Below are 60,948 nucleotides of genomic sequence, written 5' to 3' on the forward strand. Positions count from 1 at the left end.
GCTTTTAGAGGCTCCAGAGGGGCTCTGAAACTCAGGGAACATTTGCATTATTCTGTGCATCGTTCTGGAGTCGTGGAGTTTGGGAGATTTGGAGAAATACATACAGTGATATGTTTTATAAAGCAGATCAGCCCTTCAAAAAATAAATCCATGCTCACATGTTCAGACTTTTGTTTTTAATGATTAAAGTAAACAGACACGCACATTCATCTACACAAAATCTCACATTCACATACAAACTGTACACGAAAATGTGACTTACAGATACACCACAACAAGGAGCCAGAGCCCCATAAAAGGTGAGCTGGGGTTATAGTAAATGTAATGTAAACCCATATATTTACCTTGCCTACGGACCTTTTGGATGTTACTTGCTGAAGTTTCCAGACAACAAACTTTTTAGATTACAGACACTGAACCAGGCTACCAGAAACGGCTCGCGAGGCAGGCATCCCGGCTTGCCGAAAACAGCCTTGACCTTTACACTGCAAACACAGCGTAGAGTTGTGTTGGCTGTTATGAATCCACAAGATTCAAGTAATCAGTGCTGCCACTGTGAGCTCGGTGGACATGGTCAGATACGCTGGGAACAAACCATCTGAAAAAAGGCTAAGAAGGGATGACAGGATCTCCGGTTTAATCAAGAAGCTCCAGCTGAGAATGTTCGTGCTGCATTAGCCGCAGCAAAATCACCATCATGCTGTCGATCCTCTTCTGCAGATCCGTGTTCTGATGCCGCTCTGGCTGCTGCTGCTCCAAGATGAAAGTAGAGTTTATCTTTGGAGCAGTCACTCTGTTCGTCTTCTTTAAAATACTTGAAAGGAGGTAGAGTGTGAAAGAAGGCAAGGGAAGCACTGTTGATTTTACCTCGTTTGGGCAGCCATGCATTTCACAGACTGCCCTCATTGCATCAGCTCTCGGTTCAACATCAGTTATTATTCTACAGCCATCGGCCGCCCTGGTAAGCCCTCTTATCACTGAAACAAGGTCTCTTTCTGTCTCACATGCAAACACCAGTATACACAGCATAAACACAGAAGTGCACTAAGGGAATCATGTAAATAGGCACTCTACTGATCTCCTCAGACTAGTAACATCCTGCATTTTTTACGGCACGTTTAGTTTTTTACTTGATGTTAGTTTTTGATTTGAACATCTTAATTTATTTTACTTATCTCGTGTATGCCTACACATTTTATTTAAGTCTTAATTAAGAAGCAATTGTGTAAAATCTGTTAGCTGTGTCACTGCATACAGACAAAATTAGCTTAGTGAACTTTGGATTGTAACATATGCTGGTGGAAAAAAATCCTAGAGGATGCTTTGTTTTTTTTGCTATTTTCGCAGCAGTGATTTATTCCACACTTGTGCGTGATTAGCAACACGATTGGCTGGATTATGTTTCCCAGTTCAGCTGTAATTTAGAAGATGACTATGTGTCATGCAGCAGCCATCTTTGGCATTTAAGAATCATAAATAACCACTCATCACTTAAACAGAGTGCTCAGTTTCTTTCCCTTATTTACATCTGTGTTATTAATTCTTTCAGATTTATATTATTTTCTTTATGATAGGAATTTATTATTGCAGTTTTAGCATTTGGTAAATTCGTGTGATTTATCATTTTGCCAGAATGCACATACTCACAGTCGATAAAATACTCTTAACTACTGTTCATCTTGTGATGGGAACACACCACCTGTGAGTTTCTTGACTCACAGGTGACTGACTCAGACTGACTGCACTAACTCTCAATTAGTGAATGTTTGGAAATTATTTCCATCTAATTTATGAATGTGGACAGATTGGAAGGTCGTTGCGGACTGTTTAAGGGACACAGTTTATTGTCATATCATCACTCGAAGTCGCTTGAAGGACAGCAGCTGAGTCTGAGTGGTCATACACCTGGTCCTTGTCTTTGAAGGGACGAGACTGCAAGGTCATTGCACACAGTCGCAGGGATTTTGGTCACACCCTGGTCTCCAGCTATTATTTTCACTAGTGTGAATGTAGCATAAGAGTTTGTAGGAGAGTGACCACTTAAGCGCTGTTCTGAGTGTGCGTGCCGTCCTCACATAGACAGCAGCCTGCACTTCTTTTTTACTTACTGGCTTTCTCATTGGCCACAGCCAGTACTCCAATCTTTGGAGAGTGTAAGTGCTCAACAGTTGTCACCGAGTTGTTGAGCATGACAAATGTTTCATTGCAGCAGCACGGGCACTGCCTTCTGTTTGTAGATAATTAGTCCAGTTCCAAAATGCGATTATGGTCTGTGACATTTTCTATTTCCATGCTGGATAGACAACAGAGGTATTGTTTTCTGCTAACCGCCCCAAATTAGCTCCCAGTGTTTATGACATATGGTTAGCCACTAACCCTTCAGAGTCACTTGACAGCTATTTGAAATAGTCATCAACAGTTACCGATGACCTTTTCCCAGACATAGCTCAGCATATTACCAAAAAGCATCATTCCACTTAATGTTTAACCAAGTCAGAAGTGCTTGTTTTTGCAGAGAAGTGCAAGCTTCAGCGACTATTGGGATTTGCTAGACACTATGAGAAATAAGTGTTTCATACTACGCTGTGTATTACACAAAGAGACATAAATATCAGGTGTCAGATGTTTTTGTGACACGTGCGTTGCCTGCCTTTGTTTGAGTTTTAACCAGAAGCTGGTTAATCTGGTACAAGAATCAGTCACAGAGTATTCCTGAAATGTCAGCATCGTCAAAATGATGGGGAGTCTCTGCTCTCATTTATAAAAAGAAAAACGTTTGATTACTTTGCATTTAAGATATTCATTTTTAATGCCCTCTGTCTGCAAGGATAGCTGTCGAGCGTCTTTTTAGCTTTGTCATTTTTTTGGTCGTTATAAATTTTAAATCATCACAGAAAGCCTGATCTAATATTTACACACAGAAATTTAAATGAACGGCTGCTAAACCAAATAAAACAGCTCAAATACATACTGTGTGTGTGTGTGTGTGTGTGTGTGTGTGTGTGTGTGTGTGTGTGTGTGTGTGTGTGTGTGTGTGTGTCCCTCCCAAGCCCACACTCCTGCTGTTAGTTTCTCTGAAAGTGGCGAGCTTTACGCGAGGAGGTGGGATAATGTGATCATTTCTGGAGCATGTCACGCCTGAATGTGCCATGTCAGTAATGTTTATGGACTGTGTGCATCTGTGCCTGTAAAACATTCTGGTCTTTTACCTCCTGTAAAAATGTTGAGTACCTTCTTTAAGAACCACACACGTGAAAATATAAGCTTGTGCGAGCTCACTGCTCTTCCAGCAGAATTATGGTTGGCATTAGCGCGGCATTACCCATTGTGATGAGGCATTATTAGTTTGTACTGACAAAAAAAATCTTAATAAATAGAGAATTCATTTTCAAAAATCTGGTGCTTAGTGTTGGGTATGTATAAAGAAATGCACGCTTTTCTTTGGCTTTGGGGTTTGTAGTATGCACAGAATAAATTAACTAGTAGACTGAATAGTGTGACAAGTTTATTCTAAAAGTAGCAGTTTTTGATTTCACATTGAAACTGTAAAGTTTTTGTCTGCCACTCTTAAAATTTCTTTCACAATTAGAAAGCGTTTTATGATAGAATTTAATCACAGAACAGCATGCGTGGACAATAATATTAGACTTAATGAGTAAAAGACTATGAAATCAGAAAAGCAGCTGTCAGTTGGACAATTAACAATAAGCCGATTTTGACACCACATCCATGCTTTGATAATTAAATGGAAAAATAATAATAACCTGAAACAAAGCCTATGCTATGTAAGTCTACAGGCACTAGGTACACCCTTACTACTGCCATAGGATTAAAAGGGTAAGTAGCTGCCAGGTGCTGCTAATCAGATGCACTTGATTAATTGATCATCAGCGAGTGTGAGCACCTCAATTAAAGCCGACATTTTAGCAGTTTGCTGGTCTGGAGCATTCAGCTGTTAACACAATGCCAAGGAGGAAAGACATCAGTAATGATCTCAGAGAAGACACTGTTATTACTCATCAATCTGCAAATGGTTATAGGGCCATTTCCAAACAGCTTGAAGTCCGTTATTCAGAAGTGGAATATATTCAAGACAGTTTCCAATATTCCCAGGAGTAAATGCCCGGGAAACTCACTCCGAGGTCAGAAACTGCAGAAAAAATCCAAGAGCTACATCTCAGCCTCTACAGGTCTCACAAATCGTGTTAAATGTTAAAGTTCATGATAGTAAAATTTGAAAAAGACTGAAGCATGATTTGTTTGGAAGGGTTGCTTTGTTTCTTTTATGTTTGGTCATAAGCACCACATTTGGCAAAAATTAAACAGAGCGTCAGAGCACAAACATCTAACACCAGCAGCAGGACAAAGAGCCCAAGCACATTAGCAAATCTACAACAAGTTTAGCTGTAAAGAAAAGAATCAAGGTGTTGCAATGGCCCAAAGTCCACACCTTAACCTAAAATCCTGTGCTGGGACCTTAAAAGAGCTATGCATGATCATAGAGATAATATTTTAGGTAAAGTTCTCCAGAATCACACCACCAAAGTATTATATTAACAAGGTCCTGACATTTGCTTTGACTAGGCAAACGCTTCAGAGCTACAGATGATCCTCAGATGCAGGAAAAGGGTTGCTTGAAGTTCCTAAATGGTTATTAAAGGTCAAAAGCAAACAGTAATATTTTCTGGTAGAGAAAAAAAATGTTTACTTTTAGTTGCATTGTTTTGGAAGCCTTTGTGAAGCAAAGCCCCCTGAAGAATGTGTCATCCATTTGGCTGTCCATATTAGGCTTTGATTAAGCACTTGTTGTAGTTAAAACTGGCACAAAAACAGCTAATTAGCCAGAGGTACTTGGTTGTGTTTTTCAGGCCACTCTCAGCAGGAGTGAGCAACATTACTGATTTCCCCTGCAGCAACTCCCAGCTGAATGTGTGGAAGCTCTTTTCCCTGTCAGGTGTTTAGAGGTCTGTGTTGCATCTGAGTTGTTACCAGCTTCAGAGGTCCTACACCAAGCTCTGTGCTGTGCATAGCAATAGGCAAATCACACAAAAGGTAAGGCCCCAGCAAATCAAAGCTTCATGTTAGGGCACATAGGAATGTGTGCATTTATATAAACAAGAACACAGACAGCCACGTATACTCTATATACACCTTTGGGCATTGAAACTTAAGCTACATCAAAGCTTTTTATCTGCCTTTAGGCTGTTTCCAATAGGATAAGGAGAGAGAAACGAAGAAGATGGGAAGATAACTCATGGTGAGCAGCAGTGAGAATAGAGTTGAGGAGAGACACAAGCCATGGAAGAATTCACTTTTAAGAGCTAAGAAGAAAAGAGAAAAGACTTGATGTGAACAATGCTGAAGGGGACAAAAGCAGCAAACGAGGAGCCACATCAGTTATACGCTTGTCTATCTCAGTAGATTCAGATTTTATGCTCCCAAGCAACTGTAGAAGCATGTCTGAGGGAGGCAAACTTATCAAATTATTGTGCTGATCGTTACCTTACATCACACCTTACAATGCGTGCTTCTTTTTTGCATAGTGCATCACATTTGATGTAATTCTGGTCACCTAACATGACACAGATATCAGCGAGAAGCAGCTAGTGGGGAAGATGTTAAACGGTGCATAACGTTAGCTCCACGGGTTGAGAAAAATGTCTCAAGTGTGTCAAAAAGTATAGTATGGGTTTCTGTAAAGCTGTGCTTTTGTGTGTATCAGGTGGGGTTAAAGTGGTGTACAGTGTGACCTGATAAATGGTCCTGAACAAAACCGTCTACAGCATGTGAACAGTATGTCAAAGTCGTGTCCTTAAGAAACAGGAAGAGATATATGAGACATTTGATCCATCTACTGTTCACTCAGGCCTCATCAGAAATGGTCTCAGTGAAAGGATGGCTGTCCAAAAGTCCTTCTTAAGGAAGTGAAGCAGAGTCCACAACATCTGGACTGAAAATCAGTGACAACTGATGATTCCAATTTTCAAATGTTCAAATTTTTTGGTTTATCAGTATGTATGTGAGTGCCAGAACCTCTTCAAAAGTTTACTTTTCAATGGACTGGTGGCTGTCAAGAAGCCCGTCTTAAGAAAGAAAAATTGAGGTGTGCCAAATTACAGAAGAAGTGGATTGAAAATTAGATGAAACAGGTTTTATGGAGTGACGAATCCAACTTTCTGACTCAAAAAGTTGTCGAAGGAGGTCAAGAGAGCATGGTTTGGGGCTGAATTTCAGCCACTGGTGTTGGAAATATTGTCAAATTGATGGAATTGTGAATGTAGAAAAGTACTCTCAGTACTCCACCATTTGGAAAGTGTCTGGTTGGCACCAGTTTCATTTTTCAGCATAACAATGATGTACTGGGAGAGCGGTAAAAACATACCAACAGTATCACTCATGGATTGGCCTCCCCAACGGGCACATTCAAAATCAAAACTTAATGTTCTTGCATTGAGGTCACTGCCTGCTAACCACTACACCTCCGTGCCACCCTAAGTTTATTCTGGTTTCTATGTTTGTATCATTAGCTCAGAATACATTTGATATATGCTTGATTTTGTACATTAAACTTAAAACTCATTATGTATTGCAGCAGTGCACACAGGCAGCGCTTCACTCCTGACAAACTGTCAAGGCTGGTTTTAATCTTTACGTTTGATCAAATGCACATTTTTAAAACTCTGAACATCTTTTTTTAACTTTTCTGGAAAATTATAAGCAAGCACTTAATAAACAGTCAGTTTGCTCCCTTCCCAGTTTTTAATTCCTGCAGCTTTTAGTGCAGAACCTCAGCCTTCATAACATCCGCGTCCCTGACCAGATCACTGGAACTAATAGCCCATTATGTATGAACTAACAGGCACATTTCCTTCTTGGGATGATTAACATTTTCCAGTCATTACTTTTGTGCAGGCTTTAACACAAAAACGGGGGGGTTTTTTTCCTGTTGGTCTCCTCGTAAATTCCAAGTCATTGTGGGTCATTTTGGATTTCACCAGTGACATCACACGGAAACTTCTATAATCCTGCTCATATATTCACTTGCTGTGTTTTTAATACAGTTACTGCAGCCAACTTTCCACCTTACGTGCGATTTAGTATTATATTGTTTCTCTGCTCCATGTGATCTTGTTCTGTTTATTCACATCCAAAAATATAACAGTATCAACCCTGTGTCCTCCCCCTCCCTCCCTCCCACTCTCTCTTAAGGCTCGTCCTATTTCTTCAAAGGGAAGGAGTACTGGCGAGTGCCAGGCAGTGACATGGAGGTGGAGGCAGGATACCCCCGCCTCATCGCAAAGGACTGGCTGCTGTGCACAGAGATGCAGTCGGACTCTCCGGACACACAGCCCAAAAGCACAGAGACGAGAGTCAACGTGCAAAATCACCCAGATCACGCGGAGAACGGATACGAGGTGTGCTCCTGCACCTCGGACACCGCATCGCCTTTAGGCGTCCGCCCATCCCCGTCTCCCGTCTGGCTGCTGCCGCCACTCTGGACGCTGTCACTGGCCCTCCACTCCGAACTGCTATGATGCTAAAGCATGGGACACAGTTCTCAAGCTGGGTGCAAGAGTTTAATTATTAGTGAAGGGCCAGTGGACACACACTAAAGTACAAACTGGAAATTTCTGCTCATATAAGTATTGATTGGTATGTTTTTACCATTATTTTGTTGTTATTTATTTCACATGCCATTTGATGGTCATCTAAAGCGCCTTGCAGTTTGGGATGTACATACCAGTATCATACTATCAAACTAAGGTACCCCTGACAGGTATCAATGCATCCACAATGATAATGTTAGTGCCGTACTTGACACGTTGTTATATCTTTTTTGTTTTAGGTTTGTTTTTGTTGTTTTTGAATGGCTAAAAAGGCTTAACGCTGAGAAGACTAAATGAGTAGAGATTGTTTTTTTCATGTGCACCAAGTTTACAGCAATAATGAATGGCATTTGTTTGATGTGAAGTGGTTAAAAAAAAATAGAAACATTTTAATAAGTGACACCATGGAATCTGGTAATGACAGACATTTTTGAGAAATATGCTTCCTTGCTGAGAGTTTGATGAGAACATTTGCTTTAGAAAGACCAGGAAAAGAGGGGAATAGCTAGCTGACCTCAAGCTCATTGAACTAGCATTGTTTTTGTCATTTACAAGTCATTTACTTGCTTCAAGACATTTTTTTTTTACCTTCCAGCATAGCCATAAATATTTAAACACCTATCTTCTCATCTAACTATCAGCAAGAGAGTAAAGAAGCATATTTTCCAAAGAAAAAAATTGTGCCTGGAAAGTAAAACTTCCTACCAGGCTACTATATGCCTTTCAAAACCCTGTCCGTCAAATCTATTTTTTTATCTTTCGTTTCAGCCTGACTGCAGTTAACATGATGGCGAAGTTTAGGGTTCTGATTCACCTATCCCGGAGAAAAATAGTATTTTTACGCAACCTGATATAAAAACCCCACAGAACGGCTCAAGCCAGGGTAAAGAATGACATCCTGGGATATAAATACTGTAGTTAGACAGTTGACTGACACCCCGGCACATATCGAGGCAGCCTGGCAAAAAAAAAAAAAGTGCCCTGTGGATGTGGTGTAGATAGTTTGTAGATGAATGGCCCCTGTGGGATCCTGACAGCCAGGCATAAATGGCACGCTGGATGGCAACAGGTAGATGAGTGGCATTTGAGGTTGTAAACAGGCAGGCAGGCAGGTGAATACCACCTGCTACAGCTACATGCAGGAAAGGGCACTCTGGGATTTGGAAAACAGACAAACGAATGTTATTCATGGCAGAAAGTCTCTCTCACGGTTGCTTAGTGCCATTATCCTTGCTTTGATCCTTTACCTAAACTCCCACACTCTTTGAGGAAATGATGTTCATATATCTACACAAAGTCGTTATTTTCACCAGAAGCATTCCCTGCCATTATCAGAGGCAGCATTTGCCTCTGCTTTGTTGTATTTTTTGTAATTAATATGGATAGATTGTGAGTCCATATTTGCTTTGATCAGATTACAGCTCACGGTTTCAATCCCAAGTTCCTCCTGGTGACATCATTGAAAAACCTCACAAAACAGCAACCAGGTTTATTGTTGCTGGTATATTTACCTACAGTTTAAATATAGACACAGATATATTTCAATGGAGATGTTCCATGGGTACTTCAATCCAAGTGGACTGTGTATATTTCAAGCTGTGTTTTCTAATGTAAAATATTTTTGTAGAAAAAACATTAAAGAATCCGAATGACTTTATTGGATGACTGTGAATTATTTCAGCTACTCGATCATGTGGGCGGAGTGTGCAATTATTGAGCGGCACTTGAAAAGACGCCCAGGTTTGGAGGTTATGCACTAACTGATATCTGCTCTCCATCTTGCTAATGTTCTTAAGCGTGTTGTAATGGTCTCTGCTGCACATTTCAATATAGGTCTGCTGGCAGAGACAGGCAGCTTTATTGGGGTGTGATGGTTACTTTCACTTAGCCACCACAGAAACTGCACGGCACATTGTACTCACTCAATCTTGGCATGTAATAAGCATGTCATAAGCATTTTTATGTAACCTCTAATTATATGACTCTATAGGGACCTATAAGTTGGAACAACTGGTTAAGAAAAAGGATGGATGTCATCCTCAAAAGTTGTTTGTAGTTGGATTTTTTATGGTTATTATTTTTAAAAAGCTCATAAGAGTAATTCTGGGGCGTTTAAGCTGTTAGAATACATCCAAGTGGGAACAGTAATCACAGAGAAATAGCATAAAATGTTTTGCTAGAGGTGGCACGGTGGTGCACTGATTGGAACTGTCACCTCACAGCATGAACGTTTTGCATGTTCTCCCTGTACCTGTGTGGGTTCTCTCTGGGTACTCCATCTCCCTCCCACAGTCCAAAGACGTGCACATTAGGTTGTTTCTTAGTTGGCCATAGGTGTAAATTTGGGTATGGGTGATTGTCTGCCTGTCTACCTGCTACCCTGAATTGGATGGATGGATGGATGGAATATGGTCCTGGAATATACATGTAGCCCTGAAGGATTTTACTGCTTGTTTTGTGAGCTGACCAGAGGGGTTTGCCAGAGTGTCATCGATGGTATCTGCCACCCTTTAGCTTTGCTCCTGGGCAGATGATTATACAGTGTATACACTTTTTTTTTCATGTGAAGTACAGTGGAGGGGTAACCTACTTAATCCCTCTTTATCCAAACACGTTTAGGTCCTGTTATGCTTTACCCATGAGTGGCTAAGATAGACACTGAAGGTAACTGCAAAAAAACAAAAACAAATGGCTACATACACCCCCGGGCCTCGGACCGGTACCGGTCCGTGAGTCGTTTGGTACCGGGCCACGAGAGTTGAGGCTCAGGTGTGAAATGTATGGTGTTCAGGGTTTTTATCGGTTTTCAGCGTTATTTTGTTATCGTTTTTATCGTTTTTATCGTTAACTCGGTTTTCCTGGGTCTTTTCACGTGTGTTATGAATAAATCTTCTTTTTTTCGGTACCGGTACTAGTTTTATTTTGTTGTATTTATCCGCGACACCTTTTTTTTTTTTTTTGTTTTTTTTTGTTTTTTTTTGGCCTGTCCCGTTTGGCTCTTTTGCCATCAGAATTGTTGTCTAAAGGCAAAGAAAGATGCCCAACGGATTTACTTTACCAAACTGACCATCCCAGCCTTGCCGTAATGGTCCATTTGATTCACCTTTTATTGTTTATTTTATTTTCACTTACTGAATACGGGACAGACTTGACTGGGGGAAAGAAGGGGAGAAAGAAAGAGGGAAAGAGAAACAGCTGAGAAGAGGGACGGGGGAGAAGGGCAAAAGACAAAAACCAACAGAACGGGCAGAGAAAAAAAATGCATATATCAATCACCTGGATCACCTGCTGAGAAAGAAAAAAGAAAGCAAGCAGAAGAGAACAAGAGTAATAGAATAAACAACATCACAATGATATATGGGAATATGACAGTAAATACTAAATGTTAAACATTATTGTGCAGCACATAAGATCAACAGAACACAGTGTGCTTTGAGGTAGGAGCCAAAAAGGGTGTAGTTTGTGGGTGTGATCACCCGTGTGTACACCTGTGAGCATGGACGCGCTTGTTTTTTGTTTTTTTAAAAGGTTCCTTCATGTAATAATCTGCTAGAGGGTGTGGGGGGGCCACAGCCCCGTCCTCCAGGGCGTGAAGCAGGTGTGGAGGAGATCAAAACTCCAGACATCCAGAGGCCCCCAGAACACAAGAGACCAAGGAAGACCAACAGAGGGGCAGCCGCGCCACTGTCCCAGAAAGAGCTGAGGAGAGTCCCAGATGAGGGCTCACTCAGCAGCCGCGGAGCAGAAGCCAGGGGGAGTTGCAGTGACGCGCCCGTGAGCTCCGCCGGCAGCCAGCTGCGCCTGAGTGACCGAGCCCCAGGCCGAGAGGCCGGGGGCACCCCACCTCCGAAGTGGCCCGAGCGAGCCCCAGGCTCCAGGCCCCGATAAGCGGCCGCCAAGGAGTGAGCCGGTGTGTACCTGGACGCCCATCCCCGGACACAAAGAACCACCAACGCACCGATGTCTGAGGGGGTCCGCCACTGGCAGGGGAAGTGGTGGTAGGGGGAGATAGGCCTCCAAACCTTGGAGGGCCTGAGATGTCCCCAGAGAGGTGGCGCCTGACACCCAACCTGACATATAGACACAGACATACAGGCACACACAGATACAAACATCCATTCCCACCCTCATGCTCTCATATGCACTTACTCCACACTCAACCAACGTGGAGACAGACATAAAGAGACGTTGTACACACGATCACACTCCCCAAGCGTACTCTACAAACCGGGTCTAGGTGCCCCCGCCCCTGGAGGGGGGAACTGCACCCAGACCCAGGTGGTGTTTCCCTTTTCCCTGCGGTGTGGGGAGGCAGACCGCCCCGACTCCGCAGCAGCAGGAAGGCTCCACACTCCAGACCGCAGTCGGACGGCCAACTCCTCCTCCTAGTCCTAGCCCCCCTGCTCCAGCAGGTCGCAGAGAACGGGGGTGAGAGAAGACTCCGAACCTCCCTCCACCCGCTCATTGTAATGTTGATGCATGTGTGTTCTAAGGTGCATTTAAAACCCAGGAGGGCATGGAGCTACCTAACAGAGAGCAGCAGGTAAGCGCATGGTCCCTCCTGCTAGCCCTCAATGTCTACGTGTATTTAAAATTGAGAGGTGGGCAACGATGCCAGGGGTGGGGTGTACACCCTGATGGTACTTTGGACTCCGTGTATCGTGCCCACCCCCAAGATCCTATATGTATGTGTAATGAGAGTGTGAGTAATGTGAATGTCTAAGTTGTGGGATAAAATTGAGGCAGAGGCAGCCAGAAGGGGACAGAGGGGGGGGGGGTAGCCTCCTCTGCACCCTGGTGACATACCCCTACTCCAAGGCCCTGCATGTGTGGGTGGTTGTGGTGGAGCGGGAAGAGGGAGGCAGCTGGAGATGGGGAGGGAAGGAAGGGAGGGGCAAGTGACCCCTCCCTGGGGCCAGCTCCCCCGCTGACCCCAGTAGGCACCCCCATACTCCGCGACCCGCCAGGGAAAGGGGGCCCAGGCCCATCCAGACCGGGCCCAGTGCAGCAGCGCCGCCCGGCCCCACAGAGCCCGGGACAGTCCACCCAACCCCACCACAGAGAAAACTGCACCCACCCCACCATCCACTCATCTTCCAGACTACATAAGACAATAAACACCCAGGCTGAGATCTTCCTCCACCTCTCCTGTATCTCCCCCTCCTGCAGAGGCAGCTCCTGAGGAGAGGAAAGCTCCTGCAAGATGTGACAATCTCCCCCACCAGTTGAAGAGCCCCCCAGGTGGCTCGACGCACCGGCGGCACCCTGCTCCAGGGCTGGGCCCCCATGCACCCACCCGCCCACAACCCCGGCAACACACCAACCAGGACCCAAGCCCCCGAGGCCCGGTCCGGATCCCAGCCCAGAGACGGAGCGCCCCCAGAACCTCACGCCCATCCCGGACCCACCCAGGGGCAGCCAGGCTACCAGGTCAGTAACCCACGTCCGTCAGCACAGACCCTCCCCTAGCCCCGCTGCACGCAGCCGCGAGGAAACAGTCACCGGAGAGCCAACAGAGCCCCTAACCGGACATGACCGCTACCCCGGGTTGAGCCCCCCAAGGAAGATGCCTCCGGGGAACCCCCGGACGCCCTAAGCCTGTCCCTACCCCCACACCAATCACAACAGTGAAGGCGGGACCAAACTATGACCCCCCACCCCCACTAGGTGATGGAGCTGATCAAAGGAGCCCAGAGCAATTGATCTGATGTGGTGGCAGAGGCTGTATCAAGACTAATGTAATCTAATAGATAATTTCTATATTGGTTAGAATTAAGATTATTTTTATTTTTCCAGTTCATGAGGACTGTTTTCTTGGCTATGCATAGGGCAGTGAAAACCATATGGGCGATATTCTTTTCTGAAGTGACATTATCTAAGCTGCCCAACAAACACACTAAGGGGGAAGTTGGAATGTTACATTTCAGACACTTCGATAAGTCTTCACATATCTCGCGCCAAAACTTCTGAACTGGTGGACAGAACCAAAGAGCGTGGATATAATTGTCCGGTGAATTGGTTTGGCAGTGTGAGCAGTTGTTGGTAGACGTAAAGCCCATCTTGAACATCCAATGACCTGTATAGTGCACTCTATGTGATATTTTGTATTGAATTAATTGAAGACTGGGATTTCTAATTAGATGAAAGGTTTTTAAGCAAATCTGAGACCAGAAGTTTAGGTCTAAGTTAACTGATAAATCCGCTTCCCATTTTGCAATAGGAAGTGATATTGATTCATCTGTTTTAGAAAGCATTCTGTATATTTTGGATAGTAATTTGGGGGGTTTAAGAGTAAGAAATTGAACCACACTTGGTGGTGTTTGTAGTTCAACTTGACCCGGTTTAAATTTCTTTTTTACTATGGATTTAATTTGTTGATATTCTAAAAATCTTTTCTTGTTGATCCCATATTGTGTAACTAGTCCGTCAAATGAAATAAATTCTGTTCCTTCTAGTATATGTTCTAAATATTTGATTCCTTTACCACTCCAATCTGAAAAGTTTATCATATTATTGTTTTGTAATATGTCAGGGTTGTTCCAGATAGGTGTACGTTTGCATGGGATTAATGAAGACGCCGTCAATTTTAGAAACTCCCACCATGCTGTTAGAGAAAAGCTGATGTTGATACTTTTAAAGCATTCATGTCGTTGGATGTTTGAGCTGATAAATGGTAGGTCTGAGATCTCTAGATTATTGCAGAGTGCTTGTTCTACATCTAGCCAAGGTTCATCTAAGAGGGTGTGTTTTAGCCATCCTGAGATAAACTGAAGCCTGTTGGCTAAGAAGTAGTGCTGAAAGTTAGGCAGTTCTAGTCCTCCTTTATCCTTGGTCTTTTGTAGTGTTTTTAAGCTTATACGTGGGGGTTTATTTTTCCAAAGGAATTTGGACATACATGAATCTAGAGATCTGAACCAATCTTGTGGCGGTTTAGTTGGGATCATTGAGAATAAATAATTTATTTTTGGTAAGACCATCATTTTTATAGCGGCAACCCTTCCCATGAGTGATATGGGTAGACATTTCCATCTAGCCAGATCATCTTCTACCTTCTTTAAAAGTGGGATATGGTTTAATTTAGTTAGATCTGCAAGCTTGGGAGAAACATTAATACCTAAATATTTTATATTTCCCGATTGCAGTGGTGTAGAAGAGGAATTATGGAAGGAGCAATTAATCGGTAGGACTGTAGATTTTGACCAGTTAATTGAGTAATCTGATATTCTTGCAAAAGAGTTTATCAATTCAATCACCCCAGAGATATTGGTTTGTGAATTTTGGAGAAAGAGTAACACATCATCCGCATAAAGGCTGATTTTATGTTCCACGTTCTTGCATTTTATGCCCTTAATTACTGAATTCTGTCTAATTGCTGCTGCTAGTGGTTCAATAAAAATTGCAAATAGTGAAGGGGAGAGTGGGCATCCCTGCCTGGTGCCCCTCAAGAGACAGAAGCTGGAGGATGTCTGGTCATTTGTTCTAACACAAGCTGTTGGGGAATTATATAATATTTTTAACCAGTTTATGAAAGAGGATCCAAAACCAAATTTGTGTAAAGTTGCAAATAGAAATTTCCAGTTAACTCTGTCAAATGCTTTTTCTGCGTTTAAAGAGAATATTGTAGTTTCTAGGTTTTTACTGTATGAGTAGTCTATCAAATTAAGTAATCTACGTGTATTTGTTGATGAGTGCCTACCTTTTATGAAACCAGTTTGGTCAGGATGAATTAAGAGGGGGGTTATTTTCTCCAGTCTCTTTGAGAGAGCTTTGCAGATTATTTTAAGGTCTACATTTATAAGGGATATTGGACGATAGCTTGAGGGATATACAGGGTCTTTGCCTGGTTTTAGCAGGAGATTAATGTTTGCAGAATTCATATTTGATGGAAGTCTGCCCTTTTCTTTAATTTCCAACAACGTTCTGTAGAAAACTGGTGCTAGAATCGACCAGAATTCTTTGTAGAATTCTGCAGGAAAGCCGTCTGGACCTGGAGCCTTATTATTGTGCATACTTATCAGGGCTTCCTGGAGTTCACCTGGTGTCAGTGGTGAATCCAGTGCCATTGCTTGAGTGTCCAATAATTTTGGAAGAGTTATGTTGTCCAAAAACTGATCAATTTCTTTTTTAGATGGGTTTATTTGTGGTGAATACAACGTTTTATAGAAATCCCTGAAAATGTTGTTTATTTGTATCGGATCATATAATGTGTTCCCAGATGAATCTTGAACAGCACATATAGTTGTTTTTTCTTTATTTATTTTTAGCTGGTTTGCTAGAAATTGACCGGATTTATTACCATGTTCATAATTTTGTAGGCGTAGTCTTTGTACTAAGAATTTTGTTTTTTTATCAATTATCTCATTTAATTCTAGTTTTGTTTTGCGTATTTTGTTCAATGTTTCCTGATCTTGGTGGGACGCGTAGGCTTCTTCTAGTGATTTGATGTTTTTTTCTAATTCCTGAATATTTTTGTTTTCTTTTTTCTTTTTATGTGATGAGAAAGAAATTATTTTACCTCTCACCACAGCTTTCCCTGCTTCCCATAGAACAGAAGCTGATGTTTCGGGAGTGTCATTATAGTTCAAATATGAAGTCCACTCTTTTTTAAAACATTTAATAAAGTCTTCATCTTTAAGTAGTGATATATTAAATCTCCAGTTTTTTCTTGGCGTAGTATTATTCTTGTGCATTAGTGTTAAAGATACAGGACCATGATCGCTGACAGCTATAGGGTGAATCTCAGTGTCTGAAATGTCGTTCAGCAGTGAGCTGCTGACCAAAAAATAATCCAGACGAGAGTAGGAGTGATGGACATGTGAGAAAAAAGTATATTCCTTACTGGTGGGGTGAAGGGAGCGCCATGCATCGCAAAGACCAAAGTCGCTCATATACTGTTTGATTATATTTGTGGACTGCCAATTACGCTGAGTTCCCGCTGTATTGAGCCTATCCATGTCTTCATTTAGTCCAAGGTTGAGGTCACCTCCAAGAACAAGTGTGCCATCTAAGTGTTCAGAGAGTGCACTGAAAAAACCGTGAAAGAATGAGGGATCATCAACATTTGGACCATATACACTTGCAATACATAGCTTTTTATCACGTATAGATAGTTTAATGATTAAGAATCTGCCCTCTGGATCTATAACTGTATCGAGTACTGTGAAATTAATATTTTTATGTATTAAAATTGCTGCTCCCCTTTGTCTAGAATTATAACAAGCTGAGAACACATTAGGAAACTCAGGTGTTTTAAGTTCATTCGAACCTCTAAGAGGTCTGTGGGTCTCTTGTAAAAGGACAACATCTGCCTGTAGTTTTTTGAGTTGGTTAAATATTTTTAACCTCTTTTCTCTGGAGCCAGCTCCATTTATATTCCATGTAATGAACCTCAGTGTACCCATAGATGTTTGTGTATAACTAGGGATGTATGCTGTGTGCGTTGCTTAGACAGGTGGAGAGAATACGTCACTTGTTCATAAATAAAGAGAAGGAGAGAGAGAAAAAATGTGTGGCGAGATGCTCCCTGAGTCTGACTTTGTGTATGCATAGTTACTAATATGAGTAGGCTTGGCTTAAGTGTGTGTGTATCTTATATGACTGTGTGCGCTGTCTGACTGATGTAAATGTGCTGCCGTTGAGCGCATGGTGCGTATGTGTCGAAATAAAGGATGTTTGTGGATGAGTGTCGAAGCAGGTGATCGAGGCAGTGAAAGGAATAAAGAAAGAAACCAAGGACAGCGACACCTTAAAGGCCGGTCCGTGAAAATAATGTCGGGCATAAACCGGTCCGTGACGCAAAAAAGGTTGGGGACCGCTGACATACTGCATACATATAATCTAGGCCATTGGATACATTAGCTTATTAGCTTAGATTACATTAGTTTATCAATAAATAAAAAATAACTTCAGAAAATGGGTGGTGCAGTGGTTAGAAGGGGGTCTCACAGGAAGATTGGGTGCTGGGTTTGAATCTGCCGGCTAGGTAGGAGCTTTTCTGTCTGTTTTCTCTGTACCTGTGTGGGTTTTCTCCAAGTGCTTTGGCTTCCTTTCACAGGAGAGATGAAACACTGTCTAAAAACATGCATGCTAGGTAAACTGGTGATTCTAAATTGCCCTGTGATGGACTAACAGTGACCCTGACGTAAACAAGCGATTAAGAAAATGGATGGGCTCCGACAACAGTTCCAGATTTTTCTTTAAAAGTTTATTAGATATGTGTCCTCACAGTGCCAAATCAAATACTAAGAGCGACTGACCAGAACACTTTGGCCTGGAGGGCTTTGCCACACAGAAAAAAAAAATAACTACATTTCGGAGGTGACCCAGTGAGTGTAATGGTCTCGGTCTGGCTACCAATATAAGAATTGTCTGGCTCTGCCACTGGCAATGAGGCCAGCAATGATGGTGACAAGTTTCACCCTCACCTCAAAATTACAGCTAATAATTTAACCTCCTGGGTACAGATGACCTCCACTAGCCTTCATTCTGTCTTGAGAAAAGTTTTGTTTTCTTGTTTTGTGTAAATGTAGCAGCCATTATTTCCCCCGCAAAAATGTTTCTGCTTGATTATTGTGTGAATTTTCTGTGCTGTGTCCTGAGATTACGAGCATAAACACAATTTCCTTTGTGCTTTGCTGTACACGCTTGAGTGGTGTTAATTAACTAGCGTGGCTCATCAGCCACCAGGAGAGCACCTGCTCCCGGGGGCAAATGCAGGAGCAGCAGGACGGGTCATTTTTTTAACAGCTGGCCCAGCTGACCCAGTTTGAGCTGGAGCCAGATGATGAAGTGATGATGAAGTCATTGCTTTTCTAAATTTACATTTTTATCAGCAATTCTACATTTACTGCATCACAGCTTGTATCGATTGGCCAAACACTAAACTATTTCATTTTCAAGCTTTCTCTGTCCCCTGAGGTGACCGCCTAACTGACTGTATGTCAATCACACATAAAATATAGCAGGCAGGATATGTCTCACTTTATCTGGATGTTTTTCCACAAGAAAAAGAACAAAATAAAGAAATTACAGAAACACCAACACACCAATGGAGGGATGAAACACCGTCCAAATATCATTTTGATAAAAGTGTATACTGTAACTGTGAGATTAATCGGCTAAGAATCCAAACAACTACGAATACATTACATCATCTCTGTCTGATGTCTGTGGCCCCGCGACCCAGACAGTTGTTAAATTCACACATTTCGAGACACCACGCTAAGTTCAAATGCAATACCAATGGTCTGTGTGGACGAACTGATCTGTGGAATTAAACAGCGTGTATATATGTAATTGAGTGTGTCCGCCATGTAAAACTGTTCCTGCAGTCGCTGCACTGTGGAGAAGTGATCCTGTTAACAGGCTTGGCTCTCAGCTGATGCATGGCATTGCAGTTCAGGGGGAGAAAAAACGAAAGAGCCTCAAAAGGAGCTGGCTCAAGCGTGCATGGTGTGAGGGAGAGAGAGGGAGTCATTTGGCAGACCTGTCAGGCTGGGCTGTGGCAGCCCTCTGCTGTCACATTCCACTATAGGTCATATTGAATTCAGCTCCCACACAAGCCGGGGGAAATGGCAGGAAGGAAGGATGCAGCCGTTCATTTCTGCAAAGTCCGAAGTTTGCGAAGAAGCGCCGTCACGGCTGCTGATGTGTGGTGTGACAGAATGACAGAGTGGCACTTGGGAGACTTCACCTCAACTTCGCTGGTGTTTGTAGATGAGAAAATTAGCAATGCGTGAAGACACACTGTCGTATTAGTAGTCTGAGCACAAAAGTCTCAGATGGGTGAGTAGTTTTTGCCTTTGGATAAAACTAATGACAGTATTTTTATGTTTATTCTGCCACAGTTACTTTTAAGAGAAAAGCAGAGCTTATATTAAGGTCTGAGCACAAAATAATAATAATAAGAAGAAGATACAAAAGCAGTGAAAGGGAGAAGAGGCCACCTCATAACAACTGCCATGCGTGGTGGTGGACACCTTGCAGTCATTGAGTCGACCGTGAACTCCTCTTATACCAAAGTGTTCTAGAGTCCAAACTGTCTGGAAGCTAAACCTTGGGTCACGCGGCAGGACAATGATCCTGACCACAGCAGAAAAATCTACAACAGAATGGCTGAAAAAGGAAAAGAATCAAAGTGTTGCAAAGTCCCGACCTTAACCTGATTACAATGCTGTCGTAAGAGAGCTGTGTATAAACAAAGCCCACAAATCTCAATGAACCAAAGCTGCAAAGAAGAGTGGGTCAGAATTCTTCCACAATAATAAAGTCGTACAGCAAACAAACTACAAACTACTGAATCATGGATTGTACTTCGTTTTTCACAGTACTGCAGAGGATCCTGTGAAAACGTTGTTTCATATAATCACTGCAGTCGGTTAGTTGGCCATTTTTGTACTGGGCACACTGTGAACTGCCAAAGCTGATCACATGGCACAAAGTGAATGATGCTGTGTTTTTTAGATGGATTTAATATTGTGCCACTGGTGACGCTCATGACATGTCAGCTCTTTAATTCGGCTCAACTCATCCATATCACTGAGTGCTTAGATAATGAGATGAATGTTGTATTTTGTTGAGGGAGACACGAATCCATCAGGTTTCTTAGTAAATCCAGCATGCACAGTACTTGGACCCTACTACACAGAAGCCAACATAAGCAGTGAATGACTTCTGGAACGTGATGCTATAGAAAAGCTTTACATGCAGCCCGCGAATACCAAAGTCTCACTTGGGTCACTCACTTCTAATAGATTGTATTGAATTTCCTTCAGATTCTCAGTTTAATTATGTGGCCTAACCTATTGGCAGGGATTACAAACTAAAGCACAGCTTTGCATTATGCAGACAAAACTGTTATGCTGATCAAGTGCGTAGTGGTAGCAAAGATGGATTTAAAAAACCAGTGACCTTCACAGCAAAATTGCAAGCTATCCATCTGTGTGAAAGGTTGAAGAGATGAGCGAGACACAATGCACATCACCTGATGTTAGCTAAGTGAGGAGAGAGCTTGGCAGACACACCTGTCCTCTGGCATACAGTCAAGGGAGCATCATGTTAGTCATATTGTGTGATACTGTTAATAAACAAAGGTGTGTACAGCTCAGTATTTCCCAGTCAGAAAAGGAAAGAAAGAAAACATACAGATATGGGAGATATGTGCATCTGATATTTATAAGATCACAGCCAGCATGGTACACAATCACAGTTATTTCTTTCAACTGGTAGGAATGATGTGGACTAAAGGCCTAAGTGAGACCCTTATCCTAAACCTCTAAAGGTAATGCAAAAAAATCTAAGAAAAAAACAGGATGTACTTCTGCATTAGAAGCAACTATCTTAAGAAACATCCTACTCAGAAGTCTTTTCTTTAGTCAGAGTGAACACCTGAAAGCCTGTGTGCAGAACCCTAATGTGGGCCAAGAAGAACCAATCAATCATTCTGTGGGAACCACAGAGCATGCTAAAATATTCAAAAAGAGAGCAAATCCCCGCCGAGGCAACACCTGCGATGGTGGCTAGTGGGTTGCGTGCAGAGAGATACATCAGCTGTCTTGTACAGCCAATCTTCTCTGTCACAGTAAAAATACACTAAAGGGGGAGACGAGTCAAAACTGAATTAAGTTTTTCCTTTTAAAAAAAAAAAAAGGCAGCATGAACCCAGCTCCAGCGTGCTGTCAGGGGTGCATCATTATGCAGACCTGTACATCTCTGTGAATGTAGATTGTTTTTTTGGCTCAGGAAAACCACCATGACTAATTAATGATTTCATGCAACAGCACTGTTGCAGAGTGCTGCAGCAGCATTATACAGTAACCGGCTGATATCTAGCCAAAACATGTTATAGGTTTTTCCTAGGAAATGAAAATAAATAAAAAAAATCTTTTAAATAAAACAAAAAAAACAACAACATTATTCCTACTATTTCACAATTTTTCTCCACTTCAGCCACCCAAGAGCCATTTTAACAACTTGTTGTTATTTCGTAATAGTGCTATTGACTGCATTTGCTAAGTGAGTGTTGCCATAGATTATTCCACATAAAATAAACGATAGGAATAAAATATGACTTTGTCCTGATGTATTTGTGGAGATGCACGAAATATTAAAATACTGGTCTTTTTTTTACGGTCCTCTACTGCCCTCCTCTGGTAGTTACAAATATGCCTCCATCAATCCCAACACAGATTTATCACTCTGTGCGGTCTGGCTCTATCCATTTTTTTTTATCTTGGCTGACACTGGGTGACCCAGGGCCTGTTCTTCGTACCGCGCTAAGTGAGTTAGCTGGATGAGATTGTTGACGATTTCGCGTGATCCTGGATCGTTCGGTTCCCCGAAGCCCATCCGGGACTTGCTGTCATAGCAACAGAGCCGTAAGCGTAAACCTGCTGGGGAGCAGGTTTACTTTATGTAAACAGGATTAGATCGCGGCCACGCAGGTATGTCCGCGTCATTCATACGAAAGCAACAGCGATATTCCACCACTGTTTCACCATAAATAAATAACATCAATGTAACTAAAGATAATGCAGCACTTGATCCTTTTATTGATGTCACACAGATACATACAGGTCATTCCCTAAAAAAGGGAAATGTACTATTAACATTCTATTACATGTATGTGATTATTACAGATGTAATTCATATTTCAGAGTAGTAATTGTAAATTACTTCGTGTAATCAAGATGAGAGACCACGGCTATAAAAGCGAAGGTGGATTTGGGAAGTCTGTCGCAGTCATATCCTGTCCGTTTACGCGAGCAACCCATTGCGGAAGGTGCAAGATTGATAAGGAGAGTCCTCAGAATTCAGCGTATATTGCGGGACAGACAGGATCCTTTAGCTCAGCGCGACAGTGTGCTCATAGAGAGATATCGATTTTCCCGTGAGGGTATTATTCACTTAACCAACTTGTTGACGAGGGGGTGCAGGACCACCACCTGTCTTTTTTTTGCTCTGCCCTTTTCTTGGTTGCTGTTATGAACAAACAAACAGATTATTTCAGGGTCTCTTTCCAAGAGACGACAAGCAATATAAGTGATAAATATTACCATTCTGTAGAATATTCTTATATTTCACTTTTACTTGTTCCCATGTTCTAGTGGGTCCTGTTGTGGCTCTAATGTGAAAGGGGATATAATATAACATATTATAATATAATATAATGTAATATAATATTGGATAATATGGTGTGATATGATAAATCTACCCTACCGCCTACTGGTGTTGGCCAGAGGGGCCGATGGCGCAATATGGCAGCCTGGCTTCTGTCAGTCTGCCCCAGGGCAGCTGTGGCTACAACCGTAGCTGCCTCCACCAGTGTGTGAATGTGAGAGTGACTGAATAGTGGCATTGTAAAGCGCTTTGGGTGCCTTGAAAAGCGCTATATAAACCCACTCCATTATTATTGTTATTATTGAATTACTTACGAGTTTGATTTGTCAGCAACTTTCTGCCAGCCCTCTCTCCTTGCTTTTGCAGCCTTTGCAGTGTTCCCTTGCGTTTTAATTAAACTCTGAAACTCCTGAAATCCCTCACTCAAGAGTTCTTGCTCTGCTGCCGAAAAATACCGAGCGCGCTCCTTCGACATTTTCGCCGACCAATCAAAGGGTTGCCGATCAATGTTTCTACTATCGATGCGTAGCCCCTGTTGGGCCACCCAGTGATCTCACATTACTTCATCCAGCTATACTAATCGTCAACAACAGGTGTGTTCGGGGAACCGGAATAGCGAGCTCAGAGTTAGCGCGATGATTTGGTCTTGGATGTTTCATTTGATCTTGGATGTAGTAAGCGACGTACGAAGCACAGGGCCCCAGAGTGCTGACCGGTTGCCAGTCCATCACAAACAGAAAAAGAGACCAACTATTCAACCTCACATCCACACCTAGGGTTGATGTGTAATAAGATAAGAAAAACTATGATTATTTTTTTTATTATTTATTTTTTTGAAGTTTTTTTTGTTTAGATGTTTAAATGGTCTCCCTGTGCCTGTGTGGGTACTCTCTGGGTCCTCCCAGAGTCCAAAGACATGTGTGTGAGGATAGCTGATGGCTCTGAATTGACCACAGCTGTGAATGCAAGTGTGAATGATTCTCTGTGTCTCTGTGTTAGCCCCATGAAAGACTGGCAACCTGTCCAGTTGTCATGGACCCGGGCCATGTGGGCCCGGTATTCTCAGTTTTTGTATGTTTTGTATTTCATCCCCTAGTCATGCCTTGGTTCCTAGGTTCTTCTGTTAAGATGTTCCTTATTTGGTTACCTCCTGTGTGCCCCTGTGTAACTGTGAGCCCTCGTGTTTTATTCCATGTCTTCCTCAGCCCGTTATGTCTGTGTTTTCCCCGTGCTCTCTCTCCTCCTGTTTGAACCTCTGTACTTCCTGTTTGACTCTGCCTGTCTCCCGTCAGTGTTATGTTCACCCCGCCCTGTCTCGTTATGGTTATCTGTGTCAGCTGTGTTCCCCGTGTGTTCCCCGTGTGTTCCCACTTTCCTCGTTAACCCTCTGTGTATTTCTGTCTGCGTCTCCCTCTGTTCGGCGTCGCGTTCTCCCTCATGTTGTGTGGATCTTCCTGTGTCTACCTGCGAGTGTTAGTTTACTTTTCCCCAGTTTAGTTTTGTATTTCCTGTGTTCTGCCGTGCCAGCATTAAAGCTGCACTGTAAAAAAGGGCAGTGAAATTGACATAAAAACCATGTAAAACCCCTACAGAAATGTATAGTAAACCCCAAAACACAACTTTCCTGTTTCGATCACAGTGAATTATTGTAAACCTTTAAACAGAATGTTCCTGTTATATTTACAACATGAATGTGTGATTATAATCAAATTTATTGGTTAAAACTACAAATACTGTGAATAAAAACAGTGAAACACCGTAATACTCATAACCAAACAATCATGTTAATTTGACATGCAAATACTGTAAAAATCACAGTTTTAGTCAGTTTTTCTTAAAAACACATGACCTATAAGTCACTTTACAACTGCATGGATGTACTGGGCCTACTTTTAACATGATTCATGAAATGATGCAAAGTCATGGATAGGACTAATAAAAATGTTTTCACAGAAGATGTCATTGTGAACCTGAGAGGTTGCCTCTCCATTTATAGGCTATATAAAAATATACAATTAAAATTGTTTACATCATGTTTTTTTCTTAAATCATTCGGGCTATTTGCAGCCTATTGTAGGGTAACCAATAAGAAATTATTATTTAACGACTAAGTAATGCTTCTGTCATAATGCTTGTATTCTTTATGTTTCTTTTAATTGCAATGTGATACTTAGACTAGAATACTTTTTTGGGTTAGGTCAGCAATGTCTCATTATTACAGGCTAAACAAACTTACAGTGCCTCCCATAGGATCTCTATGGTGCCTCATCTCCACAGAGCTGTAAGCTACTTCAGGCCACTCACGTTGCACTGAGCGCGCCTAATTTTGAATGTGCATCTGAAGCTCGTCTCTGATTGGATAATGACGTGAGGGCGGGAGGAGAAGAGCGCCTAGTTCACGAACTTAGCTAAGGAGCCAGCACTAGAGAAGAAAACGTCGAACTTTCAGCAACTACGTTGTTAGGACAAATTACAAACATACGATTTCAAGTGTTTTTTGAGGATCTGTGTTTGTTCGTCAGAAAGTCTGCACGGTAAGTTCAATATCTTGGCGACGTTTTTTCGAGATAAAAGCACCAGTTGATATTTAGACCAATGCTCATAACCTAGCGCTAGCATGCTAGTTCAGCTGAAAAGCACAGGCAAACTTTTGAAATACTAAAAATGATCATCTGCGTCTTTTGTAAAAAGGTATTGGTCACATTAAGAGGCTATGTACTACATTGCAGAGTGCATAAGAATGAGCCTTGTTGTATTTTTAAATGTGTTGGCGCCAATTGCAGCCAAACATTCACCACGTACTCTGCTTTCAAGGGGCATTTTTATCGTGTGCACAATGCACCTGCACTTCAAGCTACTCCTAAAGCTCTTGTTGCAGATTTAAAATGTGCGGTTTCATTATGTGCCCGCCATTTTCAAACAGTGAAAGAGCTAGTGTCTCACTTAAACGATCATATTGCAGAGGGCAGGTCTGTGTCATGTCCAGTAAGTGGTTGTAAGCATATGTTTACAAAAAAGTCATCATTTACTTCTCACATGTGTAGGAAGCATAAAGCTTGTTCTCCAGATGGTATTGATGACATGTACAAGGAATCTCGTCCTCAGCCCCCAAATGACAGTACAGAATATTCAGAAAACACACATGAAACCATGGCATCTGCTAGTTCAGCCAGTGATATGCCAGAGAAGGATAGTCATTCTTATCTCAGAAACATGTGTCTCTTTTACCTTAAACTGCAAGGACAGCTGCTAATTCCTGCCTCTACTATACAGAGTATTGCTGAGGAAATGCAGAATGTGCATGAATTGGGTCAAGCCTACACAATTAATAAGGTAAGTTGTTTACTAAAAAATGAAATGAACCTATCAGATGAAGCAGTCACTAAAATCTGTGACTGCATTAAAGAGTCAGATTTGTTCTCTGCTTGCCATCAGGGACAACTAGGAACAACACACACCAGAAATCAAACATTCAAAAAAATGTTTAAATACACAGAACCCAAGAAAGTGCCATTGGGAATGGATGAAAACATGACAGAAAAATGTGCTTACTACATACCAGTTGGAGAAACCCTGAAGAGCTTTTTAGAGTCACAGTTATGGAGGAATACACAGTCACAACAGTTTGGGGGTCCTGATGTAGAAATTTTTAAGGATTTATATGATGGCAAAATTTTCAAATGTCACCAGTTCTTTAATGAAAACCCTGAAAGCCTCAAACTGATTTTGTACCAAGATTCATTTGAGGTAGTGAATCCCCTGGGTTCTGCTAAAAAGACGCACAAACTTCTTGCAGTCTATCTGTCATTAGCAAATTTACCCATTCATTTGCGTTCAAATACAGATAACATGTTTTTAGTCTTGTTGTGTGTTGAGAATGACTTCAAGCGTTTTGGAATAGCCAAAGTTTTCTCAGAGTTGTTGGCAGATCTGAAATCTTTGGAGACAGATGGAATAGATGTAGATGGAGAAACTGTAAAAGGGGGTCTTTACTGTATTGCTGGGGACAACTTGGGTTCTCATTGCATAGGAGGGTTTACAGAAAACTTCAGCTGCTCTCAATATTTTTGCAGGTACTGTGAAGTAACACGAAGTGAGTTTTATGCTGATCCGAATGCCTGTGGTCCTCCACGCACTCCAGAGACATATGACGCGGCTGTTGCTGATCTCCAGTCTGAAACTATCCAAGACGTCAGAGGAATAAAGGTAAACTCCATCTTCAATACCCTTCAGTCTTTTCACGTATCCCAGCCTGGTCTCCCACCTTGTCTAGGTCATGACCTCTTTGAAGGAGTTGTGTCATATGATCTAGCACTGTACCTGAAGAACATTATAAAAAATAAAAAATGGTTCACATACTCCCTTTTAAACAGACGCATTAAACAGTTTAAATATAAAGGATCCGAAGCACTTACAAAGCCATGTACTGTCAAACCTGACGGATCCAAATTATCAGGGCAAGCCGTTCAAAACTGGAACCTTTTGAGATTGCTGCCAGTTTTGATTGGTGACAAAGTACAAAACCATGAGGATGAAGTATGGCAGTTAGCTCTCCAGTTGAAAGACATTGTGGATCTTATTTGTGCTCAGAGCATTTCCTTGTCCCAGATAGCATTCGCTGACATTTTGATCCAAGAATATTTGGAGATGAGAGAGATGTTGTTTCCTGGAATTAAACTAAAACCCAAGCACCACTATTTGCGCCATTATTCAGCACTGTTGTTGAAATTTGGTCCATTGATGAGGTTATGGACGCTTAGGTTTGAATGTAAACACAGTTACTTCAAAAGATGTGCCAGACACTTAAAGCTTCAAAAATATTTGTCAAACTTTGTCAACACGTCATCAGATGTATCAGGCTTATCTTTTAGCAGGGCAAGAATGCCGTGAACTGCTGCAAGTCAAGGAGAGCTGTGCGTTTTATCCCAACCTCTACAGTGACACTATTCAGCATGCGGTCAGGGAGTTAGCTTTTTCAGAAAGCAATACCACAGTTACCACAGACATTCAGTACAAGGGCACTGCATATAAAAAGGGACAGTTTCTTGTGTACAGAAATGACGAGTGTATGGAGTTTGGTGAACTTCTACTCATCTTGATTCAAAATGACACATCTGTGTATGTTCTAATGGATATCCACAAAGGCATCTTCCTCTCAGAATACAATCTGTATTCTGTGACAAAGGACAGTCTTGGGTTACAGTGTATCAACATTAATGACCTGCCTGATTTCTATCCTTTGGTATCATACATTCTTCAAGAATACCGAGTCATTCCACTAAAGCATAGTATTGTGGCAAAATAATGTCCAACTAATAGCTCACTTCTCACTGTAAATAGTTTAACATTAATATAAGTGTCACGTAATCCACACCCTGCTCCATCAAGTGTATGAACTGTATGTGATTTTCTATTTTGTTTGGATGTGGCATTTCTTCTTCAGTGCAAGTATGAGTGACTCAGAGCGAACCTTCCTAGATGTCGCCATCACGGAAGTCCTACCAGAACTTCAAGCTGTGAACAAAAACATCCTGGAGGAGCACTTGCAGTCCATTGGAGTTGAGACAAGTGATGATCTACGCTTCGTAACGGAGGCAGATTTGATGACAGCATTAAGACCTGTACAAGCAAGAAAGCTTCTTTCTGCTTGGAAACAGAAATGTAAGTAAAAACAACAAACAACTATTCAAACTCAAAAGCAGAGATGGTCATGAACAGACATACAGTGTGAATCATAATTGTATTTGTTTTGTAATTGAAAGACCAAACTCCAGAGAACAGCTCGCTATCATCTGTGGAAGCCTCATCAACCCAGTCGCTGTCATTGCTCTCACTTTCACCCCAAAGTCTATCGTCGACCTCTTCCAGCAGCCCAGGATGTGACGCACAATGGGATGACAACTTTGAAATTCCATGGAGTAAACTTCCTGCAGAAGTGATGCATTTTCTTGAGAGGGGGAAAAGGCCTCGCCCAAAACTGAGGAGGCAAATGGTCCGGATTGTTGTGACTGAGATGATGGAAAAATGCCCTCATGTAGGTAGAAAACATTCAATTGACGTTGCAAGAAAAATGGTGGCAAAATATCCCAATTCTCTGCAAGATTTAATAGAGGGTGAGATTGTTGGCGCAGGCTACCTTTCACTTGTCAAACAGTTGCAGAACAGAATTGAAAATGTAAGGCGCACTTCAACACCCAAAATAAGAAAAAGAAAACATCAGACTGACTCAGACCACACAGACGAGATCCCTTTAGAAGAAAGAGCAGCCATGCAGGATACATACGGGTGCATTAAATGCAATGTAGAATTTCTGCCTCTTGAAGAAACTCCAGAGAGCCAACAGCAAAAGATGGGAAAAACTCAAGGTGATGTTCCAGCAAGCTGACACCAATCCAGAAGAGGTAAAAAGTCTAATGAAGTCCACTTACTACACACAACGTCTGCATGTCAATCAGGGGAAAAGTATCAAATGCCTTAGGGAGGAGTGGCCGTTTTGGTTTGATGAACTTGGCATGTCTGTCCACTTCAAGGAACTTACTGGGATTGACCTCAAAGAGACATTCACACGTAATTTGGATTTGAAGGGGAAAAGGCTACTGGACTACTTGACCACAGTTGCTGTCAGCAAAAGCAAGGTGTTCCTTCAGACTTATGCAAGGCTTCAGAGGGGACCGCAGAGTGGCTGCTCAGATGATGTGAAAGAGATGGTCCTGCTTCTGCTCAGCTACTTTGAAGAGAAGGAGGAGTCCATGCTTCTGTGTTGAAGATACATGTCTGGCAGATGAGGTACAACTGGAGCAAGTGCCTCTGACACCCACTATTATCGTGTGTGTGGTAAGTCTGTTTCATAGCTCTCTCTTTTTTTTTTTTTTTTTTTTTTTTTTTTTAAGTGCACTTTTTATAGAATGTCATGTGACTGCCGTGTTTATTGATATAACCTGTTAAATAATTTGTTCACAGGACAGTCCTGCTATTCCTCAAGAAGATACATGCTGAGTGTTGATCGGAACCTCGTCAGCACAAACATATCCTCCTTCATTTCTGCACTGTGCCTCATGTTCGGGAGCTACTACAATTTCAACATCCATTATCCATCTGAGCTGGCGTCCACTTTAGAGTTTCTTCAGAGGTGAACAAATATGGCTTTGTTATTTCTCATAACTGAGACTCTGGGATCTGGAGTCTGGCTTTGATGTGGTTCGAGTCCAGGTCTGGCTCTGAGTCTCGGTCGGCTTTGGAGCCGGTTTCAGTTGTTTTTTTTTTTCTGTTTTTTGTTGTTGTTTTTTTTTTTTTGTTTGTTTGTTTTTTTTTAAATACATTAACAGTCTGAATCCGGGTCCAAGCCTGGCCGAGACTCAGGGCTAGACCAAGCGTTAACTGACGTCTGACTACCTATAACCTTTGCTTTGGATTTTAACAATGCTAAAGTGTGACATATCACTGCAGAAGACACTCGTGAAGGGTGCCAATACTTTTGACCATGCATTGTTCACTTCCCCACAGCATTTTGGTTATACTTTGTCTTGAACGTGGTCATGGCCGTGTGTGTGTGTGTGTGTGTGTGTGTGTGTACACACACACACACACACACACACACACACACACACACACTCTCTTAATTTTTACTTACTTTGTACGTGTATTTTAACTGATCAATTATAAAAATGCTTAATAAACTTTTATATGATTGTTATTCTACAGGTGTTTCTTCTCCATAAACCCAGAAAAAGGAACCAAAGTAGAGAACAAAAACTCAAAGCGTCGTCTCAGTGTGAACCCTCGAGTCCTCACCCTGATTCAGGATCTCGCCGACCACGAGTGGCGCTAAGCCTAAATCTTGACTCTCTGTGGACTGTTAGTTTTACTTTGTTAATTTTGTTCCACAATGTGTACTGGAACCTTTTACTGGTCGAATGCATGAAGCCAATTCATGAAGATGTTCTTTCTTTGTAGGAATGTTCTTTATTTACATAAGAAAAGAAAAAAACAACATGCTGCTACTGCAGTGTTTCTAGACCACATGTGTAGGTTTGTTTCACCACGTGGTTTTGCTGATGTTTTCTGACCAGGGCCATGGTTGTGGTGACAGCAGGGTGCGTGTTGCGTTGCACGGTGATTATGATCATTTTTGACACAATATGTGTTTTTTGTTTTAAAGTCCTAACAGGTTAGTTAACTTTTTCTGGTGGAGGGTCTAACAAATGCTTGTTTCATGAACATGGTTCTTGCTTTGCAGGAATGTTCCACAGCTTTTATAGCCTATATTTTGATTGAATTGTGTAGTTGCTGTGTGCCTTGCATATTGTGTTAGTTGGAAAAATGGATCCATTTGCTGTCATTTTGCTAATGTGGCTGCAAAATAAATTTCCCAAAAGTGATATTTTCCTCTCTTGTGTTTTCTCAAGATGTATTTTTGCATGTTTGGGTGTAGGCGTAGCAGTAAGAAATTTGCTGGGTTATGGTTAAAATTTTACATTAAAACATATAATATTCAGCATAGATTTTATGTATAATTTACAGAGCAGCTCCATTTAATATGCACAGTTTCACTGTAGTTCTACCATTTTAAATTAGTTCTTTGTACGATATTTCCCTGTTAATTTTGCAGTTTATGGATCCACAAAAAGCATTTATTACTTGTGATATATAAATACACTATTTCCTGTATCTTTTACATCTATGTGTGAAATTAACTTCTTTTTCCTGTAGATTTAACAGTTTTAATCTGAGATTCATTCACTGTAAATCAATTTACAAGTTGCATCTGTAAAGCGTTTTTACAGGAAGTCCCTGGTAACCCCAGCTGCCAGGGTTTTCCTGTAAAAACAGCACGTGTTTTTTTTTTTTTTTTTTTTTTTTTTTTTTTTTTTTTTTAAACAGTGTGTGTTTCTCGAGTTCATCCCCGTGTCTGTGAGTTTTGCATTTGGGTCCTCCTCCTGCTTGCCACACAGCGATCCATGACACCAGTGCTTCACCCACACTTTGCCCCATGACAGTTTGAATCAGATGTTAAAGTGTAATGGACAGTACAGGGCCTTTATTGTGCTGTAAGTGAAAACTATTATCCTGTTAACACAATGTCTTTTGGACAGATGTGGACAAAGCGGAGATATTTGGTCACAATGCTCAGCGTCATATTTGGAGAAAACCAACAAATGTTTCATATCACCTGTCGGGCATGGTGGAGGAGGGGGTGATGATTTGGGCTTGTTTTGCAGCCACAGGGTCTGAGCACCCTGCAATCACTGACTCAACCATGAACTCTTATATATACCAAATTATTCTAGAGTCAAATGTGAGGCTGTCAGCCTGACAGCTAAAGCCAAAGCACAGCAGCAAATCTACAACAGAAAAGAGCCAAAATGACTCTTGCTGTAATGCAGTGACCCAGTCAAAGTCCAGACCTCAATCTGATTAAAATTCTGTACTGGCATTAAGACAGCTGTGCATAAGCAAATGCCCACAAAACTCAATGAACCAAAGGAAAATTGTAAAGATGCGTGGGGCAAAATTCCTCCAGGGGAATATGAGAGTGTATTAAAGTCATATGTAAACAGTTGCTTCAAGTTATTGCAGCTAAAGTTGCTTTTACAAGCTACTGAAGCATGGGCCTGCATAGAGCCCTGTGAAAGCTGCCTTTTTCATATTACTTTAAAGTATTGGTCACCGTCCTTTGTGTCCTCTAGATCATTCTCTAGAAACCTCATATTTCATTTTGTACTTTTTGCATTTATTTCTTATGATTTCAATATTTTTTGGTCTTTTATTTGGCCTGAAGGCAAAATCACTGCTGAAAGGTATATACAGGTTTTAAAACAGTGTATGCTTCCATCCAGATAATGTCTTTTTCATGGAAGTCATTGCAAATTTCACCTTAGACGAAGTGTCATCTCACATTTGCCAAAAACATCTCAATGATCCCCAAGATTTTTGGGAAAATATTCTGTGGTCTTACAAGATAAAGGTTGAAGTATTTGAAGGTTTGAGTCCTGTTAGTGTTTTATAAACAGAACATCATACTAACAGTCACACATGGCGGTGGTAGTGTGAGGATCTGGAGCTCCGTTGCTGCTCCAGGACCTGGACAATTTGCTGTAATTGATGGAACCATGAATTCTGCTCTCTCTCAGTTCTTTGTCTCAATTTTTTTGCCATGAAGCTCAAGAGGACTTGGGTAATGCAACAGGACAATGATACAAAAAACACCAGCAAGTCCACGTCTGAATGGCTCAGGAAAAACAATGGAAGGGTTTGGAGTGGTCAAGTAAAGGTCTGAAATCAAATTGAGATGCATGACCTTAAACAGGCCGTTCATGTTCAAAAACCCTCCAATGTGGTTGAATTCAAACAATTTTGCAAAGATGAGTGACACAAAATTTCTCCACAGCGATGTGAGCCCCTCGTCATCAGTTATTTTAAACACTTGATTGCAGGTGATGCTGCCAAGGGTGGCACAATCAGTTATTAAGTTTAGGGGGCATTTACTTTTTATTTTTATCTGAAAAATGTAAATGTTACACAGTTTCCATGGTATTGGAGGATTCTAGCTGCTCAACAGTCCTGGGTTATCATTGTCCAGTATTTAGCTTCATGCACTAAATATGTACCCTTCTATTACGAAGCCATGCTGTTGTAATGAATGCAGTATGTGCAGCATTCAGACGGATGCTGCATACGTCCCCTCGGCCTGTTTTTTTTTTTTTTTTTAAATTTTTAAAAATATTTCAAAATGATTTAATTTTGGTCTTAAAACTTATAAAATTTCTCACTTTAAACATTGGACATGTTTCATCATGATCTAATGAAGAAAAAACATGGGTTTGTGATATTTGCAAATATTCGCATGCTCAATTTATTTCTATTTGGCACAGGATTCTAATGAAGACCATGGTTTAATAAAAAAAATTTTTTTAAAAAGACCTCATAACATTTTTTTTCTTTAAAGATTTTTGATTGCCATTTTTCCGTGTGAAATAACTAAGTAAACAAAGGCTTTAGTGGACCTGTCTTTCTCCCCTTTTCTGCTTCGGCCTATTTTTCCAGCGTACACATTAGCACGCATCCGCACATAATAGTTATCTGATGCATTGTTTTATACTGAGACGAAGCGTCTTCTTTTTCCAGTCTGATCTTGTTTAATAAAGTTAAAGCAAATCTACTCTTTCATTTTAGGGACGCTCCGTGACGTCAAACCCACAGCTTTAATCGCAATGCGCATGCGCTTTGTTTCAGAAGCTAGACTGCGTTCGACGGCACGAGCGATGTTGTGACTTCAGCGAGTCAGCTGCTAATTGCAGTGCATTAAGGGGGGTTAGCAATGGTCTCTGCTATTTAGACCTGTTTTTTTCTTTTGAGTTTAATACCGTGGCTCGTTTCGCCTGTACGGACGCTTAGGCGACAGAAGTCAGGACCTCCTGTATATAAACAAAACGCAGCGAGCTGCTTTTTAAGGTGGCACCACCGAGACAGCAGCTAGGAAAGTCGTTCGTTAAGTTAGCTAACTTCATGTTGGCCGCACTGTCAAAGATGGAGCTTGCTTCACGGCTTTGTCAGAAGTAACACGATTTAAATAAAAATAAAAACTTCAAAGCGTATCCGTGTTAACATGAGAGAAGAGGCCGGTTTGAAAGGTAGGCAGCCTATGGCAAAAGAAAGAGGGGCTGAACGTCGCTGCAGCTGGCCCCAGTTGACAGAGGAGAAAGGACTCTCTAACAAGAAGGGTGACCTGAGGTCTCCTGGTCATCTGTCCAGGTCTTAGTAGTGTAAAAGTAAAGACTTTGGCTCGACATGGAGACGGTGGGGAAATTTGAGTTCAGTCGGAAGGACCTGATAGGGCATGGCGCATTTGCTGTGGTCTTTAAAGGTAGACACCGAGAGGTGAGTATTACCCCTTTGCAAGTTTATAATACGTTTTATTGCTGCTATAAAGAAATCCGTTGTCTTTTTTTTTAAGGCAGATTTGTTGCGCTGTTAAATGTAGGTCGCCATCTGGTGTAGTTGTTGTCATTGTACGCCCTTAAGAGGCCTAGTCTCACATACAGGATGTTCCTTGAAATAACAAAGCTGTATTAAAAAACGTTGAAATACTTTATTTAAATACTTGCGACACATTTTATGAAAGCATGCCTGGTTATTGTGTGACTGCCTTTATTTTTGTGGCTGGCTTGTGGTGCAGATGTTGTGTGTCAGCGTCGCTAATGTAAATATAGGCCACCAGACACGTATTGTTTTCCTTAGAAAGCTCCACACTGAAATAGACATGTTCAAACATGTACTACACCCAGAATGGATGGATATGAAATGGAAATGCTCCATCCTGAGACGTGTAATCCACTCAGGGGATCATGTGGGCCTGAAGCATCTATGTTGCTTCTTTACTACATTGGCAGACAGATGATAATTTCACCCCGTTAGAGCTCTTCGCTCTCTGCGGACTTGCTTGTTTTTCCTAGGATATTTAAAAGTAGAATGGGAACCTTCAGTTTTCGGGCCATTCTTTTGTGGAACCAGCTTCCAGTTTGGATTCAGGAGACCGATACTAGCTCTACTTTTAAGACTAGGCTTAAAACTTTTCTTTTTGATAAAGCGTATAGTTAGGGCTGGATCAAGTGGACCTGAATCCTAAGATAAGCTAAAACTTTATTGATCCTACAGCAGGGAAATTTGTGCGTTACCACAGCTCAGGTACAGATAGCAGAAGAACACAAAGTTATGCTGCTATATGACTAGGCTGCTGGGATTCCCATAATGCATTTAAATATCTGGGGCCCGTTCTTCGTACCTCGCTAAGTAAGTTAGCCGGATTTGACTGTTGACGATTTCGCGTGATCCTGGATCGTTCGGTTCTTCGAAGCACATCCGGGACTTGCTGTCATAGCAACAGAGCCGTAAGCGTAAACCTGCTCGGGAGCAGGTTTACTTTATGTAAACAGGATTAGATCGCGGCCACTCGGGTATTTCCGCTTCATGTATACGAAAGCAACAGCGATATTTTACCACTGTTGTACCATAAATAAATAACATCAATGTAACTAAAGATAATGCAGCACTTGATCCTTTTATTGATGTCACACAGATACATACAGGTCATTTCCTAAAAAAGGGAAATGTACTATTAACATTCTATCACATGTATGTGATTATTACAGATGTAATTCAGATTTCAGAGTAGTAATTGCAATTTACTTCGTGTAATCAAGATGGGAGACCACGGCTATAAAAGCGAAGGTGGATTTGGGAAGCCTGTTGCAGCCATGTCCTGTCCGTATACGCGAGCAACCCATTGCGGAAGGTGCAAGATTGATAAGGAGAGTCCTCAGAATTCAGCGTATATTGCGGGACAGACAGGATCCTTTAGCTCAGCGCGACAGTGTGCTCATAGAGAGATATCGATTTTCCCGTGAGGGTATTATTCACTTAACCAACTTGTTGACGAGGGGGTGCAGGACCACCACCTGTCTTTTTTTGCGCTGCCCTTTTTCTTGGTTGCTGTTATAAACAAACAAACAGATTATTTCAGGGTCTCTGTCCAAGAGACGAAAAGCAATATAAGTGATAAATATTACCATTCTGTAGAATATTCTTATATTTCACTTTTACTTGTTCCCATGTTCTAGTGGGTCCTGTTGTGGCTCTAATGTGAAAGGGGATATAATATAACATAATGTAATATAATATAATGTAATATAATATTGGATAATATAGTGTGATATGATAAATCTACCCTACCACCTACTGGTGTTGGCCAGAGGGGCCGATGGCGCGATATGGCAGCCTGGCTTCTGTCCCAGGGCAGCTGTGACAGCTACCAGTGTGTGAATGTGAGAGTGACTGAATAGTGGCATTGTAAAACGCTTTGGGTGCCTTGAAGAGCGCTATATAGATCCACTCCATTATTATTGTTATTATTAAATTACTTACGAGTTTAATTTGTCAGCAACTTTCTGCCAGCCCTCTCTCCTTGCTTTTGCAGCCTTTGCAGTGTTCCCTTGCGTTTTAATTAGACTCTGAAACTCCTAAAATCCCTCACTCAAGAGTTCTTGCTCTGCTGCCGAAGAATACCGAGCGCGCTCCTTCGACATTTTCGCCGACCAATCAAAGGGTTGCCGATCAATGTTTCTACTATCGATGCGTAGCCCCTGTTGGGCCACCCAGTGATCTCACATTACTTCATCCAGCTATACTAATCGTCAACAACAGGTGTGTTCGGGGAACCGGAATAGCGAGCTCAGAGTTAGCGCGATGATTTGGTCTTGGATGTGTCATTTGATCTTGGATGTAGTAAGCGACGTACGAAGAACGGGCCCCAGGTGTTAATATTTGGCTCTCTCAACAGCATGTCCTCCTCTCCTCACCCCAGCCGGATGCAGCACATGGCTGCCCCTCCCTGAGCCTGGTCCTTTTAGACCAGGAAGTTTCTTCCTGTTAAAGGGGAGTTTTTCCTTCCCACTGTTGCCAAATCTCTTGCTTATAGGGGATCATATGATTATTGGGGTTTTCTTTGTGTTATTGTTTGGTCTTTACCTTACAATATAAAGAGACTTGAGGCAACTGTTGTTGTGATTTGGTGCTATATAAATAAAATTGAAGTGAACAGAATAATTTTCATCCGCTGTTTTCAGTGCATTTTACAATACGGTAGTGAACTGCCTTTAATTTTGCTGCAAGGTCAGAAAATCCACTGCCAAGGTCACTGCAGTGATTCATATGAAATATGGTGCATGGGAGTCTGCCTTAAAAAGAGGAGAAAACCCTTAGCAATCAGACCTTCTGGCTGTTTACACTCTCAGCAAGTCATTTCCTTGTAGGCCAACACTTCATGGTAGTCAACAAACAAATATACCATAGTGTGACACTTTACATTTCCTTTTACCAAACCATACATTTGACAGACGGCAGTGCAGTGAGACAAAGTGCAGACACTTTCTGACATTCGAGCACACCTCATTCTCTGCAGTGTTTTATTTCTTTCTTCAAATGACTTGAGTTTCTGTGCTCCAGAAACATGACTGGGAGGTGGCAGTAAAATGCATCAACAAGAAGAACCTAGCCAAATCTCAGACTCTGCTGGGGAAGGAGATCAAAATACTGAAGGTAAGTCAAGTTCAGAGAGAGACAAAAGAACACCCCCTGCCTAGTGTTCAACATCAGATTGATTGATGTATGTTTTCGTAGTTAAATCTGTCACCTGGCATCTGAACCTGTGGTAATATGGTATTCACAGCTGGCCACGTGCCAGATGTGTTAGTGAAATATGAGGAGTGGTTATCTCAGCACGATTGTCTTACTAAACGCAGAGTTTGTTATAGTGAAAATGAGTACTCAGAAGCTTCTCACAGACTACAAGAATGCCCTGACCTGAACAAGCATGTAAAAAGAAATGTGATGATGATAACGATATGTGACCTGAAGTATTTTGTCTTTTCTGTAGGAACTCAAGCATGAGAACATTGTTGCTTTACTGGACTTTCAGGTATGTAGCATCACATTCACAAGTGTCAAAATCACATGTTAAGGTTTCTCATTTTTCCCTGTTAGACAGCAGCTGAAAGCGGAGCAGATGGGCTGCTGGATGTGGCTTTTCCACATGACCCACTTGTGTCTCATGCTAGTTGCACAGTTATGGCTTACCTATTTGTTAAATGAGGCTTTCCAACATTTGTTTGTTTTAAAACTGTTTGTTTCTGCTCTGGCGACTCTGGTTTTTTGGCCCGTTGAACTTGGCCAACCCTTCTAGTGCTTAAATTCTCTCTGCTGCTACGTGGCCTGTTCTTGATGGCCTCCTTTTATTAAGTCTTTCTTTGAAGTGTAGCAATTTAAGTTGTGCGTGTAGGCAGAAACAAGTTGATCAGGGCACAGGCTACTGTGTTAATGCTTCTTTACCAGTTGTTCATGGTTAGAGAAGCAGATATCCTGGCTCACCATAATAAACAAAAGGTGTTGCATTTTTAATCAGAGTCCACACTCTCAGTGATGTCTCTGTGATGGCCGCACCTGCTAGTTAGTTTAGATATAATGTTCCTTACTTCCACACACAAACTCTTATCTGAACTCACCAGGTGTTTCTTCTGTCTTTGTAGTTCTTGATTAACAAACTGCCATCTGGTTTAAAAAAAACATCAAATGTGCAAATTCTGCTAATTTCAAAGGCTGCGTTGTTCTTGCAGACTAACAGCAGGTAGCTGATGCTGTGTCTTTGAAGAAACTGGTCTGGAACAAATCTCTTAAAAATGTTTGTAATTTTAAAAAGTTGCAAAGAAGTTTTGAAGGTTGTTTCATTGTGATCTGCTTATTTATTTTTAAATGAAATGTGAATCCTTGACTCTAAGAACTGAGATGAGATCCTCCTTCTCTGTTGTGTGAAGAGAAAATGAAAACTGTGCACATATTGAAAGTTTCATTAGCGGACTGAAGGTTTGAGCTATCATTCTCTGCCCATATCGGTTAAGCTTGACAGCTTGCTCATAATGGAAGAACAGTGTTGCATGCTATCATATGAGCTGCTTGCTGCTTACACACTAAAGCACTGAAATAATTAGCAACAATCATTTCTCTGGACATGCAGAACCTTAAAAAATACCCTGTTCTCTCTTTATCGTCCGTGCTGGCTGGGGATAGTTGGAGCTGGGCTCTAAGATTACAGGTTTGTTGTGGCACAACAGTGCTGATCTTCTTAGCTGGCAATCCATCCATCTATCTAATTAGGTCCTAAAGAAACTGACACCAAACCAAGCTCTGGAAACCAGCAATGAAAGGGACTGAAGATGGGTTTGCAAGTCAAATATTTGTGTATTGTAGGCTTTCAATTTTGAAGGGTTAGTGTTACTCATCTGGGTCCAGACCTTTGAATCTGTTTGTTGTACTCAGATCGACTGATCTGTCTTGATATTAAACCATTGTTTGACAGTTGAAAAAGTCAACTAGCCAGTCAGAGCCATGGCCACAAATAACACCATTGTCAAGATCTTCTCAAGCTGTACATCTAGTGACATATAGAAAAAGAAACCCTTTCACCTGCTGTCAGCGTACAACTGAATATTGGCTAAAGAATTCAGACTCATTCAAACAGGGTCAAGTTGGCAATCGCATGCAATCTGTTTCTGATAATAAAGCGATTCGTTGAAATTGAAGCTGAAGTTCACACGAAGTCCAACATGAGTCTCACAGATTTGAAAAAGAAATCTAGAAATTTTATTGAACTGCCAAATGACAACCTTGGTTTTATTTGGGAATATAATCAGTTGGCAATCAGCTGAGCCAAACCCCAAAGTCCAGTTTTCACTCGAGTGTGACTGAGTCATTATAACCCAGGACGTAGTTCAGATTTTTTTTTTTTATTGTAAGCTATTACAGTGCCATGGCAAACGGCAACAACACCAAACCTCTTATTTAACTATTTCATCGAATGTTATTTACCTAGCTTAGTGTTTCCCCACCGCCCCTAAACTCACTGGTTGCTTGTGTTTGGCCGTCCATCTTTAATAAAGCCAACGACAACTATTCAGAAAGCCTGACTCAGCTGAACTATATAAAACAGTCTGGCCTCTGACTGCTGGCTTTAGTGAGATACTGAATCGAGGTCAGAGAGAGACTACAGTCGTCTGTTGCCATGAGATAAGAGAGGTTTTTTAAAATGGGCTTGACTACCCTTCACAAAGTTTTCCTTTTTTTAAAATAAGTTTTGGACTGTTTCCAAAGTGCACAATAGATGTTTGAGTTTCTGTGGTTCTAAGTTCTCAGTAAGGAATAATTTCTAAATGATCCATTATTTGTTTTTTATCTTGGTGTTGATGTGAGAAAATATGACTCGCTTGTTACTGATTCACACTTGTCGCCCGTTGCTTTGTTAATGTTGCTGAGGACAGAGTCCACCTTCTCTGTTAGTATTTTTTTTATTTTTTTTTATTGTTGATTTTGCTTTTTAAGGATGCACTAATTGAATTTTTGGGTGGTATATAAAATCATTTGGCCAATAGCCAGTGCCTTTTTTTTGTCTTTGTTTTGTTTGGTATTTATTTCCACTCGGATTCCTAATTTCTGATGGCAGACATACAATTCAAGTGGGGGGTTTTTTTTGTGTGTTTTTTTTAATCCACGCCACCTCCATATTTATTGTGTAAGAAACAAAGAAAAAAAGAAAATGGGTGTTTCAGGGGTATCAGTTGGTTCTGCCTATACAGACCTGGTGTTTTAATCCTCCTCCCATTGTGCAACTTTTATAGACTTGTCGGTATCTGTATCTGGATTTTAGCCACTTATTTTCACTTTTCTGCAGCTGTTTAAGCTGCTTGATACTTCTAGTCTAAGTCACCTCGTTAGCTTGCTTTAACATGAGTGGTGTGTACAGGAACCATCTGTTCCTTCTGCTTTGTCTGCCACTGGCGTGTGTATGTTTACCCCCACTCTTCTTATCTCCCTTCTCTTTAGGAAACTGCCAGCTCAGTGTACCTGGTAATGGAGGTAAGCTTGCTGGGATGTTTGGCTTTGTTTGCTCAGCGCTGTATTGTCTGAACTCTAACAGGGCTAAAATTAGCTGTCTCCTCTGGCATCTGTGGGGGGGTTAAATGGCTAACAGCCACTACTCTTTTTGCTGTGATTTGATGCTGTTGTCCTGATTATGAATTAGAGGGGGAAAGTCCATAAATGGAGGGAGTTGTGAGTTCTCAAATTGCTTTTGATGCTTTTGATGCTCATACTCTTGTTTTGTGCATTTTAAATAATTTCTTCAAGGGAACATGCCAGACTATGTTTTATCAATGTAAATTTTGTTTATAGTATTTGTCAAAGCGATTAAAAATTGCTTGCTATTTTTGTTAATGTATTTTGTAAAAATACATATACACTCACTAAACTTTTTATTAGGTACACCTTGCTAGTACCAGGTTCGATCTCTGACTTCTTTGACTTAAGAACTGGCTCAGATCTCGGTGGCATAGATTCAAGAGGGTTAGGTCTATATCGACTTGATATCATCACACAGATGCTGCTGATTTTTTTGTGGATTCATGCTTTCATATTGTTTACACCAAATTCTGAACCTACCATCTGACTGTTGCAGCAGAAATCAAGACTCATCAGCTCCAGCAACATTTTTCCAGTTATCTGTTGTCCAATTTTGGTGACCTCCCCCTTTACTTGAAGTCCCAGTATCCTGTTTCTTAGCTGACCGGAGTGGCACCTACTGTGGTCTTCTGCTTCTGTAGTCCACCTTTTTTAAGGTTCGACATATGCATTCAGAGGTTTGCAGATGTCTTCTGCAAACCTTGGTTTTACCAAGTGGTCATTCTCCTGTGGCCTCAGGAAGGTATTTTACATGGAGAACTGCCGCTCGCTGAATATTTACTTTTTTGTGGATCACTCTCTGTGGTCAGATGATCAGGTGTACCTAACAAAGTGGCTAGTGAGTGTACACGACATTGACAGCCAGGCAGAAGAACTTTGGATTTCTTATCCTCATTTTAATCTTCTGCTGTCAAATGTGTTCTGTCATGTACTTTGCCATTAAAATAAAAATATACAATTGCTGTCTAGATCTATACCATAAGTCAAAAGCAGATTTCTTTATGCTGATCTGTGTGTCTGAGAGATTAAACTACTTGTGAGGCAGCATTTTACGGCCTCACCTGTCACAGCCCGTCCTTTTCTGGGTTCATTCATATTAATGCTGGGAATGGGAACAAGGGTATAAATCTGTAAACACATCACTCTTCGGCAAATCACTCCTCTGATCTCTGCTGCTTTCTAGTTGCTTCAGAGGCTGTGTGATCTCAGAGTCTTTTTCACTGTGGTTACACCTCAGTCCTCGGTGCTACCTGTGTTTTCTAATGCTATTCCTTTTCATCTCTCTCCCCCTCCCCTTCATTCCTGCCCTGTCACTATTTTTAACCACAGTACTGCAACGGCGGCGATCTCGCTGACTACTTACACTGTAAGTGCAACAGTTTATCTACTTATGCTCAATGTACTCAAAATGCTTCTTAATCCAAAAAATCAGTTAAATCAGGAATAAAATCTTTGCTCAAAAGTCTTTCTAGATCTAAAGCAGGCCCTGAATGCCCTTCTTTTATCTGAACACAACGATTATATCCGTTTCCTAGCAAGCGAGATGAAAACTGGACTTTTGGCATATTTTCATATGTATGTAAATGATGATATTAGGCATAGACGTGTTCAGGAAAGAGCTTAAATTTCAGAAATAAGAGAACAGCAGAGCAACCATAGAACTAAAAAAATGGATTCTGCAATGATGGCCAAATCATCAATAGTCTTAATTATAACCTTAAATTAGTAAAAGCCTCCAGTAAAGCACTTTGTGACAAAACGTTTATGTTAAAGAATTTGTCAGAGTGAATTTCTCAAAGGGAGGTGCTGGTTATGACAGTTATTTTTCTGTCACCTCCCAACACTCAGGTCACATCTTTGTTTTGTGAGACTTCAGGCTTTCGTGTTTAGCCCTGAAAGCAGCAGCAGCAGATTTGGCTTGTCACTAACAGATTTGGACCCAAACGTTTTAATAGTGTGTTACGTTCCCCTGAGGGGTCTAGGCGGGGAGAGGGAGGTAACAAAAAGTGACCGGGTCAGAAAAAGGAGTCAAGGAGGCAAAAGGGTTAAATTGAAGAGTTTTATTAAAGATTCAATTTATACTAACTAAAAGAGACGGACAAGCCGCTATCACCATTTAAGAAAACAAACAAAACTCAGGCGTTGGTCAATAAAGTAAAACGTAAGCCAAAAAGAAAGAGCAGCTCACTAGCTGAAAACCACCAAAGACACAGCTCACTAGCTGCAAACACAACAACCACTCAGCTCACAAGCTGTAACCCCACTACTGGCACTCTGGCCCAGAGCTCACCTTTCCCTGGGCTTAAATCTCCTTGATTACTGACGAGAGTCAGCTGCACAAAAGGGAAAGGTGGCACCTCAGGCAGAAGAGGTAGTGGGACACGCCCACACAGGCACCTTCAGGAGAGAGGCCCTGCTAGGGCCGTAACAAGTGCCTAAAGAATAATCAGACCAGAGACACCTCTCTGCATTGTTCTTCTGTCTTTTAATAAACACAGTACAGTGTTTGATCATATACTTAGAGCCACCTTGTGCTCACTTTTGAGTCAGAATGGTAGAAAACTGGGAATTTCTCAGCACTACAGATTTTCCCAGCTTCGTCGTATCCTCACCAAACTTCTCTGGGCTTCAAATAGCCAGGACCATCAATCCATTTGTGATATCCGTCAAACTTCCTGTAATTTTGCACCCAGACTCTAAATAGAAATCCCATCCTATTCTATTAATAGCCAGCATGATTGAAAAATGGGTTTGGATCCTCTCCCCATTGTAATAAATGACCTAGACTGCTTCCAGCTCAAGGCGAATACAGCATGTCTTTAAAAGTCTGCTGGAAGGGACGTGGACATGGAGCAATTGTAGACAAGGAAGTGTCCATAACACAATACTGTATCATTTTGAGCTGGAGACACAAAAGAGGACATGACAGTTGGGTGATATTAGAGAACCCAGGAATAAACACACGCTGCAGATAATTTAGGAAATGTATTAAAATGATCTGTTGCATAAAATCATTGTATTCCAACTATAAACTAAGAGAGATTCATTCAGTCCGTGATAGGTTTACCGATATCATCATGTTGTGTCCTCATTAAGAAAATTCTACTTGCATCGTAACCTGTAGGATTCACATCAAAGTTAGTGATTAATTGATATTTGCTTTGTCTTTTCCTTCAGCTAAGGGCACACTGAGTGAGGACACTATTCGGGTTTTCCTGCAGCAGATTGCAGGAGCCATGAGGGTCCTACAATCCAAAGGAATAATTCACAGGGACCTCAAGCCACAGAACATCCTGCTTTCTTACCCACCAGGATGCAAGTCACACTCCAACAACACCTGCATCAAGATTGGTAGGTTTGGTTATGTGAGAGTCTTTAAGGCGATTATACATACTGTTTGTTTTTGTTTTTTTAAGCATTTCAACACACTTTAGGAGACTTTAAGATTTTTTTAAGCTCTGTAGTATCTGTTGATTAATATGCCAAACAAGAATACATTTTTTTAAAGTGATGGCAAAACATTTAAAATATAAAACTTGTGGGATTTAAAGCAGCAGAACAATTTACAGGAGCAAAAAAATAATTCAATCTCAAAAGCTCCTTATGGAAATTCCTACAACGTAATCAACTTTTTTTTATAGACAGTTTTATTGCAATGGGATCTCATAATGATTTCCCTGAGGTAATTGATTACCCGAAGCTCAGAAGGCTAAACTTGTTTGAAGAAATTGATTACATATAGAATTTCACATTTTACCTCTGCAGTGTTGCTATTGTTCTTCTGAGAGTGCACGCTGTTTAAAAATGCCGCAAAGCAAAGACGCTTTCTACAACTACAAGATGCACTTGTGTCATCCAGTTTAAAATTGATTGATGTGGTAGAAGATGATATTGGTGCAACAGAAAGTAATCAATAAGTGTCTGGCTATTGGTGACTCTATTCTTAAAAACATGAAACTAGAAACCCCAGTGGACACAGTCAGAAGTATTCCAGGTGCCAGAGCAGGCGACATTGAAGTAAATTTGAAATTCCTGGCTAAGGCTATGGAGCAGGTGTGTAACTTTACCAAAATAATGTCATACTCTGTAGTTTTCTCTGATCCCATACCCAGTCGGACCAAGCGTGACATGTTTAGCTGTATGTCACTAATTGCTGGCTGTCCGAGTGGCGTCCAGCATGTGAGCTTCATAAATAAATGGAAAACTTTCTGGGAAAAACATGGTCTTGTCAGGAGAGACAGCAGTGGACACCAGCCGTTTAAAGTCTTCTCCCACAGAGGTTGATTATTTTGTTAAGTGTTACAGCTTCACTGTGTACATCGCTCAAGGCAACAGATCAGAGATGCTGGTATAATTCACAATGTGCCTTAAAAGGAAATGACTTAAAAAAAGAAGAAGAAATGGTGTTTCATTCATTTAAAGTCTCCTTGTTTTTTTTGGTTTTTTTTCACCTTCTTTTCTCTTTCCCATCACCCCAACCAGTCGTGACATATGCCTGCCCCTCTGTGAGCCAGAGTTCTTCCCGTTAAAAGGACATTTTTCCTTCCCACTGTCGCCAAATGCTTGCTCATGGGAAGCTGTCTGATCGTTTGGGTGGGGCTCTAATATTGTAAGGCCTTTACCTTACAATATGAAGTGCCTTGATGTTATATAAATAAAACTAAATTGCATTAAATTGAATAATTATGAAGTATCTTTCCCAAGTGAGTGAGAGCGAGTGTGTTCAGCTGTTTGGAAGCTCTACTAGTCCCTTAGCCTATTAATTTTTTCCCCTCTAGAGACTGAATGCATAGCAAAGCCACCGCAATCTCAAACAAGCTGACTACACACACACACGCACACGCTGTACCTACACAAGGTTTTTTCGCAAGCGGTTTGTTGATTCGTTTAAGAGGCTGAGTGCATTTTAGACATTTAAGAGTTTTTGTTTATAAAATGTACTGTATATACGGATTACAAAATTATGACTTAATACTACAAACAAGCAAAGAAACACTTAAATGATCACACGAGGCTAGCTCCAAAAGTGAGTCAGGGCCCCATCTTGAAACGGTGTCTGGTATTAGGAGCTCATCTGACTAAAGGCAAAGTTTCTGTTGCCTTTAGCCAGATTTTTATTAACACCTCTGCACTGGGTCATCATTGTGTGATGACCCAGTGCAGAGGTGTTAAAGATAAGGCCCAAGGGCCAGAACTGGCCTGCAAAAAGCCAAATGTGATTTGCTTTGACTGCTAAGATGGAGAAATTTACGTCAGTTTTAAAGCCTTACTGACAAAAATAAGTCTCCTGACAAACCGCAACAAAGCATTTAAATAATGCATAAGCAATCAAATGTACGACGCTGAGGTGTTCTCTCATTGTATTATATTAAATAACAAAAACTTGTATAGGAATACAGTATTAGGCTATGTTTGTTCAATGCATCTAAAAAAATAAAATCAACAAGCCAGTGTGCTACATTGATCTTCTGTGGTTAAGAAGTGTTTTAATTACGTCATAATTCAAAGTAAACTCCAGTGTGATGATACTAAATTTCCATGAGCTTAACTAAATCATAAGCTCGCCAAGACTCGCCCATTATCGCTCAAGTATTGCATATTCTTTCGTTTGTTTTGCTAGTCTGTTTTTCCATTTTTCTCTTATTTAAATGATTTTTTTTGCCACAATGTAAATATTATGAAGGTACACCTGGATTCCTTTCTGGCACCAAATATTTACTCATCCTCCTCTTTTCCCTTTTTTTCTGTATCCCCGCCGTTCCTTCCCTTCTGGACGTTTATGTCCACAGCGGACTTTGGCTTTGCAAGGTACCTTCAGAACAACATGATGGCAGCCACGCTCTGTGGATCCCCTATGTACATGGTAAGCACAATTTGGGTAATTTTTACTGATGAAATGGAAATAACTGTTTAAATGTGAATAAATGTTTCAGTTGGCAGATTCAAATATGGTGATTTTAGCTGTTTGAGATTGTTGCAGTCCTATTCATTCATTTATTTGTTACATTTTTAACTAAATGCGATTTGTAAAACAATACAGGGATGAATATAATATCAATTTAATAATCAATTGTCCCTCAAAGTTTTAAAATTGATCTCACCTCCCCTTTTTAATTTTTCTCACCAGGCTCCTGAAGTAATTATGTCCCAAAACTATGATGCCAAGGCTGACTTGTGGAGTATAGGAACAATAGTGTTTCAGTGCCTGACTGGAAAAGCTCCTTTTCAGGTAAAATAAAAGTTTACAATATCCAGAATGATTCTTGGCCAAGCCAGGGGGGGGAGGCAGGCAGGCACGTTTATTTTTATTTTTTTCCCCTTTCCAGAATTCTGAGAAAAAAGTCAGAATTCTGACTTTAATCTCAGAATTTTGAGAAACGAATTCTGTAAAAAAAAAAAAAAAAGAGTCAGAATGCTGAATTCTGACTTTTTTTTCCTCAGAGTTCTGGAAAAGAAGATGTGCCCACTTTTTTTTTTTTTTTTTTTTTTTTTTTTTTTTTTTCCCCCTCCGGTGGCCCAGATCCTCTTCCGTAACAAACTTGAACTTGAAGTCAATCCAGTATTTGGTGTGTCCACTCTGCGCCTTTAAGAGAGCTCCAGTTTTAGGCTTTTCTAAACTGTTATGTTGGGGCTTATCATCTATTTCAAGACCTTCAGATAATCTTTTTGCTGGAGATTGTTATTTAGGACTGCATGTTTTGGACCACTGACATGTTGAACTTTGAACTTTAAGACTGAAACCAGGCACATGCATCCCTGATGTGATAGGATATGGATAAAAACCTCAAATCAAAAGTGCCTGAAACATTGGAATATCAGCTCATTGTGAGGATGTCATAACTAGCACACAGATTAGAAAATATTTTTGCTTTTGTCATTTGCTCCAAATCTGTGGGCATTCTTGCACTAGCAGTACAGACTGCACACCAGCAGGGACAAAACAACAACTCCAGCATTGTGACTTCTTTATTCTCTTTGTCTTTGGCAGCTACAGTCATGCACTGCTTCTCTACTGAATTCCTTATAACTGCTCTAACATCACACATTAAAAAAAAAAAAAAAAATTCTCCCTTTTGTTTTTCCTCAGCCTGTATCGGGCTAAATGTAGATTAAAGATGCCAAATGTGGACGTTGACAATGGTGTTAAAATGAAGCGTAATATAGCAAAACCTGTTACGTGTTGTTCCTCAACTGATCCAAAAGCATTTTTAAATTACCTGCTGTGTTTTCCTTGTTCTCTGATATGTGTACATAAAAGTTGTTACTCAAGTAAATGGAGTGTGTTGTTTGCAGTGCAGTGACAAAACCTGATATAATAAAAATGTATACAGCAATGCACTAGAATAGTGTAATCGTATAATTACTCTGTGTGTATATGCATACTCTTACAGACTTTCTTATGTTTTTCCAATATATCTGTGACTTTTTGCCATCTTCAGGCCAGCAGTCCCCAAGATCTCCGGCTGTTCTATGAAAAAAACAAGAATCTCAGCCCCAAGTAAGAAATTATGTTGAAATGACGATATGTTTTTTTAAAAAAAATGATTTCGTAGTTTTCTGCATTTATTTTAAAGGTATTTCTTAGAATATAAGTATTGTTTGGATGTTTAGTGCAGAACCAATCTGAAAGGTGTGGCTTATTAAGATGCCATATTGTAGGTCAGCTTATCAAAGACCTGGAAAAAAGCCATAAATCATTCATTTATTCTTGTTTGCTAATACACATAAATTGCCTCAGAAATGTCTTAATCTAGAAAATCTATAAAGAGTTGAAGTGTAGGAGTTGAAGGTGGAGTTTTGCTGTATGTAGAGTTGTGACCTTTTAATCATTTGCATGAAGCAAAGACTGATTGTTGTTGTATTTGTTTTACAGCATTCCCAGAGAGACTTCAAGCCACCTGAGGCAGCTGCTGCTGGGTCTGCTGCAGCGCAACCACAAAGACCGCATGGACTTTGGTCAGAAAATGTTTAACGTTCATTCATACTCGACATATTTCACTCGTGCAAGTTTGGATCAAACTTTGCTTATGCAAAAGATGTTGTTACAGTTTCTTAGTTTGTTGCATGCAGAGGAAAACTGTGAACTTCCTCTCATTAATTATATTTATTCTCCCTGGTAGATGACTTTTTTTGTCATCCTTTCCTGGAGGCTAGCTCATCTGTGAAAAAGAGTAAGTAAGAATAAACAGCATTACTTCCTTAGTTAGGTCTAATATAGATACAAATACAAAATATGTTCCATTTGCTTCAATAGAAAATATAACCCTAAAAATAAAACAAGGTGACTGAAGCAATGTTTACAGGATGAGATCTGATAGTCAGGCCAGTCACGTAAAGATAGAACGGGTGTTATAACACCTGGAAGTCCTGTGGACTTTAATTCTGAACACACAAAGTTTCTTTTTTCAGAAACTAACAACTGTGTTGAATTTCATTTCAGCAACTCCTACTGTGACCATGACTTGTTTGCCCAGCTCTGCATCAGCCAGCTCTTGTAGCAGCTCTTCCACGTCTCACCTCGCCTCACCACCGGTTTGTGTTTGTTATTTCTTATATTTCCTCCAGCATTTCCCCCAGAGGGGATGAGCACGAACACCAAAAGATCTCCAAAGAAGCCAAAAACTTTTTTAAATTTATCATTTTTTTTATGTGCACTAATTTCCCAAAGCGGCGACCTCTGGAGGAAAACAGAGATTTTTGTATTTACTTTTTTTTTTTGATGAGTGTAAAGTTTTATTTGCATTCATAGAAGCAACAACTTTCTCACCTTTCCCTTCTCTGATGACTAATTTATACGTTCCTCCTCTGTGTTTAATATGCCACCTTCTGTCTCCCTGTCTCTGTAGCAGTCGCTTGCTGAGATTCAGCAGTTGCGAGCCAAAGCTCTGGCCTCTCCCACCCAGGAGGCCACTGGTTTTCTCCTTAAGGACTCGTCTGGAGGTGGCGGCAGCAGCAAGAACTCATCCTCCTGTGACACAGATGACTTTGTGATAGTGCCTGCTCACTTCACCAGTAAGAAAACTTTTCTTTTTCATCGAGTCCCTGCATAAACATTACATGGAGCTCTTCAGTAGACTTGAATTCATCTTGTAGCCTTTTTTCTTTCCATAGACTGACATTTATATTGCATTTCTCAAGCTGAAGCGCTGTGCTATGAGGCTGTTCAAGTTTATAACAGTTTTGTTTTTGTTCAGCAGGTGAGCTGACAAGTGAGAGTAAAGTGCTGCAGGACAGCCTAATGAACAGCGGGTGAGAAGCAAAAGCTAGTTATTCATTAATATCCAGCACAGCGGCTGATATGTTAATTAAATGCACTTCTTTGGCACTGTTACAGAATCGGGCTTATAGAGGAAGATAAATTATGTTAGTAATCACACTTATATTAGCTGTGAAAGTGTACGCCCTCTAAACTGTTCATGAATAACATTGTGATGGTTTTATTCTCTTCTCCACTTTAATTAGCTCTCTTTTAGCATCAGCTGGTCTGTGTAACCAAGCCAAAACACCGCCGCACTCGCCTTCCTACAGTGGATCACCAAGTCCTGTCAGGTAACTGCACACAGCCAAATTTTTTCTTATGGTGGTAAATGTGGGGGAGTTAATTAGGTGATCTCCTGATGAATTTGCAAGTTTGCTCACCTACAATGATATTAACAGTCTCAAATTTTTATTGTAGTTTAATTTTAAAGGAGGGACAAAAATTCAAAAAACACATTATTAAAAAAAGGTTTAAGTGTATTTGTGTGTCACTGAATGGAATAAGAAAAACTTGACTTGATGGAGAAACCCTTGTTGGCAAGCACAGCGGCAAGAGGTTTCTTGCAGTTGGTCAGCAGGTTTGAAACCATCAACTTTGGCCCACTCCTCTTTACAGAAATTCTCTAAATCCTCCAGGTTGCTTGGCAACTCGAAGCTTCAGCTCTATCCACAGATTTTTCTAAAGGACTGAGGTCTGGTCTGGGCCACTCCATCACCTAACCCTCTGGAGTCTAGGGTTGAATCGGCTGTTTTTGACCACCTTTGATTTTACCTTTATATTTTTCTTTTAAAAACTGTTTACCCTCCTTTGTTTGGTTTCAATGTTTTTAGCACAACCTCACGTCTGGCTTCACAGTAATTTCTGCGATATATCCGAATAGTTAGACTAATAGCTGGAACTACTTTCAAAATTAGAGACTGTGTATTTCTTTGTAAGTGAACAAATTCAACAAAATATCAAGTAATTATTTCCCCTATTGTATAGTTACATGGTGCAAGAAAGAAGCAGCTGGTAAAGTAATTTGGATTCAACTAAAGCACCGAAGGTTCATGCACAAAATTTTCTTCACTATAAACTGTCAGGTTTTTAATTAAGTCAGTTTTATTAGTTTAACAAGCTTAATTGTCCTAGTGTTTATCTCTCTATTACATACACAGTTACTCCACAACTGTCATCTTAATCTTTTGTTTTGTGATGTTAGTCGATGTGTCGTTTGTACGTAAACATTGTGCAAATTAATAAGTCACATCTGCTTCCTCTGGAAAGTGTTAACTACGCATGTGTGTACAAAAGCACACGGACTGTCTCCTCTCTTATCTAACTGTTCCCTTGGCACCCTCGGTTATTCTCACTGTTGTCAGGCCCAGCGAGTTCTCGGGAAGTAGCTATGGAAACCATGGTCAGTCATTGCCTATTCCAGTCCCCACTCAGGTCCAGAATTACCAGCGTATGGAGCAAAACCTCCATTCTACCAAACAGGATGGTTCGCCACGGTCTGCATCAAGAAACACACACACACACATTTATAAATGTATAAACTCCACTGTTGCAAAACTAAATTTACAGGTTAGCTTTTAAACTTCTTGATGGAAGTGCAGTGACTCATAAGACTCACTTCATTAGGCTGTCAACACCAGTGCGCCGCTGCAGCAGTGGAAGCTTGTTGGGCTGTGCTAGGACTGGACCTTCACCACCATATGGGCAGGGGGCTGTCACCACCATCACCACCACCACCACCACCCGCAGGTTCTCCCTGGGAGGTGCCAGAACTTTGCAGCTCTCTCCTCAAGGTAACTTGAAGGCCATGCTTCACTTGCTTCTGCATCAACCTGGCTTAAAAATATGGAAGCTGTAGAGTGATAGAGTGCAAGCTTGGAGCTAACTGGTTGGTGCCAAACTCCAGTGACGATATTTGAAAGGTATTAAAACTACACCAGCTGGTCTTTTGTCTGTTTGTAACCATATTATAAATTATAGATATTAGTTATAAGCAGATCAGGGAAAGTTTGTTTTGGTGCAAATGATTTCTAGAGGAGCAAAAACTGTTAAGGAAATCTGAAAAGTGAGATTATTTCTCTCTTTGTTTGTTTTTTAAAGCTCAGTTGTACTTAATACTGTCATTTATAACTTGTATATATAAATCTACTTCTGTCATTTATATAGCAGAAATTATCTGAGTTGTTTAAGCTTTTGATGCACGATGACTTGCTGAGATTTTTCTTTGTTTTTGAGTATTTATAAATTGAATATGTGGGGCTTCTAAGCAGACAAAGACATTTTAAGGCATAAACTGGGGCTGTGTGAACATGCGATGAGGAGTTTTCTAACCTTTAACTGGAGGTTAAATTAAAATCCACTAACAAAAAGACCAAGCAGAGCAAATGATGATAAATTATTGAATAGTTTAACCTCTAAAATTATTATTGATTTCCAGTGGTTGGCATGAAAACTGAACTGCAGACAGAGGTGAAATACAGTGTGGTGGTGTTCTTCCTCTTGGGTTAGTGTGGTCAGAAGTTTTAAAAGTTATTGCTTGAGAAAATGAAACCGCCATCACATACTTTTCTCACCAGCTGCTTTCAAGTCCTCCTCGCACAGAACCTTCTCTTCCCAGACATGTATGCTGTCGGGGGAGTTAGACAGGACATGTCCATCTTTGCTAGCTTTGTTGTTTTCTAGGCCTGTCTGACACTTCATGTTGCATTGCCACCTGCTGTCTAGCAGTCCTTCTGTCCCACTTTGCAGCTCTGCAGCACACTGAACCCAGGCTGAATTCTCAGCAGCAACCACAGAGGGCAGGACTTGGCACAAGGCTCCACAGTGCCCCCTGTCTGTTGGACTGTGCCACTGGTGGTGGCAGGCAAAAAATCCGAAAGCAGCACTCGGACCCTCTGGGTACTCCCTCAGCCGGACTCATGGCTGTCCGCCCCTTACACTCTTCTCCCAGACTGAGTGAGCTGATGCAGCGTAATCCTCTCCCCACTATTCTGGGCTCCCCCTCCAGGGTAGGTCTGTGTTTTGTGTGTCAAACAGAGAGAAAAATTGTTTTTTTCTTTATGTACGCAAGACAAGACAAAACCACCAACTGGTTTAACCCAACCTTTCTAACCTTTTTCTTCGCCATGTTTCCTCTTCGCCCAGACCATCCCACCATTTGAATTCCCCAAGACTCCGAGTTCTCCAAACCTGGTGACCTTCCTGACACAGCAGGGTATGGTCATAGGCTCTCCTTGCAGCAGGACTGCCCCAGCAGAGCTCAGAGACCTGGTACACCAAGCACCCACACCGGTCACCCATTCTCCTCATTGCATCCACAGATGGAATGATGATACCAAGAGCTTTGGAAGGTCGTGTTTTGTTTCTGCTGTTCTTTGTTTTATGTTCCCCGATGATGCAATCCACAAAGAACCAGGGTACACAGAGAAGCTTGTGTCATGTAAAATTAGTTTAAAACAGGCAATGAAAAGCACACATTGCTGAGTTAAAATCTTTCTCTACCTTTTCTTTATTCTTTGGACTTTTTATTATATAGTGTACTGTTTTATTATCCAAATATGATGTAAAATTATATTACAGACTATGTAGATAGATATGGCTAATTAATAAAATGAAGGAAATGAATAAACACCTTGTCTCTGTGTCATGTTTCTTTGAAGCAGGTCTCAAAGTGCCGGTGGTCTGTCCGACGTGCTGCTGATGGCTGCGTTTGGACCCGGTGGACCTGCAGGTGACCGAGGCAGCACAGAGAACCTGACCTCTGAAAAAGCCATAGATATAACAGGTAGACATGACTGTTGCATGAACGAAAAAACACACATTGTTCTGCAGTTTAACCACTGACGCATGTAAAGGTTTGGAACTGATAGTGATTCATAGGGAGAAAAATGTCAAATTTGTTCCCTCCTTCTGTTTCTCAAGGATCCCCGGGTGGCGGGGGAGGCTCTGGCAGCCCAGCACAGGTGGTTTTCACTGTAGGATCTCCACCTAGTGGCAGCACTCCACCCTTTACCTCCAGACAGAGAAAATACTCAGGTATTGTGCATGAAAACATGTCGACAGAGCTGAATACAAGTAATTCATCTCCAAATCGCATCTGCAGCACGATGGCAGTATTACAATGATTCACAGTCGGGCAGTACAGAGCTGAGTTTTTCATTTTAAGTAACGTGGAAATTAAATGTTCTGGTTAGCATAAGAGTAGGTGTGTATATGTGTGTGTATGTATGTATGTATGTATGTATGTATGTATGTATGTATGTATGTACGAACGAACGAACGAACGAACAATCAGGAAACATGAAAGCCAGCTGCACTGATGAAAAATGATTGCCTCGGGCATTGAGTGTAACATTTCTGCCGTCTCTTTCCCTGACTGCAGGCTCATTCACTTCAGGCAGCCCTGCAGGCTCCTTAACCAGCCGTCACCCTCCGACAGGCACCTGTTTGGATGGCTTTGAGGCTTCTTCCAGTCCTCGTTACAGTTTCCCCGATCCTATCACAGCCAACATGGGTGGTCGCGTCACCTTCGAGGCTCCCGAGCTGCCCGAAGAGACGCTGATGGAGGTGAGATGCCAGATTCCTCTGGAAAGTAATGAGGATGGAGTCTTCTGTGTTCAGAGCTTGTGTGTAGCAGTGACTTTTCCTGTTCTTGTGTACATCAGTCAGGGTGATCTTGAACTAAAGAATACTCAGTATCCCTTTAAAGAGTGTTGGCCATAAGGAAGGATGGAAAACATTGTCAATGAGGTTTTTGGGGGGTTTTTTTCTTTCTTTTTTTTTTCCTTTTAGTTCACGACACTGTAGAAAAATAATTTAAGGTAAAAGTTGAAATGGATTTATGGAAAGCACTGAATGACCTGTCTCTTTTTAAATCCTGGGCTTTTTTCACCCATGGAGATTGAATGCAAAACCTCATTCTGGTGTCCACCGTTTAAAATTCTGTCATTATACCCTCCCCTCCCTTTCTCTGCCTGTCTTTCTTCCGTGCCTGTCGGAGTTCAGCAGGAGCATACAGACACTGTGCAAAGGCTGCGGTTCACATTGGATTTTGCTCTGTGTCTAATGGAGGTGGCTGCTGCCCGTGGTGCTACAGTGACAGGGGAGCAGGGGGACTTTTCTCATCTCTCTCTCCTTCAGCAGCAGAGCCTGGTAGCAGATCAGATAAGCTCGCTGAGCCGAGAGTGGAGGTAAGGCCGTATCTGCTGTGGCTGTGCCTCTTTGTTGGATGAATTGATACCTTGGCGATTTCCTGGCTTTACGCCGCGTTTGGTGATAAGCCTCTGGGGTCTTGGACATTTTTATTAAATTGTATTGGTGCCTCAGAGACTTACTATGGAAAAAAGAAATTGGAATACATTTAATTATTTTTTATTTTTGTTGCTGTAATGTTAATGTAATTGTAAGCTTATATGCTTGAATGCATCTTTGCTGCAGGACAAAAACTAAAGTAAAAGCAGCGGGTTGTAGTGAAGGAGTCATCATGTAGGTCATTTTGTGTTTTTATGCACCGGGACTTTTTTTGTTGTGTACTTCAGCTTGAAATGAAGAATATTTGCATTTTGCCCAGAGAGTGCTGGGAGCAAATAGAAAAGAGAAAACTGCCCAAGTGCCTGCTGCTCAGGACACCATGGCAAAAGTAAAAAGCCTGAGGCACTCTCATTTGTAGAGGATGAGATTTTTGGCATTCTCAAGTTTTTTTGTTTTTTGTTTTTTTTTTTCTTGGGAAGACTTTAATCTGAAGTGTAAATGTAGTTGTTGCGTTTGATGGTTTTTGACTGCCTCTAGTGAATTTTCTGATGCTGAATATTTCTTAAACAGAAACCTGTGATTCAGATTTTTATCCTACAAGTATCGATTGTGTTTAATGTGTCATTTGTCCTTTTAGAATTGAGTTTAACTTAAAGTACTTTACGTGTGATTGCCTCCTCAGTCATGCAGAACAGCTGGTTCTCTACCTTAAAACTGCAGAACTCTTGTCCAATGCCTTACACACAGCAATGGAGCAAGTTAAACAGGGCAAGCTTTACCCATCTGCTACTGTCAAACAAGGTATGAGCCTTTTCATTTTTTCAGTGGCAGTCTTAAAAACATAAAATTGCCATGTGCAGGATATATATATATATATATATATATATATATATATATATATATATATATATATATATATATATATATATATATATATATATATATGTGTGTGTGTGTATATATGTATATATATATATATATATATATATATATATATATATATATATATATATATATATATATATATATATGTGTGTGTGTGTATATATGTATATATATATATATATATATATATATATGTGTGTGTGTGTATATATGTATATATATATATATATGTGTGTGTGTATATATGTATATATGTGTATTTATTAAAAAAATAATTATGATTCATGTATTTAGTTGTTTGTTTGTTTTTTTGTTTTTAATTTCTCTCCATATACAGTTGTGAGAAAACTAAATGAGCTGTACAAGTCCAGCGTGGCATCCTGCCGCTCACTCAACAGCCGTCTGGAGCATTTCTTTACCCGGAAGCATCGCCTAATGGACCAAATCACCTCCATCACAGCAGAACGGCTGCTGTTCAGCCACACTGTGCAGATGGTAAACCGAAAGAAAAGTCGGATAATTGAGAAATAGAGGAGAACATAGGGGGAAATTGACCAAAGAATCTTTAGATCTAAAAGTATCTTTATCAAGGTGCTTTTTTGGCTCACCAGGGTTGAGTAGGCAACCCATATGCCGTAATATTATTGTAGAGGCCTGGGTTTGAATCCGGCTTGTCTTGTCTTTCCCCTACTTTCTCTCCCAGCTTTCCGGTCAGCTCTTAACTGTTCTGCCACATTAAAAGCTTAACAGCCCCCCCCTTTTGTGTGGTTAGCATTTGACATATTATTTAATATAATATTTTACTCAAAACAAGATCAAACCTTTGACCTGAGCACTCTGTCCTCTCAGGTTCAGGCTGCTGCACTGGATGAGATGTTCCACCAGGGGGAAGCATCAGTCCTGCGCTACCACAAAGCTCTCTTACTGATGGAGGGCCTGTCTCTGCTGCTCACTGGACAGGATGACATCATCAGTGTTAGCAAATGTAAGTATCACCGTATCACAGTAACAGAAAATGCCTCCACTCAGCATCAGCAGCTAAGGACCACCATTTAATTCAGGAATGTTCCTTGAGCTAATACTCTCATTGGTGGGAATCTGTGCAGATAAATTCAAAGTGTTTCATCGGTCCTGTGGTAATAAAGTCAAGTATGATAGGCTGCTTTATCATGACTTGTGCTTTTTTTTTCTCTTTCCCTTTGCTTTGTGTCTGCAGGTAAAGAGTGCATTGAACGGCGCCTCACAGCTTTGCAGGCAGGGCTCTGTATATGATAGCCCTGCACTATTTTGGGGAATGTGGAAAGTATGACAGTCGTTTGCGCCCCGCACATTACTAACCAAATTTCCACACGCCTCTCATGGTTCTCCAAACACGTGTTGGACGTAAAGAGGATTTTGCTTCCAGCTCTGAAAATGCCAAGAAGACTCCCCTCACTTCAAGTATCGCATTCAGGAGCAATTATTTCCAAGTATTCACATTAGCCACATATGGTACTTATCTAAACGCATAGCTTTTGAAGATCAACAGATATCCTTGCTATGACCTTGTAGTGCGGGACTATAGACAAAATGGTCACACAGGATCACAAACTGGAGGGGAAGTGCTGTGGACATGTGCTGATTTAAAAAAAAAAAAAAAAAAAAAGTTGGATTGTCCGACTATCATCCTCATCAAATCTACATCTGTTTTATACCCCTTGTTTGCTTTCCTGTGTTGTTTGTGTTCTTTTTTTTTAAGCTTTTTTTTTTTTTCCTCTTTTGGGGTTTATGTAATTATTTTCTTGCTGACAGGAAGTGTACAGTATGCGGCATTACTACAACTGGTGACCAGAAGTGCACACGCACTGTTTCAAAACCGTTGCCAAAATAACTTCTTTTTTTTCTTTTTTTCTTTCAAAGTTTTGTTTTTTGTGTATGTGTGTTTGCTTTAGATTAACTTTAGGTAACTAAACTGCTATATAGAAGAAGAAAAAACTATCTGACACTTTAATGATTCTATACTTGCTTAATATCAAAGACCATGCCTTTTTGCTTGCAACGTGCGGTGTCGAAGGGATTAATTTGATTAGTTTTCTAAAAGGTGGCTGGTATTAAGGCAGAGAATGGGTCCAGAAAACACTCGTTACCCAGCGCTAAAGCGTGGGTATAGCTTTTAATTCAGAAGGGGCTGAACGTGGTCTCTTAGCATCTTTGATCACAATCATGTTTAAAATGCTGCAATAACCTGGACTATATTCTTCAGGTATACAGAAGCTTAGGTGCTGCTGGGGCTGGTTATGCCTTCACATGAATTCCACTTTTTTTTCCTGTCTTTTAATCTTTTATCTGTCAACTCATTTAGCAAGTATAATCAAATCTGAATGTAGGGGCTGTCTGGAGAGAAACAGCATAAATATTAGACTGAATGTTAGATATTTAACATTTAGGCTGATCTTGGGGCTGAAGTCTGAATGTTTTTGCACTGTTAAAGTACTGTACAGAAAGACCGTGAGTGGAATATGGTAAATGTGTCCAGTTTTTGTAGATACTTTGACTTGTTTATGACAGGAGATCTGCTTATATACGTTTTTAATGCAGTTTTAGTTGTAATACATTTACTGTCAAAATGTAATGTTAGATGTGGGAGTGTTGACAAAGAGATGATATAAGCTATGAGAGAGTTCTATTTGAAGAAAATGGAAAAGAGATTTCTTTACACTGAAAACAAAAAAAAATGCATTGATTGTGTTTGTGCTTTATTTTATTGTAGTGGGTAAGGGTTTTTTTTACCTTTTGTTTGACTTCTGAAAAGTGACATGTTGAAGTGCTAAGATTTGTGTGGGTTTTTTTTTTTTTAATTTGTTTTTTTACATTGAGCTTTTTGACATTCATCCCAACAACCTAAAATGCTGTCCAGCTGAAAAATCTCCTTCAGCTGCTTTAAAAACAAAAGTTTTTAAAGAAGAGTTTGTTTGCATGCTTTGGTTTTGTGAAGCAGTGCTGTTTGTGGTGCAGCGGATGAAGCTGTGACAGCTCCGTAACATGGGAAATATTTTAATTTTGACTCCAACTGAATGCGTGGATGTGGTTAGCTAAAAGTAAAATACCACTTTGAGGAATAAAAAGTGGCACATCTAGGACCTGTAGTACTTTCTTTCCCCTAACGTGTAATTTCTCGAGCTTTTACAAGTTAATGAAGGTGGGGTTGTGTGGTCACGTCTGAAGACCGTTTACAGTGACGCCTGTCAGCAGAAAAGAATGGAGGAGAGATTCATCAACATATCCTTTGTGTGCATTTTCTTTGTTGCCCTTTGTCAAGTTTCTGTGAAATGCAGATTTTGCTCTACATGTATGCAGATGTTTAAGTGTACATTCCACAAATCAAATCATCTACGGGCTCCCTGTCTCTGCACTTGCTGCTCTGTTCAGATCCCTCGTAATTTAAAAACAAAAACAAAACCTCAAGCATGTGTCACTTTTTACTGTCCCATACAATCATAAAGATGTTTGTCTCCAGTAGGACTCAAAAGCACCATGAAGACGACGGGTGCAAAACTCGAGATGCCTAAGAGAGTGCAAGTGAAGAGTAATTTTTACTTTTGTGCACTCGATCAGGAAACCTGTCACTTATTTGGTTAATTTGTTTTGTATGTTTGCTAAACAACGTACCCAAATGATTTCTTTTTAAACTTTTACGTTACTAATTCTGTAAAACTTGTAAATATTGTAATTTAAGTTATTGTTGTTGGCATGGAGAGAACAGCACCATACCACCTATACATTCCCAAAGACAAGGCCTTCAGCTCAGTCATCCACATTGTCTGTTTAATGTTGCAAAAGCATTTAAATGTTGTCATATCCATAACAGACACTAGCTCAGTGTCCCTGTGTGTGTGATGTAATATTTACTGTTTGGAAGCTACATCATGAATAAAGTGAAAGGAAAGATCATTAACTGTTGTGGTGACTTGGTTTACTTGACCTGAAGCTTTACATTTGTATTCTTCAACTAAATCGATTCGGGTTTAAAAACTTGGCATTCTTTACTTGCTTTTCAAGACTACTTTTATTAGAAGGCCCCCTGTGTTTAAGAGGCTGGCAGTGCAAGAGGGACTCTGTGGCTTTTGACCTATTTCTCAGTAAGTGCCCCCCAGTAGCATCTTATGCAACCCGTAAACATGAAAGGAAACAAAATTTTTTTTTTTTGTATTTTGCTAGAATTTACCAGCACAGAATAAAACCATGGGAACATCTCAGTTTTATTTCAATGCTTCCCTTGTAGTGATAACAGCA

At 40.8% G+C, this 60,948-nt stretch overlaps 2 protein-coding genes and 1 pseudogene across 3 annotated transcripts in view; all 3 read left to right on the forward strand.

Moving 5' to 3' along the window:
• Positions 1–9,251, forward strand: part of mmp17a (matrix metallopeptidase 17a) — a 125,593-nt gene extending 116,342 nt beyond the window's left edge. The window contains exon 10 of the mRNA XM_085413755.1: positions 7,210–9,251. Within this exon, the coding sequence (XP_085269881.1) occupies positions 7,210–7,535 (326 nt within the window). The 3' untranslated portion in view covers positions 7,536–9,251. The remainder of the gene's footprint in view (positions 1–7,209) is intronic.
• An 18,923-nt stretch (positions 9,252–28,174) lies between these two features.
• Positions 28,175–30,552, forward strand: LOC146665945 (uncharacterized; annotated as a pseudogene).
• A 3,395-nt stretch (positions 30,553–33,947) lies between these two features.
• ulk1b (unc-51 like autophagy activating kinase 1) lies at positions 33,948–58,396 on the forward strand. 2 transcript variants are annotated; one of them, XM_085413756.1, is made up of 27 exons: positions 33,948–34,601; positions 37,725–37,817; positions 38,155–38,196; positions 41,151–41,183; positions 42,615–42,651; positions 44,463–44,636; positions 47,075–47,148; positions 47,413–47,514; positions 48,725–48,783; positions 49,159–49,241; positions 49,406–49,456; positions 49,726–49,817; positions 50,132–50,297; positions 50,480–50,534; positions 50,748–50,834; positions 51,906–52,037; positions 52,168–52,334; positions 53,290–53,549; positions 53,686–53,891; positions 54,204–54,325; positions 54,463–54,576; positions 54,923–55,107; positions 55,546–55,730; positions 56,474–56,592; positions 57,014–57,171; positions 57,526–57,661; positions 57,893–58,396. In XM_085413756.1, the coding sequence occupies exons 1-27, from the start codon at positions 34,512–34,514 to the stop codon at positions 57,946–57,948; spliced, it is 3,078 nt and encodes a 1,025-aa protein (XP_085269882.1). In that variant the 5' UTR covers positions 33,948–34,511; the 3' UTR covers positions 57,949–58,396. The 2 variants fall into 2 exon arrangements, with proteins under 2 accessions (XP_085269882.1, XP_085269883.1); XM_085413757.1 differs by having other exon boundaries at positions 50,483–50,534.
• The last annotated feature ends 2,552 nt before the right edge of the window (positions 58,397–60,948 follow it).

This window comes from Rhamphochromis longiceps, linkage group LG7 (genome assembly GCF_057381845.1).
Source record: "Rhamphochromis longiceps isolate RC_006_pf linkage group LG7, R_longiceps_female_GT1.1, whole genome shotgun sequence".
NCBI lineage: Eukaryota > Metazoa > Chordata > Actinopteri > Cichliformes > Cichlidae > Rhamphochromis > Rhamphochromis longiceps.

Coding starts and splice junctions, on each gene's coding strand:
- ulk1b (XM_085413756.1), top strand. CDS start 34,512: ATGGAGACGGTGGGGAAATTTGAGTTCAGTCGGAAGGACCTGATAGGG. Junction 41,184..42,614: donor CAGTGTACCTGGTAATGGAG/GTAAGCTTGCTG, acceptor TTTTAACCACAG/TACTGCAACGGCGGCGATCT. Junction 47,149..47,412: donor GTGGATCCCCTATGTACATG/GTAAGCACAATT, acceptor TTTTCTCACCAG/GCTCCTGAAGTAATTATGTC.